At 40.9% G+C, this 71,535-nt stretch overlaps 4 protein-coding genes and 2 long non-coding RNA genes across 15 annotated transcripts in view; 2 read left to right on the top strand and 4 right to left on the bottom strand.

Annotated features, from left to right (window-relative positions):
• rbm33b (RNA binding motif protein 33b) overlaps window positions 1-6,390 on the bottom strand; it is an 11,733-nt gene extending 5,343 nt beyond the window's left edge. The window contains exons 1-4 of one of the 2 annotated variants that reach the window (XM_081723511.1): window positions 5,202-6,390; window positions 3,570-3,881; window positions 2,211-2,894; window positions 1,937-2,061 (exon numbers count right to left, since the gene is read on the bottom strand). In XM_081723511.1, coding sequence (XP_081579637.1) covers window positions 2,056-2,061; window positions 2,211-2,894; window positions 3,570-3,881; window positions 5,202-5,432 — 1,233 coding nt within the window. In that variant the 5' untranslated portion in view covers window positions 5,433-6,390 and the 3' untranslated portion in view covers window positions 1,937-2,055. Of the gene's footprint in view, window positions 1-1,936; window positions 2,062-2,210; window positions 2,895-3,569; window positions 3,882-5,201 lie in introns of those variants that run through there. The other variant, XM_081723510.1, reaches the window with a different exon arrangement.
• Window positions 6,391-15,777: 9,387 nt separating this feature from the next.
• On the bottom strand, window positions 15,778-19,686 carry LOC118241636 (uncharacterized). Its single transcript, XR_004776247.2, has 5 exons — window positions 19,559-19,686; window positions 18,270-18,775; window positions 18,062-18,110; window positions 16,469-16,533; window positions 15,778-16,075 (listed from the first exon to the last, which is right to left on the bottom strand). It is a non-coding gene; the product is annotated as an uncharacterized LOC118241636 (long non-coding RNA).
• Window positions 19,687-20,721: 1,035 nt separating this feature from the next.
• On the top strand, window positions 20,722-33,945 carry cnpy1 (canopy FGF signaling regulator 1). Of its 5 annotated transcripts, none has more exons than XM_027001252.3 (6): window positions 20,722-20,957; window positions 22,708-22,807; window positions 27,984-28,144; window positions 31,787-31,996; window positions 32,857-32,953; window positions 33,706-33,945. In XM_027001252.3, the coding sequence occupies exons 3-6, from the start codon at window positions 28,034-28,036 to the stop codon at window positions 33,744-33,746; spliced, it is 459 nt and encodes a 152-aa protein (XP_026857053.2). In that variant the 5' UTR covers window positions 20,722-20,957; window positions 22,708-22,807; window positions 27,984-28,033; the 3' UTR covers window positions 33,747-33,945. The 5 variants fall into 5 exon arrangements, with proteins under 5 accessions (XP_026857053.2, XP_026857055.2, XP_081579609.1 ...); XM_027001250.3 differs by having other exon boundaries at window positions 20,723-20,957; window positions 28,029-28,144; XM_027001254.2 differs by lacking the exon at window positions 22,708-22,807 and having other exon boundaries at window positions 28,029-28,144.
• A 4,984-nt stretch (window positions 33,946-38,929) lies between these two features.
• Window positions 38,930-43,858, bottom strand: en2b (engrailed homeobox 2b). The gene is made up of 2 exons (XM_027001215.3): window positions 43,019-43,858; window positions 38,930-41,033 (listed from the first exon to the last, which is right to left on the bottom strand). Exons 1-2 carry the CDS (start codon window positions 43,491-43,493, stop codon window positions 40,717-40,719), a joined length of 792 nt encoding a protein of 263 aa, XP_026857016.1. The 5' UTR covers window positions 43,494-43,858; the 3' UTR covers window positions 38,930-40,716.
• A 204-nt stretch (window positions 43,859-44,062) lies between these two features.
• On the top strand, window positions 44,063-48,129 carry LOC113571978 (uncharacterized). Of its 2 annotated transcripts, none has more exons than XR_004776250.1 (4): window positions 44,063-44,368; window positions 46,889-47,109; window positions 47,579-47,620; window positions 47,980-48,129. It is a non-coding gene; the product is annotated as an uncharacterized LOC113571978 (long non-coding RNA). The 2 variants fall into 2 exon arrangements; XR_003410048.2 differs by having other exon boundaries at window positions 47,576-47,620.
• A 19,154-nt stretch (window positions 48,130-67,283) lies between these two features.
• htr5aa (5-hydroxytryptamine (serotonin) receptor 5A, genome duplicate a) overlaps window positions 67,284-71,535 on the bottom strand; it is an 8,233-nt gene continuing 3,981 nt past the window's right edge. For 3 of the 4 annotated variants that reach the window (XM_081723428.1, XM_081723427.1, XM_081723430.1), the window contains 2 exons: window positions 69,681-70,419; window positions 67,284-68,871 (listed from right to left, as the gene is read on the bottom strand). In XM_081723428.1, coding sequence (XP_081579554.1) covers window positions 68,536-68,871; window positions 69,681-70,382 — 1,038 coding nt within the window. In that variant the 5' untranslated portion in view covers window positions 70,383-70,419 and the 3' untranslated portion in view covers window positions 67,284-68,535. Of the gene's footprint in view, window positions 68,872-69,680; window positions 70,657-71,535 lie in introns of those variants that run through there. The other variant, XM_081723426.1, reaches the window with a different exon arrangement.

Below are 71,535 nucleotides of genomic sequence, written 5' to 3'. Positions count from 1 at the left end.
TTCACTGGGGTACATTTGGATAATATTTTGTATCCTGGTGCATGTCTATAACTTTATCTCTAATTTCCTAAGAATGCTATTTGGTTTTAATTTTCACAAATTTCCTTCAGATTCACAGTGTGAACAAAGGGCTCCTGAAAACAGAAAATGTAAAACTCTAATGAGTCACAAGTAGAGACCAAATGTAAATCAACTGTGTCCAGCCACAGCCCGTCCTTACATAAACTTAAAGCCATCAGGTGGTTGAACTCATGCAAATAGCATTCTTCAGTTAGTAATTTTCATCACAATACTCTTACATTATATCAATATCATCTTTAATAACAAACAATATGGGGGCCAAGTAGTTTAAAATAAAGCCGCACAAAATAGCTTGTCATTTGTAATCCAGATTCATCTGAAGACTTTAAAGGGGGTTGAATACCTTTGCAAGGCATCATATGAACAGGTAGCACTGGGGTTCGATCAGGACTGCCAAACAGTGTTTGAGGGCAGGACTCCAGCAGTCACAGGTAATTACCCTGATTACAAAAACTGAAGTCATAAAGGTTACTGGAATATGGCCCTCCACACCTGGAGACATTATTCACTCCTGTGCTGACAAATGTCCTTTGACCCATGTGATGCCCACACTCACTGCCCAGTTTAGCAGAAAAATTTGAAGGTGTACCGTCTATTGCACATCTGCTGCCATGAAAAGTTGCTGTTGATTATGGTCAGTCAATTAAATTATGTCCAGTCAGCAATGATCCTGTGGTCAGAAACTGAAATGTTATACCAGCATCATTAAAACTGCTGGTTCCTATTAATTGAAAGTGCAACTTCTTCACAAAACCTTGCCGTTGCGGATTCTCAGTGGGCTTAAACAAATGCCATGTATGGGGAAGCCGTCAAAACCTTCAATCATTCTTTTCATAAACAGGCAATCCTTACAACTGCTTTAAACTCTCCTAAGATTTACTGGAATTAATTATCACATCGCATTGTGTTTAAGTCCAGTGAGATGATGTTTCTTTATCCTGATTCCATCACTGAGGTTGTCGTATTCTTTAGTATAAACAAGAGGGAAAATGACCATTTGAATTTGAATTCTTTAAGGTAGAGACTGAAAAATAGCGAACCACTCCTTTAAGCAGAAAATGTCCCAAGGACACACGGAATAAGAGGAGGTGAAACAGTGCCACCAGTGGCCTGCTGTTCTCAGCAGAAATAAATGGATCACCCCCACCCGCCCATCCCACCAGTGATTGCAGCTCTACATGACAGCAAACCCCAGCACTGGAGTCCCACAATTCAGAAAACCACCCCCTCACCGCCAAGCTTTATCCTGGAGTGACAACACTCAACTAATTCCCCATTCACCTTCACTCTGGCTTTGTGTCGTCCGTTAGTGAGAGTGCTATCATTCCTTGACGCGAAAATAATTAATTTCCCTTATCTGTGGCTAAGCTCTTCGAGCCAAATCCGCCTAACTGGCACCTCTTTATTCTCAGGTATTACTGACACACAGACGAGCGTGCACACACAGACGTCAATTTTCACACACTCCCACAGGCATGCGCACACACACGAGCGCGCGCGCTCAGAAGATTAATTGCATGTCTTCAGGGGGGTGGGGGGGTATGTCCGTTTTGGAACACCTGAAAGATCCTGGATGGTGGAGAGAGAGTGAGAGAGAGATAACATTGTCAGTGCGCGCGGCGTCTGACAGCAGAGCGGCATCCCAGGCGACGCCTCTCTGGTTCCACCCGCGGCAGGCTTTCGACGGGCTGCCCCATCGATCCAGCTGTCTGAGCGAGCGTTCTTACCCAGCGTGCCCCACCCCGCCACCTCTATTAAGACCAGCACGGTGTTATCTTCATCGTGCCGCGCCTCTCCTCCTCGGCCGCCTCTGCCCCTAGGAGGCCACGGGTTAGTCGGTGGCAGGAAGGTCTTCGGGAAAAACAGTACTGTGCTAGGAGGGAAGTGGAGTACGTGTGCTCAGAGTTCACGGGAAGAGGGGTGGAGGCAGGACTGTTAAGATGACTTTCCTTTCAAGTGGTCCATTACGTGTACTTATAGCTGCAAAGAGTAGAAGGAACCAAGGACCAGTTTGCACATAAGGACACGGAAACGGTTATTAACACGTGAATATTAGCGCACCTTACAAATAAGATCAAAGGGTGTATGAAGCAATGAGGAAAAAAGAGAGCACACACAGGGCTGATTACCTCCACACCATCGTGTTGAAGCTCTTGCTTTTTAGGTGGCAGCTGTCTCACGACCCTCATGAGCAGTGGCCTCCTCTCCCCCTGCCTGCCTTGAAAGTGCCCTGATGCCCCTGCAGGTTCCTGTGCATGTCGCTGCCCTTGCCATGGTCCTGGCAGTACCCTCCTCACTGTGACAGCAATGGCAACCCTGCCATCCTGTGAGGAATGAACAGCCAGGGGGCCCACAGCAAGGGCGCTGTGCAGGCCTGACAGCTCAGGCTGGGCTAAAGCTCCAGGAGGGGCAACTGGTTGAAACAGAGGCCTGGACGTAGGACGGAACGCAAAGCGCCGTCGGTGCCGCTGCAGCCGGCTTGGCTGGAGATGGGGGTGACCCTTGGGGTCGGGGTAGGGCCGATACTCCGGCAGACTCAGGAAGACCTGTCGGTCCAGCTGCGTGGGCTTACAGGGGCCCGGCTGAAGTTGCGGGATGCTCTGCGGGGACGGGCCTTTGCCCCACCGGGGCTGCTGCTCACGGGCGCTGCCAAGGGGGAGGTCCCTCCTAGGCTGCCTCCTCCACCTGTCCCGGGCCAGCAGGATATGCTTCTGTTCCTTTTGCCTCAAGTGTCGCTGCCTCTGATGTCGCTGCTCCTCCAGCTGCAGTCTGTACCATGACGCACCATCGTCCCCTTCCTCGCCCACCTGTCGCTAGCAGAGAGAGAGAGAGACGTGCCAACACGCGCCAACGTAAAACACAAGTTAACACAGAGTGCTGGGGGTTGCAGAGTGCACTGTAATCGCCTAATATAAAAACTGCTCAAATGAAGGAAGTTTCAGGAGAGTGCTTTGCAAGCTTGCCCTTGTGAAGATTTGTTGGCAAGCCCGAAAAAGGCTGGCCCTGGTTATCTGGACATAAGGGAAGGAGAAACTGCAGATAGGGATTGATTGATTTGCAGCGTGGGCCTCTCAAAGAGGCCCTGACAGCTGTTATTGATCTGGTAGAGGCTGCATTGTCCGAGCTAATAATTGGCTGTAATGAGCAGCTTTCAGTGATCCGGCTTGACCTTGAGCTGAGAGCGGGTGAGAAGTGAAAGGCTCTATTAACGCTATTGCTTTAGAAAGTAAGAGAGAGGGGGTAGGGAGGAAGAGAGTGAGCAAGTGGTAGAAAAAAAATCACAGCAATTGAGAGCAAGTAAAGGGGGGGGGGGGTGTTTAGGAAGGAGGGGGAGGGAGGGAGAGGGAGGGAGAGTGTGGGAGTGAAGTATTCTAGAGTCTGCCAGGCACAGTTTTCACATTTAAAACACTGGTCCCATAACCCCGTTTATGGCAAATTATAGAGCACTCCAGCAGGCGTGAAGCCCGCAGAGCTAGTGAGAAACTCACCTCGCTCCCTCTCCCTGTCTTAGCGATGATGCTGAGAGGAGAGGGAGGAGATGTGGGCTCCTCCTTGACCTCCTGACCCTGCCTCCTCCCCACCAGAACTGGCTCTGGGACAGCCCTGGCACACGCCGCTGCCCTGGCACTTGATGGCTGCTTGGCTGTGGTGGGCATCCCCGTGGCAACGGCCCTGGCCATGGGCCGAACCTGCACGGTGGGAGTGGGCGTGGGACAGGCGCTGTTAGCGACAGGTTCGGTCCCGGCCAGAACTGAAGCATCGCTTGAACCGCTGCTACAGTTAGGCAGTCTCCGCACCTGCTGAACAGAGACATTGGAGAAATACAAAGGGCTTTTGAAAGAAGGTTTTTAAATCTTAAACTGTGATGCTAAATAAAGAATATATAGGGATACAAGCTCTAACATTTTAAAAACAATTACTAAAATGGTGTTTATAAAATACATGTAGCTTTAAGAAACATTGGTTAACTTAAATAATTACATATTAATACATTTCATCCATTAATACGGTGAAAACTAATTATAACAATGAAATTCCTGACCATTCTGGGTCTGATTATAGCAGTGCAAAGAGGGACGGGCTGACTCTGAGGAGTGCACTGTGATTGGGCACTCTGCGAATGTTGGCGGACGGGAGGAGTGGCTGACACAGAGCTAGAAGGAGGCTCATTGCACTCTGATGGACACTGGAGAAGAGGTGGAGTTTGTGGAAGTGGCACGAGCAGAAGCCGCTGGTTCACACATTGCTGTGGCTTCAGGAGAGCGGATGGCCCCTTATCAGCACCACACATGCGCGCGCACACACACAGCCCAACATGTCAACTGATGCCAAAAAAGGGTAAAAGAACCCAAATAAAAATGTATTTCTATAAGGCACTTCTATAAGAAACCAACCACAATCAAACCTCACCGCTTACGTAGAAATGACTCATTCAGATAAAGCCTTAATATACTGACACTCAAACACAAGCAGTCAAACCAACAAAAGATAAAATGCAGAAACGTAATCAGGCAGCAACCAAGCACTGATAAGGGTTTTAACTTTATAGTATAGATTATTAGTATAGATAAAATAGATAATAGTAAAATAATTATTTGAAATATGATACATGATCTCATTCCTCAGAAGAAGCTGCAATGCAAATAAGCAGCTGCAAAAAGGAGCAATTTAGTACCAATTTTAACCACTAGAGGACACAGTAGTCTAGTTCACTTGCTCCTGCTTGAACCACAAAAATCAGGCTGACCTTGATCAGTCATGAAAAGAAATGAAAAAAAAGCATGAATAAATGGCTACATAAATATATCATGTGTCCTGAGAATAAAACTGGCAATATAAGAATGAATTTCACGAACAAGAATAAAGCACTAAAGTGGTTATAAACTAAACAGTAATGTATAGTATATTGCACACAAAGTTGCATATGCAAGAACAGGTGACTGAGATGATCAGGCTTAGCAAAGGTCAGGCCAATTGAATCACCTATATCTACGAAAGCCCAACATCTAAGCAACACTTCATATACTACCAGGTACCTGCAGGCACACACAGACACACACACACACACAGACACACACACACACAGATACATGCACATATGTACACGTTCGCATCATTACCTGTGCCTGTGGAGCAGAGCTAGTCATGGACCTGGATGCTTCTCTAGGGGGACAGAGGAACTTGGCTCGTGTCTGTCCCAGTCCCGGAAGGCCCAGGGGCCCCTGCGGAGCAGTGCGAGGTGCTGAGAGGCCCCCCGGCTGCGCAGGAGGCTGGGCGCCTCCCATGGGGGCAGGTCGTGCCACCGATGGACGACGGTCCGGCTGTGAGGCCGGGTGATACTGGCCGAACATATGCTGCCCTGGGAACACCAGGGCGGCAGGGGAGGTGGATAAGGGAGACAAAAAAAAGGGTTAGTGACTGGGCACGCACCATACTGCAGCATTTCCACTGATCTAATGTGACATCTCTACTTCTGTTAGCACCTCGGGAGCCTGACTGTATTCCACAGGAGATCAGGCACAGGCTAGACAAAGACCCAGAGCGAGCGAGCGAGCGAGAGAGAGAGAGAGAGAGTGTGTGTGTGTGTGTGTGGCTGTGTGTGCGCGAGACAGAGAGAGACAGAAAACTACATAGACTAATGTTTTTCTGAACACCTCTCATAAATCCGCACACTCTGAAAGGCGTCCTGCCTCACCTGCAGCGGGGCCTGTGACCCGCGGGCGACGGTGACCAGGCCCTGGTCGCCACATGCCTAAAGGACGGAGCGTCTCAGGTGAGCGCACCGGCCAACAGATGGCCGCTGTGTAGGGCAGGAAACGGGGGACAGTGTGCAGCGGTGCCCCCACAGAGCCCGTGCTGCACAGGGAGCCACCCCGGCACCGGCCCGAGCCCGGATCCCCCAGGCCTGAGCAATTAACCATCACTCCTTCCATCCCCACTATCATTAGTGCAGGTTGTTTTCACACTGCTTCTTCTTTTTCCAGATTTTTTTTTTAAATTCAAGTGAGCGCGGGTAAACGCTGCTATGAACGCATCTTCCAATTTCTGGTTTTCCAACACTTTACCAGCATAATTCTGAATAGGACATCAAACCTGAAGGACTTTGCTCTGAAACAAATTGTGGGAATGTGGTTTATTGATTACTGAAACTTTTTTGTGATTTGTTTTGCGCAATGGCTGTTGTCTTGTTTACTGTTAAACAGCTTGTGCTTTATTTGTTAAAGCTAAACTTTTTTGATGAATTGATTAATTAATTGATTGACTGATTTGGTTATTCAGGAATATAGTTATCCTGTCATGACTGGTCCATCATGCAACAAATTTTACTGATGTCATCAAAAGCATTAAAAAAGCCAACCATCATATAACATTTCTAGTTTAATATGGCAAAAAATACCTCTTAAATTTAGTCAATACTTGCAATTATTTGGGTGACCATTCTCTGTGAAAAAAGTGAATTTACCCATATGGATTCCTGCTAGGCCAGTCTGCAATCTAAGAGGCTTGGCACATAGGGGGGAGACGGCCTCTTCAAACACTGTTACAGCCTAATCACAGAACGGAGGGACAAACGGACAGACATGGACACGGACACAGAGAGAGAGAAAACCAGTTTAGAATGTGAATTTATACACACAGCATTTTATATTCATTAAAACATGAAAAAAGGCAATCTTTCACAAGCATATAGTCAAAAATGTGATTTCTGTTGCAGTTCTGTGTAAGCTAATATATAAAGCCAAAAAGAATATGAATCTTTAATTCCTATTTATCACCTAAACAGCAGAACATTCCTTACCACCTCAGCTGTGAAAGAACTTAAGGCTCTTGCATGACTCTTGAAGTCTGTAAATGGTGAATCGCTCCTGATGTCACCATGCACACCAAGTAGCAATTCCATCAGGTCTTGCGGCAAAAATATGATAACAACCCCTTAATCCTTTCCAATGAAAATGAAACCTTTCTAATTTCACCTTTATCCTCTTAAATATCCATCTCAGTTAACAAATTAACCCCCCCCACACACACACCACATGACACTAGCAAAAAATTGGGCCTCTTCCAGTTTTCTACCTGCTGTTAATTACCCTGATGCTATCGGGCCCAAATCTACATTGTCTGAAGGAATTGATCCCCCACCCCCACCCTTGACACAGACACGCATATCCACACCCTCCGCTTCAGATTGAATGCGGCCTGGTCCGTGCCGCCCCGAACAGAAAGTCAATCAGTGGCACTGCGCACCAGACTGTGGAGGGGAAATAGCAGGCCATTGTGCGCTTAATCAGTTCCTCTACTCGAAAGGTCAGTTGCATCCGCGCAGCTGGATTTAATTAAAGGGGTGGCACAATGGTGGGGCCGTTTGCATGAATTTGATAACCGTGCGTGGCCCTTCAAAGGCTAATCCCGCGTTTAGAGGGGCAGGGAGTGTGCACGAGGGCAAGGGCGAGTGCGGGAGTGCATGAGCCAGAGAGAGAGAGAAAGAGCAGGAAGAAAGGAAGAAGAAAAAAGAAATCTGAAAGAAGGGGATAGAGAAAGCAAGAGACAGGGAGAAAGAGATGGTGGAAGAGAGAGAGGAGGCTCTCCGGGGCTGGGGCCAGGTGTGGATTGCAGTGCATTCAATAAAGCAGGCAATTAAAAGAACAAAAGAGGAATGTTTGATTCAAGCTGTAGCGTGGCACTCTCGGAGCTGCGGGAGCATAGCTGGAGCAGGGTGGAGAGCAGGCTCAGGCCGCCGGAGCGGAGATTGAGGGTGGAGAGGGTGCACCGGCGAAAGGCCAGGCCTCCACATGTTAATGTTCCTCACCATGTACACAGCAGAAGAACTGCTAGAAAAGATAAGGACAGTCATTTAAGAAGGAAGAGGCATGCTCTGAAAGAAGCAGGTAATTGTGGCAAATCTGCCAGTTTATGTGATCATAACCCAACAATGCACACCAGTGCAGATGACTTTCAAAAGTCTACCCCTAGAGTGACCCTATTAGATCTGTTAAGATGCTATGGATACAGCCAAAGTAAACATTATAACACATTATAACAGCACAAATGAAACTAATCAATCCTTCAGCTTCAGCCTCGGTAACGTTTACTCACACAAACTAGCAAATTCCTACATAAGTCCATTTGTTGTCCTCTAAAATAAAAATTCTGCTTAATCCAAACCACCTTACAATTGACTGAACACAACTTGAGCAACTAAGGGTTAAAGGGCCTTGCTCAGGGGCCCAACAGTGACAACCTGGCAGTGATTACTAGTTAAGTAATCAGAAGTCCAGTAATCTGAAGGTTGCCACCTGAAGCACATTTAAAGCGATTTAAGCAGGAGAAAATGCATATCAAGCATATCCTTGTTTTTTTACTGAACCAGTTATATCAAACAAAAAAAAGAGCTAAATAAGTGTGCACCTTTGAGCATTGAGGCTTCATGGCATTAAAAACCAGCGGGCAGGGCAGCGATCCATGGAGAAGAGCCTTTATCTTGCCCAGCCACTATCAGCGCTGTCATTCAATGCGTACAAACAAACAGTAGCTTGCACCCCCTTGCACTACAATTAACACAGCTAATGAGATCTCTCTCTCTCTCTCTGCAGTCAAGCCATCCATTACAATTCACGCCAAATGCTGGATGCAGTTGTAAAATGAAGTTCAAAATGATGGGCAGTATTAATATTTAAACACCTATTCAGTAGACACGGAAGATATTCGGTAGACACACACACCCACCCACCCATGCACACGCCCTCACACACACCCTGCAGATGGGACTCTGCATGTACGATTAGTGTGTGATTGCATGATAATGGTATGATAATCGTGATTAATCAGATCGCCGCCGGCGGGTGGAAGTTTCCAGGGGGCATTTTGTCACCTGCATTCTAAGTGGTGTCATATTCAACTCGCCGCTGCTGCCTCTTCGCAGGGTGGGATTGCGCGTGGACTGCTGTGTCGGGCCGGAGGGCAAGGCAGGCCGGTGGAAGAGGAGCGGCATTGTGAGAGAGAAAGAGAGAGAGACGGTGGGGACGAGCGAGGGCTCCGCCTGCAAATGTTCTGCTCCTGATTCGGGACATGCGGCCAGGTGCGTGCTGGTGCCATAGCACGAGCGCAGAGTGGGACTACGAAACTCATTTCGGATCGCAGAGCCTGCAATTAACTCAGAGTTAATTCATTCAGCTTCCATTATCATCATGTGACCACATGCCACGATATTAAGCTGTAAAACTCTTGCGTGACGCAGCTATGCGAGAACTGATGGTTTAAAATCGTATTTAAAATGTCTGAGAACAGGTCCAAATCATTCCTTCAGGAGAACATTTCATGCCTTATAAACGTAATGCTTCTTGGCGAAAGCAGAAATATTCATGTTTACTTTGCCAGCCCCATGGCCTCACATCCCAGCCGCTACTAAGCCCCTCCTGCACAGACATGCAATAAGCAGAAGTGAATAAAGCTCGTATCAAACAGCTCCAGTTGTGAGGGGAAGCCTATCAGTGTTTACAGATTTTCAAACAGTGTTTAGCCAGAGCACTGATGGGTAATAGCTGCAGAATAAACACACATATGCACACATATGCATGTATACACACACACACACACACACACGGGTGTGCGCAAATACACACAGAGCAAGCAGCTGCTACTCACTTGGAGGCCCGAGGGACCCACAGCAGGATTGGCTGGGCTTTGTGCGGACGTCAAGGGCAATGCAAAGGGAGGATAAAAGCCCAAAAGAAACTCTCTCTCACACACACACACACACACACCCTGTGTATACTGACGATGATACATTTTCACATGAACTATTAAAAGTGAATTTTAAGTTTAGTTTTTGACATTTGTCAGAATATATCGCACCCCCCACCTTCAATATGCTTTTCCCTGCTCTGAAAAAGCATCATGCCATGTTTGCGCTTAGGGGGGGGGGTTTCGATGCCAGGGGCCAGTAAATAAAAATCCATGAATACAATCATGGGTCAGTAAATGGTTCTCTGCCTAGATGCTTCTTGCCATCACAGGTCATTATTCCATCTCCATAAGAACAACCATTATGGATATTGACCTATGACAATTTAATACCTACTAATTAATATTGTAAGAGGGTCCTGCAGTGTCCACCCTGCTGAGGTTAATAACGCTGGCTATCTAAACAGAACATCTGAATCTGTATGAAAACCTATGGTTAAATTTGTGCCATTTTAATGAAAATGGCCTAAAATGGCACCAAGGAAATCAAAGAAGATACATTACCAAGTGCCACCCATTTTATGAATACAAATGGTTTTTTAGTGAAACTCCAGCATTAAAAGCTTATAATTAGTGTGCCTGAAATCGAGGTCTTCGTCATGCTGTGGCAGACCTTGATGTAAGGAGGCTGCTCTGGACCATGGCTGTGGAGACAGAGAGGGGGAGGGTGGCTCGGCTGCTGAGCCCCCAGGCATCGGACTGGGTCTGCCACCGTGCTCCTCCAAGGGACAGGGGGCTCGGGACTGGTGGGGACCTGGGAGCCTGTGACCCGGACGCGTCTGAAGAGATCGACATCAACTTAGACCACTGTGGTGAGGTACATCCCTATGGTAATGTGCAAAGGTGTTAAGGCCCCCGAGAAGTCTGCATTTAAAAGCCACATGCCAAGTAAGTATTTATTTGCCTAAACAAAAAAATTGGCCACAAGGAAAACCGTTCCAAGCGTCTTCGGGTGATGGGATCCAAGTGATCCCAGGCAGTTAGTTATGCTGAGGATAAGGCTCTGCTCTACCCAGTCTGTAGGTGGATGGACATCAGTCTTAAATGCCTCTCAATTTGTTATTGTGCTGATAGCTCTTGGAGGTGCAGCAAGTAATGCCCAGCAAGATGTCATCTACCTGTACTTTCCACTGAAATGTACAAAAACATTTGTGCCACTTTGTTTTAATGTTTACCTGGATTAATAGCTTATTGTAGTACTGAATTTTTGTTAGTTTTTTCAATGTAAACATTTACTTCCCAGAATAATATCTTATAATTGATTGGGTTTCTAAGCCTTTTACAGAGTACTGCATGTCACAGAAGGGCACTGAACTAGAATAAGTTCAGCCTTTTAGAGATGAATGATTATGGTTGTCTGAATAGAGGGGAGCTTGTCCAAGACCAGTTGTCTTGGTGTGCGATGCTGGATAAATGTGATGACAGTGATAACACTGATAGGAGGGGCAGTCACTAGCCCTCTTCCCCGGCTGTCCAAGTGTATTAGGCCTATGACCACAGATTAGCTATGAATTCATGAGGCAGGCAGGAGTGAGCGGGAGATGGAGGGAGGGGGGAGGGATTTTATTCCTCTTTCTTTTTTCCTCCAGTTTTATCACTTTTAGAAATTCTCTTAATCGCTTTGGCAACAGTTGTTAATTACAATTCATGCCAATAAAGCAATTTGAATTGGAGAGAGAGAAGGTGAAGGGGGGGGGGGTGTCAGAGAAAGAAAGCATGGTGTAAAGTAGGATCCACTTCTGAATGGCTCAAATTAAAAGTGGGACACAGCCAATGTTGGTGTTGTCTTTTCAGCTCAAAATGGTAGACTGAAAGGAGTGTAAACTACTTGCCTTCTGGAGGTAAATAGTCTAAGATCATCTCAGAAAGTCCAGTTACACAATTATTGAGTTGGACTTTTGCAGGCTACCATTTCCCCGTTACCACACGTGTAAGAACTCGGGGAAGTGTAGCACAGGACATAGGAGTGAAGCACAGTTCAAAACTGGGACTCCAGAATAAAACCTACTGAATTGGACTCACCTAACTGTCAAATAGGGTAGATAGGGTTAAGAACATTATTTAACATTATGTGAGCAAGGCGAGGAGATAATCGACTAGTCATGCGCACACTCCTTCACTCACTCACAGGCACATGCACGTGTGCTGCTTTCACACATGACTTTTGCAGAAGCCAATGTGTAAAATGCCAGTTTGCACAAGTTTACTTTATTTAACTCCTGCAGTAAGTTTAAGAAACGTCACCCAAGCACATTACAAGCCATCTGCTTCAGAGTGGAGAGAGCAATATGCTAAATCCCAAACTAAACACGGAGCTAATTTCACATGATTGGCTCAGAGTGGACAAGTGCCAAGTTCTTCAGCGTAATCCGAATATCAACACAGATAAGGCAAGCCACTGAAACTGGATAGCGAGCGCTTTCCTTTACGAAGTCACCGCGCTTCTACAGTGACCTGAAAAGAAACGCTTCTAGAAAGAAAAAATATGCCTTTGTAGAAGTGTAGTGGAGAGAAGTGCATTCAGCATGAACGAGGTTCCGACCTCTTTTAAACATCAAATGAGGCCTTTGGAGTTTCTATAAGAAAGGTAGGAAGAGACCTAATTGAACTGTGCTCTCTAGAGCACACAAAGCTTTTGCTAAGAGGCACTGGCGGACATGGCATCTGCTTCACAAAGATTTGCAACAAACAAGTCAGAAGGAGAGATTTGCACACGACGGTTTTCATAATCACAATCACACAAATAACAGAACATGAGTCCCTACATTCATGAGCCCTGAGTAAGAATGTTTTTCATGATCTTCATTTCTCAGAGCTTCAATATGGGAACCCATGTGCTCACATCATAAATAAATCATAAACCAGTGGTTTTAAAAAATCAGACCTAATGTCTTATTTGAACAGCAAATTAAGTGTTATATGATAAGAGTATAAGTAGTTTTGCCATTATAAATGGGCTCTTGGAGGGGGGGGGGGGGTTTACCTGCATTTCAGCACGTGATCCACCTCTCCCTGTCCCAGTTTGTCTGGGCTTATTTAAATAGCCTCTTGCTGTAGGTGTGGCCTTGTCACGAAGCCCTATCAATCAAAAAGCACACAAGAACACTACCACTCAGCCCTTCAAATACCCACTTACACTTTCAGGGCAAAAAGTCAGCGCAGTTTACTTTGGGTCAGACTTTCTGATGCCAACATCTGCTTTGAACCCATGAATATTTCATTTCATCCTGAGTAGCTGCTCCATGCAATTTGCTATGTGCATTTAAAACCCGGACAAGCCCGGAAGGCAGGTGGCATAGTCTCCAAAGCCTAACGCTGATCACACAATACTTAGCTACCTCATTTCAGGCTGGAGATAGTCAAACCTCATACCTCCTCATGTTCATGGACATTTTAACCAGAAAAAGGAGGTGCTGAGTCCTTACAACTATCATTAAAAAAGGGAGACTTCTGTGACGTGTGATATATACATCAAACCTACAGTATGGAATTATTCATTTTAAACACACATTCTTTTTCTCAATAGGCTGTGAATCAGCAATTATTCTCCTTCACACTAGGTGTCAGTATTAATTTCACCACCAGGCGTAACGGAATGCTTTCAGGTGACATCTCCAATCAGTGGCCATGGAGCCTTTCCTTGCTGTAGAAATGAGCTGTCACATAAGGTCATGACTTCTGACAAAAGGGAAATTACATTTGTAACTTAAACTGAAATGTCAATTTAGCTTTGGTCTTTTTTGTTGTTGTTGTTTTTGTTTGTTTGCAGTCGTTTCAGCTGCTGCTATATTGAGAGCATTATAGGTTGCTCACAGTGCAGAGGCAGCTTTCTAAGTTTTGCCTGATGGTTCTTCCTGACCGTACCTGATGAGCATATTACAGTAGTGGCAGCTTCCCTCCCGGGTTTGAAGTGCTCTTTAACCCAATCCTCCTGGGACGAGTGTTCCTCCCACCTTCTGCTGAGCTGCTCCCATTAAGACACAGGGAGGACGGAGGCTTCACTCAACCAATCACAGCTTTGTCATTAGAAGATGGCATCCAATCAAAAGCAAGGTTCTTTTACTGGCATTGGACATATTGTTCACCAAAAGGAACAGTGGCAACAGTGGCAACTTGACAGAGGTGTGGCTTGAACCAGCAACTGTCCGATTACAAGTCAAGTACCTTAACCACTGAGCTACCACCGCCCCACAAAGTCTGAAAATTATGTTGCTTTTGGCATAATTAAATAAATTAAATATGACACCCTCAATCTTTAAATTTTGAACAAACATAACTTTCATTTATGAAAGAGAACCAACTTCCTACAGAGCCCCAAAGGCCCCAGAATATACCCAGCGCGCGCGCGCTCGCTCTCTCTCTACCTCCCTCTCTCTCTCTCTACCTCCCTCCCTCTCTCTCTACCTCCCTCCCTCTCTCTCTCTCTACCTCCCTCCCCCGCTCTGACACACACAATGGCACCCGGAGCCACAGATGGGCGCTAACAGGCTCGGCACAGAGCCCACATCACTGCCAGCGTGCAAATCGGAGCGCAGATCAGACGCCATCTGCGGCGTGTGCTCGCGCGTTAGCAGGTCTAGGCGCTGGACAGCCATGTCCTGGCTCTTAAATAGAGAGCTCCATCACGGGCAACAGATGATGATAATTAATAGAGAGATGTTACACCAAGACCGTTTTAGCTAGCTGAACGACTGGCCTGGCCGGGCATGCTGTAGGCATCCTGATGACTGTGGAACATACGTGGGTGCCAGACCTAAGCAAAGAGATTTATCTAAAATATGCCATAGCATATTTATTTGCCTAAATCACAGTGTGCATCTGTTACATACTATGCATATACTGATTTTATTTCAGGAACAGCAGTTTATGTAAATAGCAGGAATAGCAGTTTATGTAAAATGGTTGGACACCTTCTAGTAACAAACAGAAAAGTGTTATACAACAGAAAAAAAAAAAAATTATTGTATTTTGGTAACAGCAAGCACCAACCATACTGGCTGATTAACTATCTAAAACTAAAGCCCCCAAAACAAAACCACAGTGTGTGTGACCTTTGCACATGTCAGCTGACCGCCGAACCCCAGGTAATCATCTATTTCCTGAAGCCGACATTCTCCAAAGCCACCAGCGCCATTAAAGTGAAGATTGTCAGTGTTTGTATCAGACGTGTGACATTTGACATCTTGATGTAACAGAAAGAGCCACTTGACGAGCCATGTAATAATCAATCCACTCAATAAGTCATGCTAAGCTTGTTCTTGCTCTTTTCAACAGGAGCAAAACAGTAGAGCCTACAAGCTTAATCCATGCATATTTTTTTACCAGCAACTGGATAAGACAATGTTCAGTCAGAAAAGGGGGGACTAATGTCTTTATTTGGGAAATGTCTCTCTCACAGTCCTTCACGAATACCATCCCACCTCACTGCACCCTGCCTTATCACACACATCTGAGGGATAATCTCTCTCTCCAGTTTATCAGCCAGACAGAAAAACAACAGGAGAAGAGCATCAATTACGGCCACCGTATTTAAGCCCCACAGATATCTTTTAAAAAAAGGTCAATAATCTTTTCACCTGCATGGGCCATTATCAGATATTGCCGAGGCCCGGACAGCAGCTTGGGCTTTCTCCACACCGGATAAGTGGCAGGGAATCTCGCGCTTGACACAAAGAGTTCCGCTTTCCGCTGGGATGTGCGCTTCAAGGTCAGAGCTCGATTGTGCTGCACGGTCGACCGGGGGGGGCTTGACGCCCACCAAACAAGCTGTCAGCGCTAACTTTGTCAGGGTGCAGACAAATAAACTGCCAGGGAGTGATAATAGATCTAATTTCACCTCTCCTTCCCTTCCAGAGCCTGCTGCCCCCATGGGAACCAATTCCAACGCACGCACACACAAACAAAACAAAATACCCCCTGCCCCCAAAAAACAACCACAACAATGTTATCTGAGATAGAAAGAGGACTCACTTGAAATTCATCCCCATTGATTTGGATGTCTAATACTTCACCAGGGTCTGGTTCCTCTGCTGTTTGGTCTTCTCCTGCGCAAGTTCTTGGCTTCAAAGACAGACGTGCAGCGCCATCCTCATCCTCATATTCCACATGTGACCACATGCCCCTGTCTGCAAGCACACGCTCAGCTAGTGCGAGGGTCCTCTCATTTGGCAGAAGACCAAGATTTTCTGAAGGTTCACCCGGGCCACATGGTGACGGGAGGTCAGTGGCGGGAAGGGCACTGTCCTCGAGACAACTGTGGAGGACAACATGAAGAGAAGACTTCAATGTACTTCATCTTGTTAGTGGCATCAAGCAAAAAGCTACTGCAAATGCCTTGTTTGCCCATTTAAACAAACAATGTCCGACATCCAAGAGTCAAGATGAGTCACAGTGCTCTTTACAAAGTCATGCACATGGCTTCATCCAAGCAAGACACGCATGATCCTCATCACAGTGTCCTTGTAATTTTGCCAGATTGGCAGGAGGGAGGCAAATGAGTTTAGAACAGAGCTCCCGCATGCAGGCCGTGTTGTTGCCGTGGTGCTTGAACTGCATGTGGAGATCACGCCCGAGGTCTGAGGGACCTTTCAGTTAACAGCTTCCCTGTATGCCAGACTGGGCGCCGGCGAAGAAAAGTTCACCTCACCCAGCAGTTAGGTCCTCCTCATCGCTACACAAAAGGTCATCGTTCAGCTCTTCATCCCTGTTGTCCTGAGAAATACAACAAACACTTTTACACCTGTTCCAAAATATGCACTCTTAAGATTATTCTGCTCTAGTGCAATTGAGCCAAAATGTTGTCGGTGAACTTTGTCATGCATTCAAGCATCTCTCAAAATGAAGGCAATGGCCACCGAAAGGAAGCTTGAATGTCACAAATTTAGTAAACTGAGCACACCCCTAAATGTATATGCTTATGGGAAGGACCGAGAACTATTTCCAGCCATTCAGTCACCTGAGACATGAAAATGAAAATAATCTGCAAGATGTCTTTTAAAGGATCATACAATACCGGTGGGAAGGGGGATGTCGTCAGTGGTGCTTTGTTTAATCTTGTAAATCTTGTAATCTAGATCTGGTATTGTGAACGTGATATCCCCAATAGGCCAGTGATTCATTTTGGGTTCTTGTTAAACCTAATACTACCTTCAACCAAGTGCTGCCACAGTATGAATGTGCTATTTCAATCACAGAACATGTCACTTCCGCAAGCCATGAGAACACCCTGCAGTCTCCTGACATAAAACCGTGCTAGTTTTGAAGACCTGTCAACAGATGGAGCTGGTTTTAGTATTGTCAGCTCCTCTTGTCTATGGCACACACTGCATCTCTGCTGGAAGACATGATATGCCATTACTGGGGAGAGGAGCCAGGCGGCTGGCCCACCAAGAAACCACCTGTCACCTGTCCTGAGGCAGAATGCAACACCTTTACCTAAGATCTGCCATTGCAACACAGATAGTAGTTGCTATTACTTGCGCTATCAGACCTGCCCTCATAATGCAGGTATGTGCTACCTGCCTGGTGCATACCAAAAGTATGCAATCAAACTACTTGATTTTTCCAAATATCCAACTATGGGCAAGCTGGCAGAAAAAAAAAAAATTTCAAAAACATACACACATTATTTATTTATTTTTTGACAGTACACAGTTTCCAGAGAAAGAGGTCACTTTTTTGCACAGCTGATGAAGGACCTGCGTCTAAAATGTCCTGTTTCTCTGGAAAATCTGTGTACTCTACTGTGTACAGACTGACAAAATGGTAGTGGCTAACCAACCATGCATAGTAGTGATGGACAAACAGCAGAAGAGGGCTGTAGTGATAGATGTAGCAATAGTAATCCCAAGTGATAGCAACATCAGGAATGAACAGGAAAAGCTTGAGAAACACCAAGGGCTGAAAGAAGAGCTTGAAAAGATGTATAAGGTGAAAGCACCAGTGTTTCTTTTGGTAAATGACAGCACTATGGGCTGTGACCCCCAAAGTGGGAGAGTTGTTCCAGTAGATGAGATCTCTGTCTGGAAGCAAACAATCCTGGGAACAGCTAAGATACTACACAGGACCCCCAAGCTCCCAGGCATCTGGTAGATGACCAGAGCTTGAAGGAAAAGAGTGCTTCTTGGGGGAGTGTGAGTGGGGAATTTTATTTTATATATATATATATATATATATATATATATATATATATATATATATATATATATATATAAATAATCAATAAAATATAGGTACTTACATTCTGGGCTATTAGTGAGTCATCTTCAAGGATGTCATCTTCAATGTAGCTTTTATAAAATATATATTAAATAATTGGTTTAAAATGGAGGAAAAATAAGGCAAGGAAACCATTGAGACAGTCCGGTTCATGGATTCAACTATTTAACAAATTATTCTGTTACCATTTACTTTACCAGAGAATGCACTACAAAAGCAGACCTCATCACCTGTAGATGCATGATTGGCATATACTTCCCATCTGTTGCCATGCACAACGTGTGTTAGCCATCCTTTCACCCTTCATCAGTGGTCGGTTTCTGCCGCTGGCTTAATATTTTAGGGTGACAGGCCATACAAAACCCAGCATTCATAATGACATGTGCTACATAAATACATTTTAAAATAAATGACAAACTGTACACTTGTATGCAACGTTTCTACTAAATCAACTTTTGCCAGAGTTGGCACAATGCAGGAGTTTCTAATATTTTTTATAAAATTCCTATAAAAGACCATAAATATACAGCTTTGGATATATATGCTTAAAATTGCATTAGCAGGTTTAACTTCTACGAACAGCTGATCCCACCGCTGTAAACAAACAGAACCCTACTAGGGAAAAGGCACTATGGTTTTAATTTCAAGGTGCGTATTTACCTATCCATTTTCCCCTGATGTCCTCCGTGTAACGGCCGTTCATGAATCAATCAATTCCTCACACATCTCTCATAATCTGTCATGAAAGAAAACAAAATATTACAGAGGAGCTGCTGTTATACATTTTTATGGGTTAACATTTCTAAGGCCACTAACGACCATACGAGAACCCCTAACGTCACAGCATATATGTGTGTATTGCATAGTAAGGTAGCGAGCTAAAGAACTTGTCTAATAACGTGGCTGAGTCGTTCAGTACACTAAGCTGATTAATGTGAAGTGAAGCAGTAAGTTAGCTAATGATAAATATCACTTAACACAATTTCAAAAGCTAGCTAGTTAACCTAGTTAGCTAGCTATCGTCTAAGATGAGCTGGCCGTTTGCTAAATTGCTGGGGGGGGCTAACAAGTCACATAAAAACAAGATAACACATTTGTATATTTTATCCAAACAAAATAATGTTGTAATTATTAACGTTATCCAGACGCACGTATTAAAATGTAAGACATGTTTATCTTAACTGGCACTGCTGTCTACTCGCGTTCAAGAATATCGTTTGTAGCCAGTTAACGTTAGCCACCCGTAGTTTGACTCTACGGTCACCTTTTAGACGGTCAGTTAATTTAGCTGGCTAGCTAATTGGTTTGTCCACAATAATTCCATATGCTCTTAACGTACAAAATATAAAAATAACCTTGCAACAATAAGGCTCAATGTTTCTTAGAACTGTTTTTATGGTAATGTATTCAGAAAGACGGAATAATAGCATCTGAAATGTCAGCTGGGTACTGAACCAGAATTCAGAGTAGCTAACCTAACTAGGTCATTTTTGTGTCTTGCGTTTATAGTCCTTTTTACCTTGATCGATGGAAGCAGGTTATATCCTATAATTTAATGCAAGGATTTTACTTTGAACGGATAGTGTGGGTGGAATTTACTTTAAAAAGCGTTTAGAATCACTGACGGATGATAAAGCTACATTTCTTCCGCTCACTAACTTTGAAGGCGGTTAAGCAAACGGTTTCGCTCGTGCTGTACCCACGTGGTCTAAAAGCAGGGGCAAGCGCGTGTGGAGCCATTTCTGTCGAGTCATTTTCACACAAAACATTTTGCAAACATGGTGGCCAGAAAAGGACCACATGTGCCAATGCACTGGGAGGATGTGTCTCATTTACAGCCTACCAAACAGTTGTGTGTGGGGGGAATTGTTCTACCATTTTGACAAACAACAAAAAATGTAATGTCTCTCCACACTAGTGACCTTTTCCATCAGTATTACCCCTTATTAATATTTAGCAACTTTGTTTATAAACTGCTGACAGTTACTGCTGTATCTTTGGATTTTCAGACATGGTATTAGCATTAGCTGACATGCCATGTTTGAAAACTACGGCTTATCCTTTTGTGTGATAAGCTATCCCAAGAAACGCAGTGCTGGTATCAGATGTATGAAAGACTACTACTTGGATGTGTGCTTTAGACGAACCATCAGATGGAAAATTGGCTGGGGCAATTCCATTTTTAAAGGTATCTGTAGATTGTAGATAAAGTATACATACTTTGTTTGCTGTACTCTTAATTGTTCAATTAGACATGTTTAAAACTTTAATTGCCTTCTAGCTATGAAATATTAATATGGCCAGAGCAAAAATGTATGGGCAGCATTAAGGTGAGTAGTGAGTAGCCTCAAAGAAAGTTATTTTATAAAAGATTATAATATAAAATGTAACATTTTTGAAACATTATTATTATTGTTAAACGTCTCTGTATTTTGAAAATAACTTTGATAAGTAATCAGACTAAAGCGTCCTCAATAATAATAATAATAATAATAATAATAATAAATTGACAGAACGCGGTCTCCCCTTAAATTCATCTACTCAACTGCAGCTAAGTACATTACGAAACACGAGTGTCTGGAACCTTCCGGGTACCGTGCGGTCGCGCCGTCGTTGCGTGAGTCTAAGATTTGAGACGCGCCACGCCATTGGCTGTTGCACCTGTCAGTTAGTGTCGTCACGAGCAAGCTTGCTGGTCGTGGCAACGCCAGCGACCAGCACGTAAGGGTTTAGAACTGTTTGTACAGAGAAGTTGGATATCTGGTTTCATTAACACAGCAGGGATAAGGACTGGAACTCTAGCTACATCTCTTTATTAGACTTGGTCACATATTTAGGGCTGTGATTATCGCTAACGTTTAGTACAGAAAAGTTTTACCTGCGCTCACCTGTTGTTTTACCCGCACGTAGCGTGTCAGGTAAGGCAAATCAACAAATTGAATTTTTAATTGACTGTTGTTTACTAGTTAGCACAGGTACATGGACTTGGAATATATATATATATATATATATATATACACACACACATACCTATGTGTGTGTGTGTGTGTGTGTGTGTGTGTGTGTCTGTGCGCGCGCGCGTGCGTGCGTGCATACATTCAGAGTACAATATGTTGGGTAACACATATTGCAATTGAACGAGAACTTTTGTTCATGCGCTCCAGTTTAGCTAGTATTTCCGGAAAAAGAGTCGATAAAGGTGGCACACTACTTAGCCTGTGTTAGCAGGATTCGCCTGTGTACTTAAATTGAGACAGTGGTACAAAATGTAGGGTCAAGACCATTCTTACAGATGTTTTATTTTCTGCTATTTTAAGTAAGATATGGGAAAATATTCTACACCAAAATAAATACAGGCGGTCATGTCTTCCCGTACGACGAACAGTGTACAATGTACAGACTACATGTGCTGTTCTACAATAGGAAGGCTACACTGACATATTCAAAGCAATACAGGATTTATGTTTAAAAACAAAGAGCTTCTGTAAGTGGTGATCAACTGGGGATGCCAGTTCATCTAAAACTTTTGAAACTTCAGCTACTGGAGATCCCACAGTGTACCCACAAATTAGTGTGGTTAATCATTGTGTAAATGTAAGACTCCAGTTGTCTAATGTCTAACTTTCTGGGTCTTAAAAAGGGAGCAAATGTTGTCCTAAGCACTTATCACCGAGCATGTCAGACAGCCTAGTCCCTGACACCCCGTGAACAGCTTGAGCAGTATGGGTAATTCCCATCACTGATGCTGTTGAATACCTGCAGCTTCAACGCAGTTACTCCCAATACTTCTGCCTCCTTCCTTTTTATGCTGTCTCACCATTATAAAGAATTAAGCAAGGGTTGGTGGGCGTCCTCTTCACACACGCTGCTGTTCGCTTGAATGTGCTAAGCACTGCTTTTAAAGCCAAGAAGAACACCACCTTAATTCCTGTACCATCCCATCCAATGCCGTCATGACTCAAGCATAAGATTGTTGGGTTTTGTGCAAATAGGTACATTTTCCATCTTCCTCTTTTTTTTTTGCCAATTCTGTGTTAACCAACATTCCTTTCCTGTTATTTGAAGCAGGTAAGATACGGTCTCCATTTACATTTTGAATACCTGATTTAAATACATATCTTGTGATCAAAAATGAATAGCCACCATTTAGCATTATGCAAATTAAAGCATTCTAATGGGGATACAAGCTTTTGCTCATGGTTTGCCACATTAGTATATTTGAGCCAGTGCCTTTAGCCTACTGCATGTTTAAATAGTTAATTGAAATTGTGTTGAGGTATCAGTCAAAAGACAGTAACGATTTTCAACTAAGTTTGATCATAGTCTTGTTTGACACTGTTGAAAGGAATAGCTTTTTAATAATAATTTAATAAGATCTAAAAGACCAAATATTCATTCATTCATTCTAACTTTGTATAATTTGACAATAAAATTCAAATTCAAATGAAAAGGAAGTTTGGTTAGCAGAAAATGCTTGTGCAAACATCCCAGCAGTTCTGTCCTATGGATGTTCTGCATCTTAAGATGACTTCTTGTGCCTCTGTCTAAAACCAGACTCTGAGAGTTACTTGGTATCCAAAATAAGCTTGAAATGGAACCCATGTCCTAGAGTAGAAGAGTTTGGCACATTTTCTGCTTTACTTAACACCTACATATAACCCACACCAGGAGACCAGTATGGGACCATGGATTGTGCTTGTTATTGTGGCATCCGCAGTCTTTTCTAGAGGAGCCGAGGGGAAGAGAGACGAAGTGCTTTATTGTTCAGGTGAGTTAAAGCTTGTTTGTGGTCTCTGAAGGCTTGTACAGCAGAACTTCAGATTGAGAGAAGAAATGGAAGGCAAAATTATGTCTGACATAAGAACTAGTCTAACCGGTGTATTAAGAATCTGTGGCTAAGTATATCTTGGATGTAATCTGCTCTTTGAAAGCTGGGTTTTGTTCCTTTTCAGCTTAAAGCAGTGCATGCAAAAATGATGCAATTGTTGTTTGAAGCTGTTTTCTTTTAAAATCACATTGTAGAATTGTTGCAACCTGCTTGCCCGTTTTTGGTTGTGCCTCCACAGAGAAGCTGAAAGAACAATACAAAGCTGCAGTGTGCTACATATAACTGCATTATTGATATTTCAACTCAAATGTAGGCCTCAGGCTGCTGCATGAGTTTCTGGTTGGTGCTTTAAAGTTGCCCCAGAAATGCAATTTTTGCAATAATCAATATTTAGCAAATGCTCTTATAGATAAGTAATGTATAAATGGAATATAAAGCAATAGTATGTAAATGCTAAGAGAATAGTCTTCACCCCCCCCCCCCTTTCAAAAGTGGAGTGTTTTATCTATTTAACAACCCTTAAAAGTATTAATGCAAGCAAATAACATTCTAATATACAGCCTAAAATACTGTTGAACCAGCCAGTTCTGCATGTCCCGTAGGACTGTTAATCCTAAACTTAGACTAAAAGTACTTTGTGATGAGTCACCACTGACATTACAATCTTGTCCAGAACATAACCCAAATCCAGAAAACTGGCCAACTGAAAAGAGGGCGTTATAGAGAATCATTCATTCCCATTACTAAAGTGACATACTTTTCACTTATTTTACTGAGATTCTTACTGTAAATGTGGTCTTAGTATTGCTCAAAAGAGCTCTAGGTGGGACACTGAAAACATGACACTGTAGTTCCTGTGATTTTTAGATACTATGTGTTTGATTCGAAGTTACATCACTGGGAATTGAAGTTGAAGACTTTACTTGGCTTCTGAAGTGGTGTTGTCCTGATGAAAATGCAAACAGTGATGTCCCCTGTATAACTGAACTGGGCACCATTTTCCAAAAGCATCATTAAACAAAGATCATCTTTAAATGATAGCGCAACCATTTCATCCAACATTCACTCTTAACACTACGATGATTTTGCCAAATGGGCTCCAGAAGTAGAAATATTTGAGGGTATGAAGTTTTTGAAGCATTTCACCAATGGGAAAATTGAATGTTACATTTCATAATTGTTGTTAAAATTTTATAAACTTTGTTTGAAATTCCTTTTAGATTGAATGTTGGAGGAATGTCATCACATGAATTTCTCCTTTTTTAATAGTATTAACAGTACAAAAGAAACATTTATTTATATATATATATATATATATATATATATATATATATATAATGGGAGTGTGTGTGTGTGTGTGTGTGTGTGTGTATACAGTGGCGTAGGTTTAATTTCAACTTTCACTGGGACACAGCTCATACCATCCAGCCTAACAGATTATATGAGTAGTGTAAGCAGGAATTATTGGCAGGGGAACACATCTCCTCCCCCCACCCCCCAAAAATAAAAAAACTAGAGAAAACAGCAACATTCTAGCAGGATGCATCACATTTAAATGTGCTATGTGGTGACTCCTAGAACAGTGCCTGGTTTCAAGCAGAGATCTGACACAGAAAGACCTATTTACAGGGGCACCAGTGCAGAGGTACTTAATGTAATGCTGACAAGGCCTAAGCACAAGTGCTCAGGTTTTGTGGCCATTTGAATTTCAGGGGAAGTGACTAAGGGACATGTGCTTTGCTGTCAGTGCTTAAAAGGGTTACGCTCAGACTGCTGTGATGCTTCATGCACATACACATTCTTCTGAAGTACAGTAACCTCCTTATTATGAAGATGGGAATCTGGTCTTGCTACTGGTGTCATTTTATCCAACTTTAGGCTTAACCATTAAGTTTGTGTGCATTTGCTTGTGGATTGACAGGTCCAGCCTCACGTTGCTCACAAAAAAAAAGATAGGCCTTGAAATATAAGTGCTATATGAGCATGCTGAATACATTGTAGCAACCAGCTCAGCTCCTGTATTTTGAGTTCCGATAAGCTGATGTTGGCAGCTTTTAAAAAAGAGGTCCAGCACGGTTTTGTCCTTTTATGCACAGCGATAGATAACTTCGTTGATGTGGTTTCATCATGGCTTCGGATTTTTCCATTTTCGTTTCTCGGGCCTGGCCTCTGTCTGGCACTGATGTGGCACACTGTGCCTTGACGGTTCGTGACATTTTAAACACAAACTGGCAAACAGCCAAGGCCTCTAAACTGACTTATTCCCTACTGCTGGAAGTACTGACTTCCATACACCACTGTGTAACATTGCAGGGTTTGGTATCAACAAAGATGGGCTTCCTTAAGGACAACTGGCCTCCAGTTCAAGAAGACCAAGGTTTTAACCTCTGTGTTGGTGGGAGGTAATAAAATCAAGTCCATAGCTGCTTATTTGGGTTAGAAGTTGAACTCTGTGCTTCTAACAGTGCATAACAATGTGGTTGTAACAGCATAGTGCATAAATTGAACTTACTGCACTTTTGGGCCATTGCTTTTGGCCTGTTTTCTCTAGTTTTATAAGTTGAGCTGTTAGTTTGCATCATGTTGTAGGGTGTTTTTTTGTGTTTTTCTCTTCCCTGAGAAAGGAGCTATGATTTTTATTTTTTTTTGATGTCATATTGTATACATTTCTTAATTATTGTTGGTATGTAATAGAAATATAAATTCAAAGCAGCACCAAGTAATGAACGATTAACCTTTTAAAGATATATTTCTTTAGTTAATTGATTTTCAGTAAATAAGTGGTTGAAGCATGTTTTCTTTCAAAGTCTGCTTTGCTCTTCAGTTACATTAAATGAAGAAAATTTTCATGTTCAGTAGTGACCTATAGATGCTAAGATGTTTAGAGGGGCAGGTAGTGGGCCAGTAATTACGATAACTTCAAAGGTTACAAAAGTCATACTTTAGGTGATGCACTATGATTGCATATAAATCTTTTGTGTAGTGAGGTCAGTGCACTACTGTTCATATGTACTCTCAATGTACTACATTATATAGCAGTAGCTTTAAAAAGGTTCTGAGAAATTTGTGATTGCAAATGTATTTTATGAATGAATCTGAAAGGTATCAGATTCTGTATCATGCTATAAGGACAAAAGTGTCAAAAAGAGAACCATGCTATGATTTGTAACAAATCATGTTTAGTGTTGAAATTTGTCACTTATAATGCTATTAATCATTTTAATCACATGTAATAGTCCTAGTGATTTTAGCATGTTTCAACTGAGTTTTGCAATGCACTCTCAAAATGTTTTGTCACGATATACCAAATTCAGATATTGTAATTAGTGGCTATACAATTTACATCCATCATGTGCTAGCAATTTTTCAACGTTTGATGAAATTTAAGTGATCTGTGTTTGTGAAGAATTAAAACTGGTGATTTCTTGCCAAATTTCCGACGTTATAATACTCAAATGAACTCTCATTCTTTTAGAATGACCTGTGTGTCCTGGTGAGTTATCACATTTACCTGTGAGAACTGGCAAGAATCCTAAGCCGGCATATTTTCCTAAAAGTAACAGTAAAATTGGGTGCAGGCGCATATGCTTTGCCAACACAACACACAGGCCTCGTATAGATTTCACTAAGGAACATTTCTGTCTTCAGAACATAATAATTCTCGTGTGGAGTTAGTACATTGCTACCACTCTTTGGGGGACCACTTCTAAGCAGCAATCTACGGCTACCGGCCACTGCTTACTAAGACTGTAGTAATCACGATCAGTACATTGATTGAGTGCGTCAATTCGTGTAATTCGGTTGTTCCATTGTGTATACTTGGATCCAGATCCATGTCCGAGAAGCTGCGTAGGGCAGTTCTGTGACCTGTGCAGTGTTTGCCGTTTACTGTGTTCATGGTGCTTGATCTGTTGTGCAGGTCTTTGTCTGTTATCAGTCATGTAATCTGGGGGATTATGTAATATCATAGTAACATTTTAAAGTAATACAAAATTTGCCTTATAAACTAAAAAATTTCATCCCAAAGTTTTATACCCTTTTTGCTTTTATTGACAAGTTTTGCCTCTGTGTAACATTTACTGTGTTGTCAATAATTATAGTCGCTAAAACAGTTTTGAAAATAAAGTAATGGGTTGAATTAACAAAAATGAGTTAATTGTACCACATGTTGTAAAATACTTATTATATAGGGGGAATACTTATTATATAGGGGGAAGCAGAGGTTTAAGATCAAGACTACACATGGCTACTCATGTAAAACTAGACTATCAGCCTTCCTGTATTACCAATGGAATTTACTACTCATCCACTTGAAGAACGAAACTGTATGTAGATCTGTTTCTAGAGGTGAGCCAGTAAGGCAGTGTGTGGGGGGTTTTTGTTGTTGTTACTATGTGTGTAAAGTGTACATTCAAATTATTTGCACTGTCCTGTCAAATATGATATTGGCGAAAATATTTTTGACTCTCATTTTGAGAGAAACAAAAAAACATAGCTAGCAAAGCTGGATCGAAATCATTTGTGATCTTGTAATCTACATAGAATAAATTCTGTAGCAGGATGCAGTTACACTGCTAGTACCAAATACTGGCGCAGTCAAGGTGGCCGGAAGCTTGACTCGAATAAAGCCCTTTTTTAAGCACCACCCAAGCCTGGCAGTTACCATGGAAATGCATCAAGCATGACTAGACACTAGCAAATTTAACCCCTGATAACTGAAAATAACACATTTGGGGTAATTTGTTTTAGCGGGTTTTGTTTCATGTGTTTTTGGATATTTTAAACTTTAACATGTGCCTTTGGAGTAAACATAAATTGTAATCTGTCTGTTTTTTTTTGTTTGTTTGTTTTTTCTTCAATAAAACACTTTGTTGCTGTTGTCGTTGATGACCTCTTGACCTTATAATTGATTCTCAATATCTAGTTTACTGTGATTTATTCCAATACCCATGCTGGAATATCTAGCTGATTCTACCACCCAACAAAAAGAAAATCTAGGTGGGCAAATGGCTCTTTTGGTGTTAACGTTTAGCTAACATCCTACCAATGGCAGATATTTCCACATATGTGTATGTCTAAATTTGAGATTTTATTCGTTTCTCCAATGCTATTGCAGTGTGAAGCAGTTAAGTGGACTAGAATGATCCTCCGTTTCCTCTAGCTTGCATGGCGATTGCAGATGAGCTCAACTACTCCATTAGCAAGATTGATCCAAAGAAGACCGTCCATGTTGGAGGGTTCAGGCTTAACCCTGACGGTACTCTGACTGATAAAAAGGTATGCTGCACCATCCATTGCGCTGGCAGACCTCTGCAGTCATAACTATAATGCAAACCAACTAATCTTAACCTGCAAATGACCTTTTGCATCTTTTCTTGTCCCTGTCTGTAGAGAGATTTTATACTCTGTATTTGTGCCACTAATCCTTTCTGTAGTAATGGTGTGATTTCCAACTGTAAATTGTTCTTGGTGGACAGTCCTTCCTTTTAAAAATTTCCAATAACGTCTATTTGTAGTAGATTTATTTGTAGTTTTTCATGTTTTTTTCATATGGTGTCTTCCTCATGCTGACCTTTTTGTTATTTTTGTTTATTTGTTTTATTTACATGAGTAACTGATGATGGCTACTAAACTAATATAAAAACACCACCGTGCCTTAAAACAATTGTAAATGACCTTAAAGCAGCCTTCTCTATGCAGTTTCAGGCATACAAATGTTGCATTTGCTCATTTTCAAAAGCTCTGTACAATAGATCATTAATCATCACAATATTGGCCTCTGCAGTATTGATATCACAGAAGAGATCAATATGCAAATATGCATCTTCTATTTAGCAATGCAGTTTTTGATCTCACAAGGAATATGGGAATCCTAATCTGCAAGATGGTCTTGATCACATTTGCTTTTGATGCATAATGGTTATGTTGAATATAGTGCTCTGCTGAAATGAGAAGGTTTTTTTAAACTTTCAGGTCAAATTTGTAAATGGCTTAATGCTATGACACAAGGAGTTGAACAAGATGCATTTTTTGTCTTGGAAGCACGCAGTGGAAACAACCTGTCCTTATTATTTTTCAACAGCAACTGCTATCTCTGCGCAAGCTGACAGGGATTTTGGTTCATTATATGGAAGAAAAATGGTGGCAAATTCAAAAACAGTTCATGAGGCTATGACATATGAAAGAGAGGTATCTCATTTGACCCAACAATTACTTCATTATTTACATGTACCTCTATAGTCTTATGGTAAAGTTAGATTGAATAGCAACAGTTTCTGAAAATCCTCTGATTTCATTCAAAGAGAGACAGCAGTTCTTAGCTATTTTCTAAAGATTGCTTGGTTGTTGAATGAACTTGCCTGTTTAAATCTTATGAAAAGTGATTTTTATTTGTTTATTTATTTATTTATTTGCTTGCTTGCTTGCTTGCTTGCTTCAATGTAAGCAGTAACACTTTCCTCTGCTGTAAGCTCCTTCCAGATTCAGAAGTATTCAGAGGCCCATAATGCTCGTAGGGCTAAAAGGGGCAGTTTTTAACTGTTTCCTCCTTAACGGTGGTGTCAGTATTTAAAGGTCAGACCCAATGAACTCTGAGCCGTGACCCCTGCTATCCAGGGACTGTCATTAGGTGACTGACTCTACTATTGATTTGTGGCTAATCTCCTTTTGATTGTACCCAGTGACTACTAACAAGTGTTTACTCAGCCCCGGCTTTCTCCCTTCTAGCTGTTATGTCTGAAATCATATCGTAGGGGAGAAGTTATTTATTATCTTCTCAAACTAACAGTAAAATAGCTGACTTCTGCCAATGGCTAGCTTTAATGTTGAAAACATGAAAATGGTTGGTTGGTTGTTTAGCCTTTGAGGGATTGGTAAATATCAGAATCAGGTTAATGTTTTTCTGCCATTTGTGTCTAAAATGCTTTGGTTTAGGGTTTTGTAAGTGTTGAGTCCTCATACATAAAGGGGTTTAAGTTTGCCAATCACAGTGGCTGTTGCATTCTGATAGAAATCACTCTTGCAGTTACTTTTAGCAATGCTGAATGTGATTATTGGCTGGTGTTGACGGTGATCAGTGTATTTCAGTGCAGAGTGTGAGTGAGTGCCTGTGATTTGTCCTTGCAGGTTATGCATTGGGTAAATCTGATACTATTAGAAGACAGCAGAAGACAGCTTGCTTTATGTTGGCACTATATGCGCATCTGTGACATTAATGGCCACTGCAGTGTGAGCCCCAGTCACTGGCGGCTTCTTTCATTTGAAGAAAGTAGCCAAAGGATGACACCCCCCTTCCTTTTTTATCCGCTTCACCAAAGATGATCTCATATTTAGTGTGCTATCTGTTGAACCTCTTTGCTTAATATTATCTAATTAGAACCAATATCTGATCGTTGTGTTCAAAATCCCAGCAATTTTCTGTTTTTATTTATATATTTATTTATATCAGACATATGCATTGGCTGTCAGCCCTTCTGAAGCTATGATTCTGCAGCGCTGTTCTTCTAAAGGGGAGATCAGTGGAGGATGGCATCCCTGAGAAGCCCTTTCTCAGGCTGAGCTTCCTAGCACACACACGCACCCCCCTCCTTTTATTCCTGCAGAAATTCTTTATTGACAGGTCCCATTCAAACCCCTCAGACTGTTACGAGCAGGAATTTAATTCCCCACCATTTTCAGGATTGCATGATAAGCACTGGGTAGAGAATGCAGCACATCCAGACTTTTTATTTATTTTTTAAGCTGATTTATCTAGAATCATAGAGAGTTTAATAAGTTGCATTTAGTGTGTAATTGGCCAAGATGTTGGCTGATATTTCCTTTCTTTTGCTGAGGGCAATTCAAAATCTCAGTCCATATATTTCTAATACATTGTGCTATTAATATCCATTACAATAATCTGCAGGTTGATGGGTTTTTTTTTTTAATCATCCTGTGTTGGTAAAGGATGCAGTGGTTCCATAATTCTCATCTAGATATCCTGAAGTTGATTGCATCCTGTCTTATCTCTCACTGCATCCGTCCAACTGTGGTTTGGGTTTTTTAATTAAAAATGGGGAGGGATATGTGGATGGGTCGCTCTTCTTCCATGGCACCTTTTGTCTTATTTGTGACCAGATGGCAGTGAGCCACGGAAGCCTCTTTGTGTCCCAGGTCCCAGAGTTTTTTTTTTTTTTTTTTTTTTTTTTAGGGGGGGGGGGGGGGGTCCTGGTGGGGTAGCAAAAAAACCTGCTCCATAATGTAATGTGCGAGACCGGAAGGGTTCTCACTAAGTGTGAAAGGGGGCAGTGGGGTCAGGCATATATCTACATGGCACAAAATCCAGCTCATCTGCAACCTGCCCCTCTCTTCTTCCCCAATAACCCCCCCATCTTTGCCCCCCGCCTCCTCACCCCTGCTCCCCTTTCAGTGGGCTGACAGGGGGAACTTCCTGCTTTGATCAGTGGTGGATGGAGGAGAAGAGCTGCCCAGGAGGACCAAAGGATGACTCCACGCTGTTTACCCTGCACTTGGCTGCTGTTGACAACTAACCCTCCCCACAGCTTACCCCCCGCCTTGGGCCCCATTCTGTTAGTCCGTCCCCCCCGGTCACCCCTTCCGGGAGAGGCCAAGGGGTGGGAGCAGGGGTGCACCTTGACCTGTCTAGACGCCACTGCGTGGTTTTGTTCTGTTGCCAAGGCAAGGAGATTCACGTTCTCCAACTTTAGGGACACAGGTTAAAAGTCATCGTAGTAGCACTAGGGATGGTTTTTTCCCCCTTTCCTTTTAAATTGGAGCGGAAGGGAAGAGGTCATCAACATGACCCGAATGCCCTCTTATTATTCAACTTTTTTTCTTTTTTTTTCTTTTTTTTTTTGATTGGAGAGAAAATAAGAATTTACATATTTGATTAATGCATAGTTAACTGTTTTACCTTGATAGGTTCCACTGGCTAGGTCAGAGACACACCTATCTGAACTGTTGGAAAGAGTTTGTGAGAGTATGAGTGACTATGCGCTCTATGAGGACCCAGACACCACAGAAAAGCGCTACAGGAGGTTTGCCCCAAGAAACAATGATGGCGGCAATTTTCCAGATTTTAAACATTTTAAATTTGAAGGACCAGAGGGTTCCAACTCCTTGAAATTTGCAGTGAGTATTTGTTTGAGGTCTGCTATTTACTATTTACTCTGTTTTCTGTTTCCTTAAGTATATTACAACTGAGATGCGAGTGTCAGAAGCCAAAAAACCATACAACCCATTTTTAAGGTCATGCAAAATAAACATTTTTGACTTATTTTGTTTTTGGGTTAACATGGTAAGACCAGTTTCAGCAAATGCATGCTTTAATAATTGCATTTTTTAAAGGAGGAACCTGACTACCGACAGATTTATCAAATGGAATTAATTCTATAAAATACCGTGTGTCCTGTATTTGTGTACTGCATTCAGTCTTGCATGATGCATTGTGATATCACATACAGTTATATACAGCTAGATTAAGTGTACTTGTTATTTGTGTGCATGTGAACTGTTTGTAATGAATTACAGTTGCTAGTTATACAATGAAAAGTACTGTATCTTCTGTATTCACTTCAGGCATGTATATGACTTTTATAATGCTACATAATGGAAAGAAGGTTCTTTTTAAATGAGTGAATAATATTTCATTACGTTTCTGTAAATGTTCACTCTTTGATGCCGTGTGCAGTTCATAAGACATGCAGTCCCAAAACTGTGAGCATTTTTTTTATTTCCTGAAATTTATAATATAAAAATATAATATAATGTATAAATATAATTATGCTGCTCTTGGTAGAAAAGGCCAAAAAAAACTACATAGCAGTAACTCTTTATGCCTCACACACACTCCAAGATGGCTGTCCCACCAATGGTAGAGGTCTAAAGATGGCTGCCAGCTGGCGTTGAGATGTCAGTTTGCGGTGGTGCTGCGCTTTGCTCAGCATTATGACCTCCCGTGCTGACTCCAATGCTGCCCTTGTCTCTCGTAGTGTGAGACCATCGTGGAGGAGCTGGAGGATGATATTGTCTCTCTGTTCACCCACGCAGACACCCATGTGGCACAGAAGTTGTGCAGTGAATTGTCAGGTATATACACACACGCCTAATACTATTATTTTCCCTTGCACCCTTGCCATGTGCTACAAGCATTTAAAACAGGTACACTAGCTGACTGGGACTTTTAATTATAGTAAGTGTGTACTTGCACCAAGATGTGCACTTGTCTTGTGTAGTTTATTATTACGGCCTTGTATTGGGGTAATCTAAGGTTGGCTTTTTCCATCACCTGCTTGCAAATAAGATGTTTCTGAGTTTGCTTTGTGCGTGCGTGTTCCAATACTGCGTGTCAGAACTGTGGTTGGTCACATGGTTCTTATGTTGTGGTTGCTCAGCTGCTCTTGGAGATGCATTAAATGCATTTACTTTATGATATTTTGTGCTATGTGAAGCAGATTTGCACTTCGGCTATGTGAGGGAGTCCCAGCACCCAAGCTGTCAATCCTATGCAGAATGTTTGATTTTCTTCTACTGGTTTGTCTTCTACTGTTTTAGGCCCCCTCAAAGATCCCATTTTGTTTTAACCCCCTGACAGCTTTCACACTGACTGTGCTGTATAGACAGTTTGCTCAGATGAATGCCAGGAGTTTTTCCAACCACAGTGCAGCCAAATGCAGCACTAAAGGCTTCCATTAATTTTACATTCTGAGGAAGGCATGAAGTTGTATTAATAGTCTGTCCACTGTACATCACTCATCTCTCTAATCCAGTCTTATGGTGTCCTTTTGTTTTGTGGGTTATGATGTCTTAGTAAAACCAATAAACTTTTGTTTTCTGCTTAGGTCACTGTAAAAGCTCAGCATTTCAGCACAGTGAGCTATAAGTTCACATTCCCATCTCCGGCAGAACACCCAGACACAGACTCAGAACACGAATGGTAACTGTGGATCAGACAAGTGCCAGAATTCAGGGGGGAAAGCAAATAAAACTTTTCAATAAATATAAATTTATATTTATATAAGCATCGATCATTCTGATTGTAATAGTATTCTGAATTTCGATAATAAACTGTTTAAATGGTCTATGGCTTTGACTTTGTTCATTTTAATACGTTATTATTGTTGCACAAATTGGAAAAAATTACAAGATTCAACACTGAACTTTTGTTTTGGACATTTTCTGTTTTGATTTTTTTCTTTAACTAAATTATCTTTTACCCTTTTTTCCTTAATCTGTTTTTGCATATAATTTTCTATAAATATGATATATTGTTATATGTACATGCTCAGAAGTGTGTAAAAGATTTCATTTATAAATCACATGGGCATTTTTGTGTTTCTATAGTCGGAAAGCATGTAGACTTTCCAAACAAAGCAGCATGGTGGTCCTGCAGAAATGTCCAGTGGTTTCTCTGTGGCTGTAGAACCTGCTTCATTTAGGAGAACCAGTCAATAGTTTAGGGTCACTGTGTTCTATTTAATTTGAAACAGGTGAAATTTCAGTGTTCATTATTGAAAGCTGCAATTCAGCATTCTAACAAATTCACTACTGTATTGAGTAAGAAACTTGGAATTCTTATAAACTGCTGAATGAGAAAAAAAGTATTTTTTAGGTACTGCAAATTTACTACAAATATTAATAATAAAAATAATAATTTGTAAAAAAAAATAAAAAATAATAATAATTAAAAAATTTTAAAAAGCAGAATGTGTATTCCTAGAAGTTAAAATTAGCAAAATGCAATTAAGATTCTCACATTTTGTGATTTTGTTTGTTTGTTTTGTTTTTTTAACCACCAGTTTAAGTCATCCGATAGTGCCCTTGTCTCTGTTGTCCTGTCCTGTGCCTGTGAACATGGATGGCGGGTGTGCGCGAGGTGGTCGTCTTCCACGCCCTTCGCTCCCGGCTCTCCCCATGTGCGATTGCGACTGCGCGTTACCGGCAGGGGGGCGAGAGGGGAGCAGGTCCTGTCCGGACTGAGAGCAGCAGAGGCAGAGCAATGGGGGGGTAGACGCCGCCATGTTGCCTTGGCTTTGTGAGCGGCACTGGCCATGGGTGCTCGCCGGAACGGTGGCGTTGAAGTAGTGACATCGCTCTCCACGTTCTGTTGCAGCACGTCCCTTTACTCCTGGTGCACGAGACGCCAAATAATGCAGATGTGTTTAGGGAACCTTCCGTCTGCTGAGTTGTATGGGCCATGAATTGCTGAGGTCTTTGCGCTCTTTCCTTTAACAGAAGCTGGTGTGATTGTTATGCTTCCTGAGTGGCACGGCTAATCAAGATGACGTGGAACCCCAAGCTGAAGTGATGAAAGACACCTGAAAGCCTGAATGGTAGTACTGGGACTAGGGGTATCTGAGCAGGATGGTGTATGTTGTTTTGCTTATTTAAATAATGCAACATTTACTTTTACACGGTTATTAGACATGACCGTGATTAATAATCTTCATGCAAATTGCATATTTTTTTATTTGTTATAATCTGCATACACAGAGAGAGCACCTTGGAAATGTAAGGTGCCATAATTGCAGAAAAAATATTTACATCATAATTGAAATATTTTGACCATGGAAGGCAACTGGGTGCTGCTCTGATACATGGATATTTATGCCATGGTGGGAAAGTTGCTCCTGTTTTTCTGCACATATTGTTCTTGGTCTTTGTTTTATGCCATGTTCAGTTCATGTCGGTTGGGATATGTTTGCGGGGTGTGTCTTTGTATGGTTGGAGGCAAAGGCAGCACACTTGGATGAGTGCGGAGGTCCTTTCTCTGGTCTTCCACCATTACTCCTCCTGGTCACATTTGTTATGTAACAGTAAAGGAATATGGGACATTATTATTCAGTCACTGCCTAAATAATGTGCCACATTCTGTCAGGCTACATGGTATTTACAAGGTAGTTTTCACTAACGTTCTGCTGAGTGTGGCTTAGGTGTGAAGAGGCTTGGATGTGAAAGTAGGCTGCTGTTTTGTCAGGAGGTGCAAGCTCTTTTTCAGTGAAAGGTGTAAACGCACGGGTTGTCCCTCTTCTTAAATTTCAGCAATTTAGCAGAAGAGTGGGGAACATTTAATGTGTTTTTCCTTAACACCCTGGAAATAAGTATCGCATTTGGTCCTTCTGTCACAACTATTCGTTGTTAGGTGGGGGGGGCGGGTTTTATTTAAACTTAACCAATTTGTTAGGAAAATCTTAGGATGGGTACCTCAGGTTCCAGATACTTAACTCGGGGAAGGTCCCAGCATCCCCCCACTGCAGACGGCGTTGCATTAGCATTACATTTTCACGTGAGGAAGCATATGGCAGTGCATTCTGGCCTCCACAGCTCCTGATGTATCTTACTTTCCCAACAAAAGTAATTCCTCTGAAAACCATACTGGCCAAATAAGAAATGCTTACATTAAGTAATTAACCCTACAAACCCACATAAACACCCCCACCCCAGTTTCTTTTCACGCTGCAGGAAACTACTTGGTTTGTGGTTTTATTTTTTTGAATGTGAGGGGTGGCTGTGTCCTAAGAAGGCAGCATTTCCTTTTGTGTTCGGCGGATTCTGCGCCCCCGACTTTGAGCTGAAATACATGACAGATCAAGGGTTACCAAGGTGCTGCTGGCAAGGGCTCAAAGCGACAAGAAGTGGACAACTGAAGTCTCATTTCCTATGCATGCTAGGTACCTCGGTGAAGGCTGCCAACAAGGAACCAGGCTGCTGGCCTAGCTGCGCTTCCCAGGGGTTCTGCCCCCACCACCACCAGTGGAAAGGCTTCTTTATTTGGACTGCCCAGGCTGAAAGAAGGGGAAGCCCATTTTGTAACACTGCCCCAGCTCTGTCGTACCAGAGCAGGAGGGCCCGGTTTTTCTCACCCAAACACGCATCCGAGCGTGGAGCACCTCTGCTGTGGCGCAGTGCTAAGTTCAGCAGTGAGCTGCAGCGTTAACTTGTATTCTAACAAGATTAAAATCTATTTGTCCTGGAGATCAGCGCAGTTAAGTCCCCCTTTGGCTTTTCGGCCGGGGCGGCACGCTTTGATCTGCGTTGTGCGGAGAGGGCCCGGCTACAGGCTGGCCGTCCGCGAGCCGACTGTGAAATTAGCCTGATGTCGTCCCTATTCTTCACCTCCACCATCTTTCGCTGCCTTAATTATATTTCTGCCACAAAGCCACTGCTCTTCATTGCATATTCAAATCTGACTAGGAAGCGTTTAGAAACTATAGATAAATAACTGCGTGGGGGGAGGGGTCAAGACGGGGGCCTCTTTGTGTAAGGGGCAAACGGGAGACACCAACAATACTTTTCTGATATGTATTTTCTTTTCGTGGGTGACTGGCCTTTGCCTTTGCCATTTGTTGAAGTTCAGCTCAGGGCAGGGGTCATTTACAAGATTGCTGGACTTTTTGAGAGAAGAAGGATATGATGATTTTTGGCTACATGTGAGGAGAGTTTAAAAACACAATAGACAGCTGTTTTTGTCTGCAGCAGAAGACAGCCTTGTTAGGACAAATTCACATGAAACTTTGAAATGCATCGACCTTCGGTAAGAGCTTCACGGTTTGTTTTCCAATCTTCTATGAACTACAAGGGTTTTTTTTTCTTTTGGTTCACTGCTGGCTTCAGTTTCATGGGTGTAAAGTTAACGGTGCTTGTTTGAAATGGAATCTCTGCACAAAGTCTTCAACAATTAATGTGACACCTTATAGATCCATGTTGAATTCAGAGGTGATGAAATATTAGGGAAGAAAGAAAGCGAGCCACCTGCAGCTGGGACGGAAGGCTTTGACCTTCAACGGGGTCTCCTGGCCACAGACTCCATTCAGCAGCGTTGCCGCGCTGCGTGTCCCAGTGCCACCGGCCTTTCTCTGTGACGAGAGGCTCAAGCCACTGACCGTTGGGCGTTACTTCCACATACAAGGCGAGCGAGAATAGAAATGCAGATGAGTTTCTCCGGCATTGAAGAACGCAGGTCAATGCTGGGAATGGTTCTGAGAGATAGCTTGCCTTTTGTATCGGGCCTATTCTTTTATGCCACTTCTCTAGAGATCTTTGCATGGCATAATGTAACTGTTTGGTAAAATCGTGTAATTACTGATTCATTAATAGACTACGCCTATAGTTGCGATCTTCGTGCGCCACAAAGCCCATCGACTATCAACAGCAAGAGATGAAGGTTGATATGTTTGTAATTATGAAAACGTCTGATACAGATTGGCAGATTTTAAAGTATTGAACCCCAGGTGCATGTTAAAGCTTTGAACATCGCAAGCTATATTTGTACACTTTCGAAATGTCCATCGTTCCTTCACCTTATTTCTGTTTCACGTCAAGAAAAGTTTCAGTCTAAATGTAACGCAGAGCTTTATGTAGTCTACGCATGTATGACTGAGTTTAAACTATGCTGCTTTTATCACGTGTGTTGTATTAACCTTTAGAAAGCAAGTTATCTGTGAAAACCATCGATGAACTATACGTTGCTCGTTATTGGTATTTCAGTGATGATATTCATTGCGCTATAGGCGTATGGTTATCAACAGAAGGCAATAAAAAGATGCATTGTGCAAATAAAGATTGTTTCTACAGTCTTAAATCGATATTTTTGGCAATCTCACCGATATGAATGTGTACGCTTGTATACATCACATACAAGGCAGTGTGTATGCGTAACCTATCACGAGTTGATAAGTCAGAACTAATAACTCTGCCATAGAAGGATCCCGTCTTAGACTGATATGTAAAAACAAACTTTACGCAGTTTTCTCTTAATCGATGCTTTATGTCCAGTGTCTTGTCACTGTTTAAGAGCAGGGTTTGTGAAGTAACCAATCTGATCTTAGAAAAGCGAAGTGTAAAAAATAAATATTAAAAATATACTAATAATTAAATAATAAAAAATGTCGCCAAAGAAATTTGATATAGCCTATTTGATATTCCTTTCACGACAAAGTAGTTTGGCGTAGGCCCTTAGGTATCAGTGGGAGTTTTGTGAACTTTGAACAGACTCGTCTGTCCATTCAAAAGTCTGGCTAAAGGTAGCGTATCCTTGCGGGTTTTAAACATGAGTGACAACAGAACCAAAGCTAGATTTAACAACCACCCCAACCCCCTCCATCCCAAACACTGTACACATTCCTATACCCCGCCCACTTCCAGCTGTCCTTGAATTCAGCAGAGCTAGGCTGAATTTTGCGTGGTCAGATGCAATATAGTTCATGATGTTTCAGAAGCTTTTCAATATAAATACGTTCCGCATAGGTCGCTTATAGTTGCCTCCCGAAACACGATCTCTATCTACATACCCTATAGGCCTACAGTAGCCTATCTGTGCATATGGATATATGAGGGACAGTCCTGTTTACAAATAAGCATTGTTTATTGACATATTCTCCACCTCTCCAGCCGGATTTAGTTACACAAATAAACATGATACAAATTATTTACATCTGTTTAAAGAATACTTCAGAAGAGGACCACTAGAAATAAAAAGGAAAAAAAAAACTTAAATTATCTCTTTCTCTTTTAAACATATCCTTTGTAGATTCTGCTGTAAATTCTGTTTCTTATAGGCCTATAGAATATGAAGCGACGAGAGAGCGGAGCTCAGTGCTAGTCGTCTGAGCTTCACGCCCAGGTCTTGTAGCACAGTTCTCATACAAAAAAAAAGTTCATCTCAGAACTTTAAGGCAAAGTGTGTTTGTTTGGTGAATCAATTCATACACACTTTCAAATGTACAATAAAACACAGTTCACACCGAACAAAAGTTAATTTGGTACGGATGCAGTCGTAAACCCAAAAGTACTTTCGCTTTCTTATAGCTCTCATGCAAAGGCCTCGAAACTTTTGCTCACAAAGTTATTGCATGACAACATAAAATACGAAAAAAAATCCTCTGACCCAAATATTTCTTCGACCACGATTGCCGTCTCATCCTTTCGTTCGATAATCTGCTGTCTGAAAATAGCCTTGGTTTTAATTTATAGCCAAGTACAAAACAATGATTCCACACTCAACAAGCTAAAAACAGAGATAGAATGTTGCTCCATAAGAAACCCAAACATTCTCACAAACACTTTGCCTGTATGAAAAACAAAAAAGAAAAGAAAAAAAGTTTATTGTACATTCCCGTCTAAGTTCAATAGAGCTTAATTTTGGGTCAAGTATTTCGGTTTAATATGCAACTTTGTTATTCAGAGGTTTATTTGTACGGTACGCATTCAGTTGTCAGAACTGCTTTCTGAAAATGATATTTCAAGAATATGATCTGTAACCCTTATGAGACAGAGTTAAATAGACCTTATCGATAAATATGACAGGCTATAATGCTTTCTTTTAGCGTACAAATAGTGATATGAAATGTTACTTTAAAAATACCAGCTTCTGATCTGTTTGTCTCTGTAACACAATCCAGATATGTAAAACAAAATGTTTTTCCGGAATAATAACATTAACGGAATAATGACATTAAACATGTAAACAAACAAACATAATTAGATAAAGTTGTTACTTTTTTTCATTTATTTAAAATCACAGTTGCCTGAATGCAGCAGAAAAACTCTTTGGATTTCAGCATGGATTAAAGACGATCACGTGTCTCGACGTCAAGTGTCAATCAAAAGCGCTTGTCTTTTTTAATAAAGAAACGCAGGCTACTTTCGTCACGAAGCAATTTTCAGACTGTGGACAGCAGTGTTAATGTTTTGCAAAAGAATCGTTTCACACCACCATTAACGTAAATTACATACACATTAAAATATTGCAGAGTTATATCTCATACATAGGCTATAGTCTAATCCATTTATGCTGGTATTTTGTACACTGGCCCTTTTTAAATTATTGCATTGAAGATATCCTCTCCTTGGCGTTAATCGCTGTCTGATTTGTCGTCCTTTGTTGTTGTGGCGTGATTATAAAGTCCTTGCGCCATCAGGTGCAATGCCAATGAGTTTTTAGTTCCTGATGCTTTTTTAATCTTTGCCCGTTTATTCTGAAACCAGATTTTGATTTGAGATTCGTTAAGACCAAGTTCTTGAGCCAGAGCTTGTCTCCGCTGCTCTGTCAGGTAACGGTTCGTCTGAAACTCAGACTTCAGTCTTTGTAGTTGCTCGGCTGTGAACGCCGTTCTTGGACGCTTGTCTTCTTTGCTTAGGGCTTTCTTCTTTGGTTTGCGAGATCTTGGCCCTGCGTTTTGTGAATATAGAGATTTTTGTTAGGTTTTGCTTATATCATGACTTTATCAGCATAGGTTATTTAAAGAGTCACAATAATAATAATAATAATAATAATAATAATAATAATAATAATAATAATAATAATAATAATAATACGAGCGTTGTCAGTGGTCTGTAAGCTACTTCCATTTCTTAGACTACTGACTTTATAACTTTAGGTAGTCATAAAACCTCTTAATGCTACAAAACTACAAACAAAGCTTCTCTCAGATTTGCATACGAGCTATATTTCAATGGGTCTGCTAGAGTTTTGGACTAAGCAGGCCCGATGGATTGGCGTTGGGGGTGGGGTGAGTGCCAGGGCGGGAGGGGGTGAGTTTAGGCGCTCCTTTCTCCTTCGGTTACCATAGTAACTACATTTTATAAGCGTGTGTTGTTCATAAACTTGTTATAAGTGTAGCACATCTCATTTCACACCGTAACCTGTGCTGGTGCTTTATATTGATCTCGCGCCAAGGTCATTTCTTCGAATGAGCATGAGTCGAATACATTCTTATTCTACAGACGGCTCTTACATTCATTAGATATTAAAACCATATTTTGTAGTCTCGGCCTGTTCTTTAAATAGGCTCCGTGTACAACCTCACGTCAGTTATATAGGCTGAAGTGCGTAGGTCTAGAGCGCTTAATGCTTTTTATAACGTTTATTCATTCTTTTGTGCATGATTTCTTCTTGAAATTTCATTAACTCTTAAATTGTCCTGTAGCCCAGTGTATAAACTTTTCGCTACCCATCTAACCAAACATACCATACATAGGCTAATGATTAGACTGTTAAACATACAGCCTTAGGTTGGTACGCCCTGGCACATTTGCAGACTGCCCAAGTAAAATATAAGATTAACTAATCATATGATTTTGACGATTTATGTTTTCGTCAAATAGCCTACAATATGTTAAAATATGTCGTCGGTTAGTTAATTCAAAATAAGTCCAGATTTAGCTCTAATTCCTTCTAAAATGGCAAGATTGAAGTGTTTCAACCCGAAAAACTTGCGGCGCCACTATGTAGGTTAGCAGAGCAATATGTGCGCCTTGCGTCCTACTTTTCGAAAGGATTCACACAATTCCACATTTAAAGAGAAACTTGTGTTGCGCAATCGAATACAATTTAATTTGGAATAAGCAAACGTAGGAAATGCCTAATAATTCGTGCCCTTCAAAAGCATGAATGTGATCTAGCACGTAGCCTTGTGCGGGTGCCACTATTCGTTCAACTCTATTGTCAAAAATATGCTAATTAAATATTAACAAAGACAGCGATGGAACAATGGCGCAAATTTTGACTTCGTTTCGCTTAAAATACTGACAAAATAATTCTGCTACTTCACTGTTTTTCTTTCGATAGCTGAGAAATCTTTAAATTAAATAGTTTGGTTTTTTTTATGTCATGGCGAACAACTGCCAAACACCGAACAATTTATTGTTTGCTGCCCTTAAATGTATGGAATAATAATTATTATTATTATTGTTATTATTATTATTGTTATTATTATTATTATTATTATTATTATTATTATTATTATTATTATTAGTAGTATAACATTGGCCAAGCAGCCTAAATAATAACTAAACCTAAGTGTGAAAAAGCTATTTCAGTTTCTTGTACTTTACCCAACCTACTGAGCCTAAAAGGATTTGTGAACAAAGATAAACGATTAAAATTGGTTTGTATATAAAATATTGTAAATGGCCAAATTTGAACGATTTAGACAATTATGCCGATAAAAAGACAACTCACTGATGTAACTCTGGGCTGGCGGTGTCATGGTCAAAGAGAACTATTTCTAAATCACCGTTTTTGGAGCTGTTCGAATAAGAGTTCGACTTTTCGATTAATCTTGATATTTTGTTCATCCAATTTACATAAAATATCATACATACAGTATTGTGTTATATATTTCTGTAAACTAGCGATGCAAAATCAAATCCTACCCGATGATGGCCTGTCCGAATATCTCGTGCAGTACACCCAGGCTGGCCACAGCATTGGCTGGTTTGTCTGAGGAGCGCTACTCTGAGAGCAGTCCGAGTCCGAGCTGAGGCACTGGTCTCCGCTCTCTGCACGGGTCCTCAAGGTAGCGTCTGCGGTAATATCGGTTTTCTTTGACACGCTGACTGGTCGGGGGCTCGAGGTCCCTTCCCCTGACACCGGAGCGCCCACCTGGTCTGTTCCCGCAACCGAGGGACAGCGATTCTCTCTTCCAACCGGATTAATTTCATCTCGTCCAATTGTACCTTCTTTTCTGCGACCAAAGTCCGGTCGTAAAATGTTGTCGATGTAAAAGTTGGTGATCCGGTGCGGGAGCAGGTTTCCAGGAGCCTGGAGCAGGGGTAGTATAGCCCTGTTAGATTCATCGCCCGAGTCTTGTCGCTCCGCGTCTCTGTTGCTGTGATCTTTTTCTTCCATAGTGAAACTCTCCCAGGCTTATGTCTTTAACCCCTTTCTCTCCCGCACACAAGCGTCCGAGTTCCAGTTTTTAAATATTTCCCTCTTCTATAAATATATATATTCTTTTTTTCGAAGAGGAGAAAATTAACAACAATGAAAATTACAGAAATGAAAAAAAATCTTCCTGATTCTTTTGTTAATTAAAAACGATGAGACAGCTTCTTGAATGCACAAAGAAAAAACATAGTTTAGAATTTAATTCCACAATGATCTCCACGAAATATTTTTATTATAAGGCTACTTTTGGAATATCACCCGCTGCAGAATGCAGTAGACGTGCCTCAGTGACCAAATAACGGGTAAATAAAGAGGCGCTAACTGGCTCTGAAATACTTTCACTATGGATTTTTGTTCTTATTTTTAATACGAGTCCCCCGGGTGACGTTGCAGTCCGGGATCCTAGACACGTGCCTTTGACCAATAGAGAGAGGCACATTTTACCACATGACCTAGTGACTCTAGTAAGTGACAGCACCCAACCTCGCCTTACTCTCGCCACTTAAAGCTATAGTACCCCGTAATTTAGAAGGCGATCCACTCCCACAAGTTAAACGCGGCTATTAATTTTTCAATCAACTGTATTTCATTGAGGCTGTTTGCGAGTTATAACATTTAATTAGCTATTTACCAGTACTTTGTCACTGACTAGCCAAGTGTATTTTTCACTCGCCGATGATTCGTGGTTCACGCTCGGAGGTGCGATTATTAGTAAGAGGTTTGGTGGCTGGCTACTTAGCTGTGTAAGCGCACGCTACAACTAATCTTCTCATTACCGCACAGGCTCGGACACCACCGCAAAGGCTCGGACACCATCCATCATATGGTCTATGCAGGTGATGTTATCGAATAATAGGGCATTGAAAGGCTGATTGAATAGTGAATAAACCCGTTCGGAGGCAACACGAATTACGCACGTTTTTACTTTAGGAAGCTCGTCCTTTTCGCACAGGCTTCTCGTCGGGAATTGAATTATGGCACTCGTCTTAGGAATACAGAAGAGCAAACATTAATGTATTTGAGCGAGTTAAGTGCATAAATTTAAGGTCGTGTAAAGAGGATTTTGTTAAGAAACTGCATACAGGGCACTTTCACTTGTTACATTTCAACGGTTTTATAGGGCTGGCTCATGAAGAGTCCTCACAATTGACCGCATATTCATTATTTGGAGCGCTCTCTTATCAAGTTTGGTATCGAGGCTAGCCTGAGTGAAAAAAAAGGGTTAGTGGCACTTTAAAAACGACTCGGTGATGCAAACCAACGGAAGCGCTAGTAGCACACATGATACGCTGCAGCGCCGAAAATGAATTAAAAACACAGCGGTGTGGAAAAACAAAATGCCAGGTTCAGGAGAAAACAAATCGGCGGTTTACAGAAATAAAAAATTATTTTAATCGACTTTAAATATATTGTGGTCACCATGCCGGATAGGTGATATTGTCAATAAGAGATTTAAAATCTCTATAACCGAGCTGAGCAGCAGAATATCAGATTTTCAATTTCAATCGAAAAGGCTATAGCTTGTTTTTTTTTCCTACTAGACTATATGACGTGTCAACTCACTATCTGTACTCAGCTACTTCGGTTTGCGTTGGTCATGATGACAAGACTGCGATCATGCGAAAAGTCCAAAGAGATGCTTAATCGACCTAAAAAGGTGATCACTGTGTTATGACTCTTTTTGAGGTATAAACGTAGAAAGTTGCTATGAAATTTAAATTGGAATTTTAATAGGTAGACGTAGTTATAACACAAGGCAACGCTAGTTCACAAAATCCATGTAAACTGCGCCCAAAAGCAATGATGGACGTGTCTTTATTTAAAATCAATTGTGCATCAATAGAACTTGCAGACTACTGACAGGGCGTGACGTCTTGAGAGCTGCGTGCAGTTGCAGTTAGCGTCTGCCGTGGGGTCACTCATTGCCCCAAAAGAACCCACGATAAAGGCAGCGAGGCTCAGATGCACATTGAAATACACATTTATGATACAAAACCGTGTTCACAAATCCAGCCTAGGCTTTAATGAATCACTGATAAAAATGGTCACTAAAAACAACAGAAAGGGTCCAGTCACAATAATATCGCAAGTTCTGTGATTGCATAGCTTCTCATTTATCTGCGTCAGTGTTAGATAGGCTAATAATACCTTAGTCAAACACGTTTTTTTTCTGGAATTTTTCCTTTTCGTCCCTTTCGTGTTGCGCCTCAGAAAGATGACAATCTTTTATTTTTCAAACAAGGTGGCAACCCCCATCTGCTCAATTCTCATAAGAGATTGCATTAAAGTAGCACAAAAACTGAGATGAAGACGTAAAAACTAAAGTTTCCCGGGTATCAATACTTTTAAGCTCCAAAGCTGACAGGTATAAACTGTTCTGGCCCATGATTTGACCAAGCATTGTATTAGACTTATTGAAACGATCGGTGGTTAGCTCATACTTATAAATGCAGACATAATGGTATTAACACTTAAATTCTTCTTGGGCATTGTTGTATATTAAAATTTTGTGGTAGTTGTACTTATTAATATTTTAATTATAATAATGCACTTTGAGAACAACAGTAAGATATTATTATTATTATTATTATTATTATTATTATTATTATTATTATTATTATTATTATCGTTTCATTTTTAATAATATTGGCAACTATATGTGTAGCAATTTTAAAATTAGTAGTCCGTACTTAGGGGCTACATAGTTTATAAATCTACAACGCCTGACATTACGCCAACTGGGATAAGTGTAACTTGCTCCTAAGGCTAACTGTCAGTGACCACACAGCTTCCTATCGTAAAAACGTTAAAAGCACCGATATACAAAGGCTAATATGTGAGTACTTTAACTTTCCGTCTTAAATTCTAATTCTCATAGCCATAACAAGGGTTGTTTTAGAAACTTTAAACTTGGTCATTGTGCAGGTCACGGTAATTAGATACACTCCTTTCAATCCAGAAGAAATTCTTCGGGATTAGCACTTTTTAAAAGTTATTGTTTCTTACCATCAATTTCAGTTTCAATAAGCATTGAAATTATTCTCTCTGATACTGGTCCTATTTAGGAATTGTTTTAGAATAGTTCTTGGTTTAAACACACACACAAACACACGTACACACACATTTTAAAAAAATGTGGGGTGTGTGTGTGTGTGTGTGTGTGTGTGTGTGTGTGTGTGTGTGTGTGTGTGTGTGTGTTAACAAATGCAGAGGAAACTATTTTCACATTCTCAATTACCGAAAAACAAAGGGAATTATAGGACGCAATACGTGTTTGGCGTATCTTTCTGTCTGTCTGCGCGCATCCGAAACCTTTTTAAAACAGATTTAATTTCTCTTTTCCTTTCCGACAAAAGGTCGCGCCTGGAAGCAAAGAGGGATTTGTGCGCGAGGGCTTTTGCCAGCTCACAGATCATAGAGCTCAGATGCGCACGCAGATGTGCCCCATTCAATAGCCATGATATCGGCCACGGAACAATGGCGGGGTCACGCGGGATCTCCTAGCTTCCTGTTGGCCTTTGAAAAACAAACTGAAGAAATGGAAAAACCTTGAGAGACTCCGAGGATGAGGATAAAGGTTACTGACCATTTCCTATTTTGGTCTGGTCTAGGGATATTCATATATTCATACAAAATTCATATGGGCTTATCATCACCAAACTCTTATATGCATTACTCTTTATATATATATATATATATATATATATATATATATATATATATATATATATACACATATATATATATATATATATATATATATATATACATATATATATATATATATATATATATATATATATATATATATATATATATATATATATATATATATATATATATATATATATATATGCTTAAAAAATGCGACAGCGACAATCACAACCAGCTGTGACGCTTCGACTTCTGCTCCGTGCAACAGGTGTGTGAGTGGCGAGCTATCAGGCTCCATGGGCAGACTACGTTCTTTGTATTTCTTCACAGTAAAATATAAATCATATGAAAAGTAAACTGTTCGTTTCTTCCCTGTTATTGCTTCCTAGTAGTTTCGGAATGACCATGCGCCCCAAGTAGGCTGTATGTAGGCTGTAAGTACCACATCGCATGATTCGGAGAGTAACTTTTGTTTACAACTTATTCTTTCTTTGTGATTACACTTTTAAATACCTACCAAATTTCTTATTAAAAATAACATGAATGTTGTAGAGTTTTTGATAGTGATTGCTAACACTGTAGTCTACAAACAAACAACTTACAAACAAACCGTTGAGGCTTTTTGACTTTTGGAGTTAGTGCTTATGGAATAGTTCTGGAATAATTCAATTCAGTTAAATCCACAGGGGTTACGTTTTAACATATCAGCACAGTTAAAGGTCGTTTATATTGTGTGCGTCCCCAATGCAGTTTCCCTGTTGATTTCCCTCTTCCCTTCTTATTTTACTCACAGGGAAGACTTCACCTGTTGTCTTGAAGACTGGCCATGTCGACTCGAGGGAAACCTGTGCCCTCAGAATCAACACTGAATTTTTACATCTGCCTTTATTAAATATCGGTGTGGAATCTCTTGCATTCGAATAAACAGTGTACGCTTATTGCAGCCTCTTGTTCACTTCCGTCTGTGATTTGTTATTTACTCTTCGTGTATTTAAGTTGTGACTTTATATAGGTATATTTGTGAATTCTCTATTTAAATGACCTGTGCGTCAGATAATGAGGGATATTGCCCGAAGAATCTCCAACTTGCTTGTACTCCATTCAATGCATTTTTGACTCGCATAGGCCGACCCGTCAATCACTAGTCAAATAAAAGACGTGGTAGGCGTCTTACTAATTGTTCATCATAGAAAACTAGTTTAAGAGGTCAGTTTTAAACACGATGGGGCTTATTACACATTCGCTCTCTGCTTTAAAAGGGATATATGCGGGCTAATGAAATACTGAGAAACTTAAATCGTGTTACAGGTGAGAGAATGAAAATTCTAGTCTTTTGATCGCCAAACTATGACCACGACTGTATACTGTAGTCGATTGCTAGGCTATAATGTATTGACCTCTGCAGTTAACTTGAAAACGTGAACTTGCAATGATTTTGAAAATTGGTTATCTAATTTCCTTGATTTTGGAAAGTAAACATAGGTCATACTTTAACTGGTATGTTTCGCATCGATGAAGCCTTTTAGGAACCGTATTTTGAAATCAATTTCATATATGGTCACAACGCAGTTCAATTTCATTTAGGGTTAAGAGTTTTCTCCTTATGTGAAATTTGCGTGTGCAGCATGGCGAAGGAGTAGAGCATAAAAGAAGGAAGGTTGGTAAAGAGAGTGAACGAAACTGAGGGTCTTACAGAATGAAGGCCTTTCTCTGCATTGTTTTGTAAAAGTTTGCTATTGTGAATCTGAGGTCAGCCATAACCGACTCGTGCACAATGGCGGTAACGCTTTGTGACCATATAAAATGGTAAGTCCCAGTCAGTCAGTCCGTTTTTTTTCTTTTTCTTTTTATGTTACATTCTCAATCATTCAAGTTTAAAGTCACACAAAACTGTGACATTTACACCATCACCTTCTGGGTAGCCTGTAGTTGATTTCCACTATACAACCTTGACAGTAATTTCGTCATGATGCGAACTTAGGCTACAGTTTAATGAGCGGCCTATACACGTTTTCGTGGGCCAAGCCACTACCGCATTTTGGACATCTATATTAATGTATCTGAGATCAATATTCAGAAAAGCTCGCAGAGAGGAAGTGCTCTGTCACCTTAACCCCCCTCATTCGTTTTGTTCTGGTCTAGACTACAATAATGACTGACCCAGATGCTAATCATATCAGTGAAAGGGCTAGGCGATTCTGAGTGCACAGGGAGTAACATGGACATGTCATTCATACAACATCACGGTAGTATCGTTTTAGGAAATAAAATTACATTTTGTCTTGGGACCACCAGAAAGAAACAGAGTAAGTCTCCAAGCTTGCTATGTTTTCCATCTTTATTGTTTCATAATTTTACTACAACCATAATGTAAAAGCAGTCAGAAGTGACGAGCAGGTGACGACATGACAAAATATTATAAACAATGGAAATGTATCAGATTTCTCTTATATTTTAATGTTTCTTTGTTTTCAAACTTATTTCACACACTTCACACATTTCGTTTTACCGAAGAAATTCAGATCTTGTACAGATAAGCGGGAAACTGTAGGCCTATCCTTGAAAGAGAACAGCACAAGGGTGTAAGACCAACGGTTATGTAGGCTGCGTTGTTTTGTTTGTGATGGAACGAACGCAGTTTTATATGGAGTATATTTGTCACTTGTAGCTAGATAACAAGCATCCTTTTAAAGGAATGAATGAGGGTCTCGAGTCTTATTGTGCTTTAGTCTTATCAAGTCAGTATTAGTTGCCAATTTAACGATGGTTTTAATACGAAAATAGACTTTTCCTGTGTGTCAGTTGGTTGATTTCAAAGCACATTAGACCTTCTTTTAAATTCCAAATCCCTTTCTCCTATTTTATTTCTGGAATCTATTATTGCCTTGTTTGATATTTTAAATACTATAGGGATGTAACCGATGCTATAATAGTATGGGCATGTACAGCAATGCTTCCGATCACTAATTAGGCTATTCAAGTAACACTCTAAGGAAAAAATAAGATCTAATTTGAATCCCCCTTTTAATATATTTAGTCTAACCGATTTTTCGTTTTTTATGTATTTTTACTTTTTAGCTTTTCATGTTTTTTGGCATCAGTTAGTGTTTTTATTAAACTTTTGAGTAAAAGCCCATTTCCTTGTTTTTTTATTTTCGTTTTAAGAAGTTTTGTGTTATTTTACCTTTTTTTCTTTTTTATAACTGTCCCCTGCGTGGCCTCCCACTTAGGAATTGTATCAACATATTATTATTATTATTATTATTATTATTATTATTATTATTATTATTATTATTATTATTATTATTATTATTATTATCTACTGTTGTTGTCTTGTCATCGCCTGTGAATCTAGCTAAACTAAACTATTACAAAAATAATTGTTTGTCCTAGGTGAGCATGTATAGTTCCAAAAGTTTTCATAAAGACAGATTACCTGCATTTACACATGCTACTCTCAGACAGTCTGCTGTCAAAATGTCAGAACTGCAGGCCTTTAATTGGCTATAGCGAAATGACATCACAAGCCATCATTACGGTAATCCCATTGGTTTGTCTCTCGCCTTTGTGAAACGTCGAGATGCTTCTTGTGAGATTCCATTCAACAGAGAGACAACCTTTTTGGTCGAGATTTTTTCTTTAACCTTGAGGGATAAACCCTGTCTGATGACATCCAAGAAAAAAAGGACATCAAAAAAGTCCTTGATCTGGGAGTGTGGTAATTCAAAAAGCCACACCAGTCCCACCCTACACCTTTACGTTCACGTTCGACAAATAATAGATTTGTTTTCCTCCTGATAGGCTAAAGGGATAATTTTAGTCTTCAGAACAGCAACAATTCTTTCCTCGTTGCGGCCCTCGGTGCCTCTGTGATTTTCACGATTTAATTAAAATAAAGCTCGATGCCCCTCTCTTGGGAAGGCGTCTGATGTTCATTGCCAACAACAAGCAACATGCTTATAACGCAAGCAAACTATAGCCAAGTTACTAATAATTAACCTCGTTATAAGGCGTTGGAGGCGTCCGCCCGGTACTTAGTGATTAGCCTGTCCTCTCTTCTGGCATCAAAAGATTTCCCCTTGAACTGAGGGGTTGGCGTGGGGGCCTGCTGATGTGGGGGGGATTTAACAGTTTCGCTGTCTGCCTCCAACGTTTCAGAAGTTAAAAGGTGAAGCAACCTTTTGCATTTGCTATATTTTTTCGACATTGCAGAAGCTTCTTATCTCGAATGTTTAATGTGTACGTTCGGTGTCACTTAAGCCATATGCATTTAAATTGGATATTAAATGTGAGGATAAAATTAAACTTATCGCTCAGATGTAAAATAATCCTATAAAACAACGGCGATGACGGGTACCGTCACAGGAGTTCCACACCAATGATTTGTTCATCCGCAATTAGGTCTCCAGAATATCTTATGTTTGTATTTGTCATGTGGAGTACACGTGCGAACTTTCAAAACTCGGGAAGGTTTACTTAATAAAGTATTATTTTTGACCAAATGTAACTGCATGCGGGACACTGTTATCACTCTTATTATTATTTACACCTAATTAGCATTTATCCAGTCTAGAGAGTGGTGTATTCGATTTGCTAAAATGTCCTCAATGGGCTTTTTGATAGTGGCCAAACAATAAGGAAAATATGATAAAGTTCTTAGATTGCTTATTCACCGAAAGCGCTCAGAGCATGCATTCCAACCTAATTAGCGTGATTAAACACCGTGACTTCGGTGACTTGAGCATGATATTTGCCAGCTGTAGGAAACGCACCGGCGGCGCGCGACCTCATTTTCTTTTGTTTAACAATGACACCCTGCATTTAGGGATAGCTACAACCGCGCGCACCGGCGGCTCACGGCCATATGGGTTCGTGTTCTCATGTGTCTCGAATTGTTGTGATTCATGAACATGGGGCTTGCTGTTCTGGCTAAAGAGATTAATAGCGTTGACGTAAATATGTTCTAAACATGGGCGCATGGGGGTCTAGCACACCGCTGACACCCTGCAGTGTAGTCGACACGTTAAAAGGTTAAATGACTCTGAGCCAGAAGATTTATAATAACCCATCAAAAATAGTACTACAAATTTATGATGGTCACCGCACAGAGGTATGTCTAAGTGTGTGTGCCATGGTGATTCCTAACTTGTCATTTCTTTGTCCTCAACTTTGCGTGTTAAGTGGAGTGTGTATGTGGGTTTGATCTGCCCGAGAATTAACTAGCCTAACTTCAATTTCCGATAAGAAATTCCCTGTATGAAACATAAGTTTGACATATGTGCCCCACACGTCTTTTAAAAAATGCAATCTAATGATCGCAGGAAGTTTAACTAGAAATCTTTTAATATTTGTCTGTACGGAGGGTCTGTCAACGTCCTTACGGGGAGACGAGAAAAGCTCTCCTGGAAGGGACTAGACGCTACATGGCCTGCAGGTATAACGCACGTCCGACCACTTGAGACGACACACATAAGTTCGTTCTTATTTAGTTTTCTAGGGTAAATGCGGATATGCATATAATTATTTTCCCAGAAACTATGTCGATGGAACACGGAGGAGCTCGCTGAAAAGTAACCAATGCAGCTAAGACATCCTTTCCAAACGATGAAACAACAACGATGCGCTTAACTAACGGAATTCTAGCTAAATCAGATAAACGTATTCCATATTCTAAAGGGTGTTATTTCCTTGGGATTAGAAAACGATCACTTGTTTGGCCACAAAGTAAGAGTACGCCGATGAGAGTATGAGCTATGTATGGCCCCGACACATTCAAATTCAGTAGGCCTATGTTTAATCTGCATATTACATTATTTAAATGTAATTGAAAACAGGAAGGTTAGGTCTCTGATAGGACTTCTCAGCTCTTCAGAACGTCTTAGTTATATGGCATATCAGTTTTGTTACCTATTTGAATGACAAGAACAAGCGGAGAATTCACCAGTGCACGACGGGGCTTTTTTTCTCACTTACAACTCTGACACCCGCTCAAGGCGCAGCTGAAATGCGAGCGAGGAGCAGGGCAGGGGTGTACCTAACTTAATAAAGGCTCAGCGAAGCCGAACGCGCCGCTTTAGACCGCTCTCTCCCGAGCAGGGAGATTTCTAAGCCTCTTAAGCAGCCTTTCAAACGGGGATTTAGGCAATGTTCCAAACACAACCCAATATTTCACTCGCATAATAACAGAAATATAGGCTCGTTTTCTTGCATGTATTTTGTAACGGCCAGCTTGCCAGTTATCATATACATTTCTACTCAGGGTGGCTATCAGTGAGATAACCAACCTTGATAAGTTAGGTGAGTCTGACCTAAAACGATCGACAAAATATTAGACAAATAATTGCGCAATGAAGACAAAAAGGTCAGACTACCTATTTGTTCTAACCCCGAGGATCACAAAAGGCAAACGAAGACTTTTGAGTTGCAGTTGTCTTCCCCTAAAGTTGTTCAGTTTCTTCAGCAGTTTGTTTTGGTTTTTTTGCTGCGCTCCGGTTTCCGAATTCACGTGGTAACCATTAAAGCTAATTAAACGTTGCCCACAAGCCTCCGACGCTGATGGCTAGACTTTGGCCTTACGTGGGGTTCTTTTATGTAGGTTAACGTCACTAATACCTCCCCGTGCATATTAGCACTTGTCAGCTTGGAAGTATGTTGTTCTCAGGAATGACTGCCCTAATTAAAAAAGTTGCCCCGTTTTTTTAATATTAATCTACTGATTAGGTCCCAATGTAAGTACTACTGTAAATCAACCCAAAGGCCATTTTTATGAGAGATGGTGTTAGAGAACGTGCGCTCCACCAGGTCATGGTTTGGTTTTCAATTAACGTGGTATTATTAAAGTATAATTGTCCTAATGATATGCTCTCGATTTCTTTGGGGACTAAGCCTTTAATTTAATTTGCAAAACCCATTGAACTTAAAGGATTCATGGTATTTCATAGTGATGTTTGTGGAAGTCTTTCCTTTTAGGATTTCTTTCGTGGAGGAAAGTTGTAAATCAATCAAAATCCAAAAGGCAAACGAGTGTATTATTAAGTGTATGTGTGTGGTATTTAGGAGGCGAATATTTAGCACCAAAGCAAAGCTGTATTTACAGTCACAAAGACTACGCGCTGATGTGACGAATATAAGCGCCATGAGTGACACCACTGGCCATTGGCCATTGTGTTGTGTAGGACCTTGGAGCTAGCGGAATTCTGGATGTTAAGAGCCTTGATTATCGTCTTCCATATTTCAGAAATGCACAGATTTCAGTATTTGGGGGAAGTTATTACAATTATATATGTAAAAGGCTATTTGTACTCTGTACAATCATTCGAAGCAGTCCTGCTGGAAGCATCTGGGAACTCAAAAAGATCTGAAACAGGAATTGCCCTAACATGTTCTACAGAAGCTTATGTACTACTCGAGACATCAAAGTTCACAGCAGTAAAAGTATTCCAACAAGTATTTGAAGACTAAGTCGTTGGTTTTTGGTTAAATGGTTAAATTTAAAAAAAAACACTTTAAAAATACATTTTTCAGTACATTTCTTCAAGGGAACATTGTGTCACCGAGAAACTGAAAAGGAAATAAAAATATTCTGGTTGCATAAACGTGTCATAAGAAAGCAATAGGGACTAAGGCTGAGTATAAAAATCAATATAACATTTTAATGGCTGAGTATTTATACACATACGAGGAATTTGTCTTTGGTTAAACACAGCACACATCAGAATTTGCAATCACAGCCATTCTTAAATCTTCCACGCATACATACAGCCGCACAGGCAGCAAACATTCATTTGTAGTCCTTCACACATACGCACATTAAAATAAGAATCTAAAGATATATAAAAATGTGGATTCGAAAGAATGTGGTATAAATCACAGTCATTGGCTAAATCAGTACCAGGTACAGAAACAAGTGTGCAAGCTAGCATCAGCGCAGAAAACTTATCTGTATTATTTGTTCATGAGACTATCGGCATGGGTGAAGAAATCATTCTGTAGTTTGGCCGTTTTGAACCACATAAGACTGAAGTATGAAAAGGAGGACTTGGAATACGTGATGCTGAAGCTGTGACGAGCCAGCAATAATGTTCTCTGCCCACTTCAAAATTCTGCTGGCAAACAGATCCTGAAGGTTTACAGATCTGGGCAGGTTTGCACCTGTAAACTTTTCTGCAGACCTCGTATTGATCTTTTGTAGTACAGTGGTGGAAAGTTATTGGATTGCAAAACAATTTATGTAAATTTAGTAAACATTCAAAGAGATGCAACACAGTGGAGATAAAGGCGTTATACCCAGATTTTGGAAAATCTGATGAAACCTGAGGCAGGCTACCTTGGGTCCACTAGGGGGCACTGGGATACCCTCAGGGCATTTCATACGGTCTCTTTAAATTCTATGGCTTTAGTACAAGGAATGGAGGAACAGCAATGTGAAAACTGCACTGTTTAGCTTGTGATATATTGCCTAGGACTTTGGCACTTTGACAGCCAATGCACCTATATAGACTTAGATATTTCAGCTCCTTTAGGCTGAGCACTAATGCCATGGGTTGGATTCTCATAAAACAAAAGAAGTAGTCTCAAACATAGCATTCTCAGGAACAAACATCATAAATAGAAAAGTCACTCTGGATAAGATTGTCTGCCAATCCCTGTAAATGCGCTCAGCAAAAACACCTGCTCACTAATTTAATTTGAATTCTCTCACACTTGAGAGAATGCATAGGCTGTACTCACTGATTTCATTTGATTTTTCAATACTCCTAAAGTATAAGCAGCACTCAATGATTTCACTGACTCACACCAGATTGAGGTGACTAGCTAATGCTGTTATCAAAACTCAGCTCTTTTGGTTTCCCTTGTTTTTTTTGTTTCTGCCACACCTTTAGTTATGCCCCAACCAAGATGAGGATGTTAAATCAAGTATTGAGTGATGCTGTTCTGACACTCCTGGAATTCAATGAGACTTATATGTTCAGTGCAAAATGTGCATGAACAAAGCATTCACGAACCATTGAAAAGTCTAACCTTTAAAGGAGCAATAAGTTATTTTTCCAATTGTTCTTCTTCATGCTATTAAACCATTATACTGACACCTAGTGGCCTGGATGTTTCAGAGATTTTGTACTAAATCTATATTAAACACTGCTGGCTGCATATGGGGGACCCATTTGAAGACTACAAATGTATTTGATTGTTCATCTCATGTGAGCTGCAGGTTTTAGGAAAAAATCAATTTCATAAATATTGATTGCAACTTTTTGGTGGTAAAAAATAACTTATTGCTCCATTAACTTACCTTCATAGGCAGTAGAAGGACCAGTTACAAGAAACATGTAAAAAAAAAAAAACAGCCAGCTTTGAGGCAGATACTAAATACAAAGTTCAGTTTAGGGTACTTGAGCTCATTGTGCATTCATCTTAAATAGTAGCCATTAACTGATAAGTAATTTCAGAGTGAACTCAAAGCTAAAAGTGGAACTGCACCACTCAGCTAACCCATGCAAGCAGTTTTCTGCTAGCCATACTCTCCATTTCGATTATCCATTTTGGGTATTCAGTTCTGGTGGTAATCCATCGCCACTATATATATATATATATATATATATGATTGTAACCATCATCTAGCCTTTGCTTTATGGATTTCTCTTGTTCCCTTGTCTCAATTAGGGCCACAGGATATTGCTATATGTGGGTTGTCCCAATTATTTTCTTTATGTCTAATTTAAATGATTCTTATATAATAAGATAATAATATAATAGATCAAGATAATTGAATTTTGTACACTCTTTGACTAAGTCTAGTTTGGGCTTTAGCTGAGGAGGACAGGAAGGCTCCTGTCGCTAGCTGTCTCTCATTCACACTCAGCAGTGACCCAGGCTCCCCTGCCACTCAGCCCCTCGCCCTGCTGAGCCTTGCTTGCCTCTTGACCCACTTCATTTCAGAGAGAGAGGGAGAGAAAGAGAGAGACACACAGAGACAGACCTCCACTAGATGCCCCCACCTCTACCCCACTCTCCTCGCCTCCCCCTCAACTCCCACTGTTTCGGCCTGTGACTCGGCTCAACAATGGGAGCTTGGAGGCAGGAGTTAGAGATCAAACGTTTCAAGAGTACTTTAGGATGTGCCATGACAGGATATTCGTTTAGCCGGCTATTGACAGGACAGTGCTACCCACTGGTGACACTCAAATGTTGGCTACAGTAGTGATTACTGGGAGAGAACAATCGTTGCTTTAAAACTCTCCTGAAATAACCACAGGCTGGCATTCCTGTAACAGATTAAGTCTGGTATGGGACTTAAAAGGACAATCCTTTGTCTAATACTAGGTTTAATCATTGCTCAAGACACTGGACTATCAAATTATTTTTGCAATTTTTGACTCACCTATTTCTGAACAAAGACCAGTAATTATTGTATTTATTCCTTATTATACTTCTTATACTGTTCTGAAAATAAGCCTTCTTCAGAGTATTTACAATTTTGGAACCCCATTTACCTGCTACCTGTAGTTGCAAAACACAGTTTGGTTTTGGGGATCTGACTGCAAGTTCTGACTCCTGCTGACTAGTGTAAATCCAAACAACAAACACGGAAGAAGAAGACCTCATCAACACCTTGGGCCAGGCAATAATTAACTGACTCCTGAGGTGGACGATAACAGGTTCGCGATCTCCACGGGGAAGCCAAATGGAGCAGCGCTAGCATGCAGCTCAAGGATCGCACAGTTTGTAATGAGCGCCTCGCCCTCTCAGGAGCCCGTCTCGGGCGGCCAAAAGTTGGCATGGCTCCCGGAAATCTCTGCGCGAAAGGTTAACTGTCATTCCCCCCAGCAGGAGGGACGGGAACGCGGCCTCTCCGGGGCGGTCGCGCCGCTAGAGCGCAGCGCAACGCGAGGCAGCCGTCTGATCTCAGACGGGCGCCGTACAGACAAGACGGATTTTAGACGCATCCTCTAGGCAGTGAGACGGCTGTCTTTATACGGCCTGTTTTCGTATATGAAGTCCGTGCGTAATGCCAAAGGTTGCAGCAAGAGAATGACTCTACCTTATACGCTTGTGTCTGTCACTTCTGCGTTGTTGAATATTTCTTCATTTATCAAGCCTAATAAAACCAATTGTAAGGTTTAATGCTTAATAAAACTGTCCTTTAATATCCCACTATTGGGCCAACATTTGAAAGGAAATAAAACAACACTGGACTATGGAATAGTTCCTAATTCCTCTAGTTAATATCAATGGATTTAGGGCAGAGTAGACACGTGTCCTTTTATTACGCTAATCCTCGTAGGGCGTCATTATCACTGTTTTTATTACTGCTTGTTAAAGGTCAGGAATAATACCAGGCCCGCTTTAAAATAAACAAAGAGAGCATGATATTTAATCTGTTTGTGAAATCTGCTCTGAAGAGATGACAGAAAAAGGGAATAGGCCTGTTATATCGGCATATTGTTTGAGGATTTTGGCAATGCATGCACCAAAATACATTTTCTTTTAAAGTTTCTGTTTTCCTTCAACCTTTCAAATGTTGTTTTAAACTACCATCCACTAATGACATTACAAACTATGTAATTACAAGTGTACTTTGTATTATAAAAGACAAATAAGTTTTCCATTATCCATTATTCATGCCAGGATAGTTAGTCAAATGTAGTAATTTGATGATGAAAAATTTAGTGATCTAAAATGAATGACTAATATATATTACTCTTGAGGCCAAAGTAAATAGTTTACACATACATAGTTTTCATTATTGAAATCTAAAACAGATATTATTCGATCAATAAATAAGTTACACAACTCAGTTAAGGAAGGAAAATTGAAATAAATGAATAGAATCAGTTACATATTATTCCAACTTATTCCATAATTTTTTAAGTAAATCCAGAGATTAACTTTTAATGGTTAGATACGTTTTACCCAGAATATGAAAGATGCACTGTGGTGTCTTCCAAGTTTACAGAACTTAAACAACATGCACCAGTGTTAGGTTTGCCATGCCTTTAGTATTGAAAGAAAAAAACAACCTGATTTTAAATGCTACAAAGCCTGTTTCTTTAGATCAAATCATTAGTTATTCAGTTCAGTATGAGCTGTCAGTATTATTTATGCTTCTTGGCAAGGGGTAAAAAAGGACAGACCTTTTCCAATGTGTCATTTCACCATTTATTCCTAATTAAAATAAAGTGAAATTGTTGTTGGTGGAAACCACTGAAATCATACATATTGTCATTGTGTAGTAATTAAGTGTAATTTTAGTCATTCATTAAAGAATGTAGTTTTTTGATTAATTGTAGTAATTAAGGGAGGTAAATGTCACATCCCATATCTATTTTTTTCCAAGCTATTAAAAATGGCAGTAAATCTGTGTCTCGTTCTATCTCTCTGTCTCTCTCTCTCTCTCTCTCTCTCTCTCTCTCTCTCTCTTTCTCTTCCATTCTGTCACTGTTTAGGGATCTGAGGAAGCTGAGCAGTTATGTAATTAATGGTATATCAAGTTTGTAGGTTTTGAGATATGAAAAAGCAAAGGGTATTTTTTTTAATTAAACAAATACCAGTTGAGATGTATTCTCCTCTAGTGCAGAGCACAAAAAAGACCATGAACAGATAATTTTATTATAACAAAAATGTACTGTACATTTTTATGTGGGGTTGCTTCACACACAATCCATATGAACAGCAACCAGACTGTTTTGTTAATGTTATAACCTAGTCTATTTTGGGCTACAACATATTAACGTGTTCTAAGTTAATTCATCTCAGAGTTTTGAATTTGAATACTCAAATCTATCTTTCACCTGCTGATTCTGGATGGTAAATAAAAAAGTGTATCTATCTCAGTGTAGTACTGAAACTAGTTCTATACAGTATTTGTGTTGGTTTTATGTTTTCTTGTGTGGTATGAAAAACCAAAGGAACACATGGACCCTCACACGGTTTGTCTCTTAAGCATGCACATGCACGCTTGCATTTGCAGTCACTGACATGATAGTGTGTGGGTGTGGCCCTGAAGCTTCATGGCATGGTGTCAACAGTGTGAATTGACACCGGCTGAGCTGCTTGAGGGTGATAGGGATTCTTGCATGGACAGATTTCACACCAGAGCTGAAAGGCTGTGCATCAAGGGTCGGCCTCCTCGGCAGGAGAGTGCCAGCTCCGGCTTTGCCCTCTTAAAGCAGACCAGAGAAGGCTGTCCCGCCAAGAGACCTGAGCACAGCCCCCCCACAAACACCTGCCCCACACACACAGACACACACACGCACACGCACACCACCACCTTTGTGTTTTCTCCTGATTGGTTGGGAGAGGGCCACAAAGTCCCTGGTGCCCAGCGAGAAACAGGCACCTTTCTGGATTCCTTCTCACAGGCACCCGTGATGAGTCTGGCAAGAGACAAAGGAAGAGATTACCTGAAGGTTACTGAGTGTGCACAGAACAGTAGTGGGACAAACGTGCAGAGAGACTGCTGGATGCACACCAACCTTTTAGGCAAGAGAAGGACAGAAAGACAGAGAGTCAAACAGACAAGCAGACAGAGAGATGCACTCACACACACACATTAGATGTTTTATATATATATATATATATATATATATATATATATATATATATATATATATATATATATATATTTATTTATTTATTGGCTGTGAACAGATAGACACACTTTAAAAGATATCAGCTTTAATGTATTTAAACCTTAGCTACTCCTACGTAGGGCTAAGTGAGGGAGTGTTAATCTGTCACAGGCGATCCACAAGCCAGCCCACAGAGGGGTGGATAATTCTGATATTGATCTGCGTTCGTCTGTGACAGCGGGGCAGTTTAACCTTACCAGTCAGTCACCTCAAGATGGGTGGATAGCATCAGTATTATCCAGACTGCTGAGGGTAAAGGAAACTTAGTTGGGTTTTTTTTGCATTTTTTGCAATTTCTGTTTTAGTGCCAGTAAAACAATCGAACTATGCCATTAATTGGTTTCATGAATGTACATCAAAATCCTGTTCCATTAATCCATTGAATTAACACAAACAGTGTTGAATTACATCTTATGGCATTCATAACTAGCTGTTCATAACTCAGCTGTTCATAACCTCCCAATGTCCCCTGCTGTAGCCCACCACACCTCCACCCCAGCCAACTACTTCTCCTTTGCCCTTGATGGACGTTCTCTTGCCAGATGGGTTTCAGACACGTGCACACCATCGGGACAAGACTAGGACCTCTAGAAAATCAGACTACAAATGTTTTTTTGTTTTTTTTTATTTTACTGTTATTTATTTATTTTTCTCTTAAAATTGTTGGCCATAGGAGCCCCCCCCCCCCACCGAGTCTCGGTTCCTCTCAAGGTTCTTCATCATGTTCTAGGTTGTTTTTCCTTACCACTCTTACCCTTGGCTTGCTCACTGGGGTCTTAAAGCTGCTTTGTGACAACATCTGTTGTAAAAAGCACTGTATAAATCAATTTTGATTTGATCTGATTTGATTGGACAATTGTTTGATTTTCCTGTGTACATTTTAGATCAGAATTTGCTGTCTCTGATTTACAAATATTTTGTATGTTACAATAATATTATGTCTGTTCTTATCACATTGTAGTTATTACAGCAGTTATTACTGAAGTTAAAATTTAGATATAATAGTTGTTTGTCCTGTAAAATGGGAGTAGTAGACTATAGGAAGGTTCACAAATGTTATAAGCATTGCTTTTAAATCATTACAAGCATTACAGGCACAGTGCTACAGTCAATATGTAGTTCAAAAACCAGCATATACCAGCATATACCAACATCAGTTTCTTTCATATAATAATTGTGACTTTATGACATTTGGTTCTCTCTGAACCATTAAGGAGAAGGAGAATGATCTGGCATGATCTAGCATGTTTGCAGGTTTGCTATGGTGGGGACTATTTGTATAATAACTCACATGGTGAGAGCCATGCAACTGCCTTACATTCTTAACTATATTATAGCACTGTCATCCCATGCAGTACCTTCCAGGGTCTAAGATTAATTCCATTTCCATATTTTTGAGCATTAAGAACGTTATTGTATGATAAGCATAATATGTCTGGAAATTGAATCCAAAAATCCCTGATGACAAGGAATTAGCATCTTTAGGATCGGTGAAGGCTGGGAGTTACCATGGCTGACACCATCAGTAGCACTGGCCCTTGGCCCTCGGCGGAAATGCATTAATCATATGCTGCCCAAATCATGATGACAGAATTCCTGCTGGACTTCTGAGGTGTAGCACTCATAATTGGATGATAATTAATTCATCATGTGATAGCATTTTAATCTGCCTGTTACAGCCTGATTTGATCTGTCCTTCATTACCTACTGACCTCTCATCATCATCCATTTACGCTGATCAGGGACCTTTAATGTCTAAATCAATTTTTTTTTTTCATAGAATGTGAACTGTTTCGATGAAGGCAGCTGCTAAAGGACACCCAAAGATCATTTTGGTCAGGGAATAATAAACTCCTTCACAGCAATTCGCCCCGTGTTGACTGTTCACCAGAAATCCAGGCTTTTGCACAGAGGCTGCACCTGAGAAGTGGCAGGCAAATGTGACCATGCGGGAGAAATTGGTAGTAATCGCTCTGTCACGCTGTGTCAGACAGCCAAGGAACGGGATGTCAAAGCATAATTCTCCCAGGTCACAGGGTCCCATCCTCGCGCTAAATCTAGCTGTCAATTAAATGATCTAATTATGCTCCCGATTGAACGCATTTCAGAGTTTGTCAAGGTCTTTTAATGTTGATGTTTGGGACTGCGCTGCGTTGCGGAGTTGGCTTGCACCACCTGCCCTGCCTGCAGTCCAGTCTTTCTCAACCCTCCTTAACTCCCTGACTGCAGAGTGAGCGATTCACTTCAAATGAAAATGAATGTGGGCTGTTTTTGTCATTTTGTAGTGTGCCCTCACCGGATAAAGCAGAAACAACCTGTAGGCTTATTTTTGATTTGGCTCGTCATGTAATGGCTACCTGCACAGAACTGTAAACATAATCTTCTTAACATCTCCAGAAAGGTGTAACCTTCATTAGATGTAACTATCATTAGATGTAGATGACTGTTGTACTTATTTCATGGCTTGTTCTTTGTAGTACATGTTCTCATTTGATTCAATAGCCTATATTATGCTAGATATCTTTTTAAATGTAGAAACCAGAGGAACTGAAAAAAAGGATAAATGAAATTCAATAAGTTTTGTGCAAAATATATGAAAAAGGCAATGGTTTTATTTTTCATTTGCTGGGGTATTTAAACATATGAGACAAATGAATGACATAAGCACACATACTACTGTATGTGACTACACTATGTCAGCACACCACACTGCATCACATTAAAGAGGGACCTAAGCACCAAGCTGTCATGTAGCTTTTACCATCACGCCTGTTAGTAAAACAATAAAAACATGCATCATTGGCTACATAATGCTAATGACATACATTATAAGGCAGTGCCATTGGCATGACCCATGCTCTAACTCACCCGTTGGAGTAGTAAACCCAAGCGTCCAGCAGAGGGCAGGTTTGCACAACAATAAAATGTCAGACGTCTGGCGCACGGCTCGCTTAGTTAACACGCTGTAAACCGTAATACAACAAATCAAGACAGATGCGGTTATCGAAACGGTGGAAGTCACCTGTAGCCAGTCCCGCTTCTAAGTTCTCGAGAGTACATGATCAAGACTCGGCAAGTACTGCGACTGCTGAAATAAGACTCCTCAGAGTTTATGGTGTAGTTAAGAATTCAATCAGATGACTGTTGAGTAAAAAGGAACAGCAGGCCCTTCGAATGTCGATCAAATCAATTACAGTGTTTTAGTTGAAAAATCTAAAAAGCAGAAAATTGTTAATCAAGCTATGTGTTAATATCAGACTTATTGCTGCAGATGCTTAAGAGGTAATTGAAAAATTAATAGCCTGACATCTATGGGGAAATAGCGCTCGATAATGCATTAATGACATTACAATTAGCATGAGGGCAAACTTCTTTGTCTTTTTGTGTTGATTCATATCGCCAATAAGACAATAACCAAGGAACCTTTGAAGATCTTTCGTTATGAAGAGCGAAGGTCAGTGACTGGTTTGCCAGATGCTATTGGATAATTTTCCTCCCCATTGCAGCCACTTTGCATTACAGCATATGCCACGCTGCATGGTAACTGACCGCTCTGGCCACAACAGATGGGCTGCAAACTTGAGCGTTCGTTGTGTAATAGCAAACGTTATGCATATGCACATCGCCACTGATCACGGTGGCAAATCAGTCTCTTACCAAACCTAGAATAGCAAAGACAATAGCAAAAGCATATCGACCAACAAACACACAAATACGTTTTTATTTATGGTGTACTCATACTTTTTTAATGTGCTCTAATAAACAAAACAGCAGCACTGATACCATTTTCGGTAGTTTTTGCCCTTATGTTAACGAGCAGTCTTTGGCTGCCCAAATAAAAATGAGAAATGGTGTGTATTGGCAAAATTCCAGGCTGAATTCACAGACAGTAAACTCTTGCAGGACACAGGTTGGCTTTTTTTTTTTTTTTTTTTTTTTTACCAGGCTGGGCTAGGAAAGGACTGAGTGTTAGCCGAGTCCATGTCACTCTCCTTCCCACTTCTGCTTCAGTTGAAAAGGATGGCGGTCCTTGGAAACCCTGCCCCAAGTTATGAAACCTACAGCAAGACCGAGACACATCTGTGGACACGGGTCCAGATAGTCCCCATAACCCCTGGAGTGGTCATGCAGTAGAGTCCAAAGGCCTGAGTCACCGACAAGAAGGGTTTTTCCAAAAAATACTACGGTGTCACAGTGCTCCAGAGAGCTCCTCTGAAAACGTCTGGGAAATATTTTTCAGTACGTCTTCTAATTTCATAGAAGACCGTGGTGAGTGAGCCAAAATTGAGTTGGCCATTAAGACAAACATGAACACTGTTTTTGGAAGCATAAATGAGTCATTATCTTTTGAATGACATATTAATCACAAAAAAAACCAACCAATTTTATGTGAACAAAATTCAGATTGGCTCTTTCAATTTCATTGCATGATTTCTCAAAAACTGATTTGTCTCCTCTTAAAATAATAAAGTTCTAATAAGAATCAATTGTATCAATTTTATTTTACTTTTTGGCAAATGTAACAAAAACAATAAAAGTGAACCCTTTGGACGCTAATGTACACCCAGACTAGGCATTAAGCGAAATACATAATTGTATATGTGTGTAACATGCAGTATTACATAATGGTAATGCTTGTGGTGCTGTGGTAAAACCGGTATCTTCATCAAATGGTGTTTCTACGCCTTCCTCCTCCATGGCTTCATAATTTCCTCATTTGCTAGGCAGTTATCTATACTAATGTTGCAGAGAGTCAATTCTCCTCATCCCTAAATGATTCGCAGAAAGTTTTAAAGGTTACTTTCATTAAAAACCACAAACTCTTATGGAACGTGCTTCCGACAATGAGAATGAATTCAAATGAAGTGAATGGATAGGATGGTTTTTTTTTTCACCTTTTTAATGACACAATGGTGTTATCAGTTTCCACACCTGAACCTCTGCCCAACAAAGGCCAACGAATAAATGTCAGATGTTTCGGCTGAGCTGCTTCTAGCCCTCACTACATTTTCATCATTTAATAAAATCCCCTGGACAAACAAGCCTTTATGCAGGCGGGGAGAGATAACGTTTCTTTGGTTACAGCCACGCTGGACACTTTCTGTCTCTCACTCTCTCTAGGTTTTCTTTAGTTACGGTTGATGGACACTGTAATCAGAAGTCTAAGGTCACACTCACAACACTGGAGCCCACGAATCCAGAACAATATTAAAGATCTAAAATTGATAACAAAGACGCAGCATCCCACCGTCCATGACAATACAAGCAGTTCCTCCCTTTGACAGCAGGGCTCAATGGGATGAATGCGTTAAGATTTCCAGATTAAAGCTCAACCTTATTGTTACTTTAGCATCGATCACGAGTCACAGATCTGACTGTATGAGAAAACAGATCCAGTTCCTTTGTGTTGTTGTAGTACAGAGCACCCATGTATGATAACATTGCTCACACTGTAAAAATAGCGGTGTAGAATTAATAGGCAGTGTTGCGCTAATTTAGGTTGTGCCGGATTAAATTGGGCTTGCAGGGTAAATTCAGTCCTTGTGATTTCACCACACAGAGATCTGTAGTTTTCTGCTCTCTATGGTTGTCATTGTGGAGAGAAATGCTCAGGTTAAACACCCTGAGCTCAGCTGCTGTGCCTTCTGACTTAGTCTAGGCCACATCCTATCAGTCCCTCTGAACGCGGTGTGTGTGGTGTATAAGCAGCTGTCACATACATTATTCATGTCTCCATTCCACCAGCAAATTTCTTACCTGACACTTCATGATCCAATTAGCTCCGAAATGATTCTCTTTGTATCCATTGCCTGTAGAGAACAGTAACCCTCCCACCAACCTCACATTGCTGCCAGTCAAGCTTTCCGGCAAGTGTAATTTCATTGCCTCTGAAAAGCGATCTTCAGTGCCTCAGATACTGAAGTGTTGTGTGAAGAGATGAATGTATATTGAAAATGAGTTTGTCACACACACACACACACACACACACACACACACACACACACACACCTTTATATATTCCTGTTCCTTGTACAAGCATTTCTTTTAAGCTCTCTGTGATAATTTAATGGCGATGTTTTCTTCATTTCCTACTGGAGCCTTTCGACTGCTTGCTGCGCAGAAGTCTCAGAGGAGTGGGGTGAGTCGCGGTGGGGGTTTGGGGCAGGAGGCGCGTCTGCCGTCTGCCATCTTTTGGTCAAGGATGTCTCGACTGAAGCACGCCAGTTATGCAACAGATTCATCAACTCCATGTAATAAGTTGAAAGTGGAAGATAAATGTAAATGGAAACCTTTTTCCTTATTAAGGATATCAGGTTTGTCATATTTCCCATTATCTGATAATGATGAGAATATGTAATGGCCTTAATTACATTATACCTTTATTTCTATGTACATTTACTTTTAGATAATCAGATTTATTAAAACTGGTCAAGTATGAACACAGTCTTAGACACACTCTAGGCTCATGCACACAGTCCATCTTTTGCTTGCTCTCTCTCACACACACACACACACACACACACACACACACATACATTTCTGTAATGCAGTATGAGTGACACTATGAGGTATGAGTGACAGTATGAGGACTATACACTACATTTAGATCAACAACATATAAAATACATTCATTTCAGAAACTGCCACTTTAAATGTACACTGACCCAAATTAATTAACGATTAGTGAATGGTAATGACGGGGACAGCCAATTATCTCGGCATGGTGTATTAAACCTCAAACAAAAGAAGATGAAAAGAAGAACAGCACAATCAGACAGCATCTGCAAATAGTGCCACAACACAAAAAACATTACATAGCACTACATATAACACTTCCAGCGGTCGCCCATGAAAAAAATCATTGTAGATAATAGGCCAACTTGGAGTACTGCAACATCAAAGATTTTTGAATAATACTGGCAGTCCACTAATAATATGTACAATATGTACATTTAAAGTCCTTTAGTAACCTCACAGCTGATCCAGAGTGGCTGTGATGCCATATCGGCAGTTCCTGATTGGGGTTTAATAACAAAATTGTTAATGTAGCTAACAACTAATCAGATCTAGTGGGGATCATACAACACAATCTCAGTTAGGTAACAGTAAGTGGTTTCCACTGCGAGGCTTGAGTGAACTTTCTTTAAAATGATCTTACCCCTGACGTTTTCTGTCTTCATAACCTTGAGACTAATAGTAACATATTATTACTAATGTACAATTTGAAATGTATTGAACAGCGTAAATAGCATGTTGCAGATGCAGATTAACCACCCCGTTGTTAGAGTAACACCTTGAGTGCTTATAGAAGCCCAGCTGTAGGTAAGTCAACATTGGGATTTTTCTGTTCTGTGCTCATTTCGATCACAGTGAAAGCCATGGAGGGCACCCACAATAGTTCAAAAAATAATAACAAAACCCTGTTGGTCAATATGCTGAATGTCGCTTACAGCTTTTATACATCAGATATCAATAATCAGTTCTTCTAGTTTATGGGTTATTTAGTCATGTTGGTTTTGATGTTCCTCAAAACAAAAAAAGGCAAATCAATTCATATAGATTCTATGATTCACCACACATTAGATGCAAAGCTCTCTGTAATGGCAAATAAATAACTCTGCCCTCTGCATTCAGTCTTCTGAGCCTGCTAAGTTGCCTGCCAGTCTTCAGAGAAGTTCTGAACTTCCCGGTGGGAAGGGCAGGAGGCATCTCGCTCCTCAGCGCTGTCGAGAGAAGAGGTTCCGGAAGGCGTCGTTGTAGTTCTTGTTGAAGGCGGTGTAGATTAGCGGGTTAAAGAAAGAGTTGGAGTAGCCGAGCCATAGAAAGACGCTCTTCCAGAAAGGCGGGACCTGGCAGGAGAAGAGGGGCGTGGCCAGCTCGGCGAGGAAGAAGGGGATCCAGCAGAGGACAAACACTCCGATGAGGATTCCCACCATGAGCGCCGCTCGCCGCTCCTTCTGCTCCCGCCATGTCTCGCTGTCTGCCTGGAACGTCACCGTGGGGGGATGCAAGGCAAACACTACCTGAGGCTGCCGCCGGGATACTTCTTTTACCTGTGCGTGGACACACACACGCAAGCCCACACTATAAAACTACTAATAATAGCTACTGATAATAGCGATTATTCAAGGAAATCAGGAAGGGTTGCATGTTCCAAGGAACCCATCATTTAGCTTTCGCTGTGATGTAATTGTACTTTTCCCCGTTGTGAACAGAAACAGCCGTCTTGCAATACCGCCTGAGAATTCTTTTGTGCTCAGAGGAAACAAAAAAAAAAAAAAGAAGCAGCTTTTTTTTTAGAGCCATTCATCTCGTCTGAGACACATCGTCCGGCATGTCAAGGTTACATTTGAAGTGCCAGTACGTGCTCAGGACGTGACCACGCGGCATTCAAGTTAATGGAGCCCTTAGGGACACCGTGACCTAAAAGCATGTTCATCTTAATGTGACGATTAACTTAAATGGTTATTGAGAACATGTCTGAGAATGTTAACTTATAATGTCCTACTGACAGTGCAAAAAGGAGTGAAGGAAAACCATTTGAAAACATTTGAGATTTCACATCTGTTTAATTGAGTCCTTGAAGGTGCTTGATCAAAGGCTTAATGGTTTAGTGGAATTCAAATGGTTATTAGTGACAAAGCAATAGTCTTATCTGAAAATTGTGTGATTTCATCCTTCTCTTTTGTATTTCCTTTCATTTTTGCTGGTTGATCTGTGCATTCAAAACACATTACTATAAAGTATTTGTTATTAAAAATAACTTGAACATATATAATGTAACTAAAGCATTCATGCAAAACATAATGCATTGGTATGGATAGCACTGCACTGAAATGTGAAGAGATGCCATTTAACATACCTCAACATTCTCTGTTACCGGAATAATAGAGTTGCTCTTTCTGGACCCGATCCGAAACTTGGCCGCTTTGTAAATCTTCCAGTAGACGAAGAGTACCACGCCCAGGGGCAGGTAGAAGGCGCCGAAGGTGGAGAAGATGGTGTAGGAGGGCTCCTGGCTCACCTGGCATGCCATATTCTCCTCTGAGTACGTTTCCCCCCAGCCGAAGAGGGGTGCCAGCGAGATTATGGCTGAGAGCATCCAGGTGAGCGCGATCATCACGTTGGAGATCCTCTTGCGTGTCTTGAGCGTGTACTCCAGGTGGCGCGTGATGGACCAATAGCGGTCAAGCGCGATGGCCATCACGTTCCAGATGCTGGCTGTGCAGCACAGCACGTCGCACGAGACCCAAAGCAGGCAGAGGGCGCGGCCCAGCCGCCAGCGCTGTCCACTCAGCTCGTGCACCAGGCTGAGGGGCATGACCAGGGCCGCCACCATCACGTCCGACATGGCCATGGAGGCCACCAGGTTGTGCGGCACGCGGTGGAAGGTGCGCACCCTCAGGATGGTGGCCAGCACCAGCACGTTCCACACGAATGTGGCCACCACCAGCATGGCGAGCAGGGTGAAGGTGAGAACGCTGAAAACCGTGACGGGGGCGCTGCGGCTGCCGCTGTGCACTGCACTGTGATTGGAGGAAGGCAGGAAGCTGCCGTTGGACATGCCGCCCAAGGTCCTGGAAGAACAGAATCCTTTACAGCTGCAACAGGCATAGCAGATAGGGAAAACAAAAAAAAATAAATTGGTGAGGACATGTTTGCATGGCAGATATAGCCAGCAGCAGATTACTGTGGACAGTGGTATAAATTTGATCACAAACAACATGTTGCATTCCCAAATCACATGAGCCATTGAAAAATGATGAATGTTTAAGCTTATGACTAGGACTCATTTAGCACTAATAGCTTTGCTTAGGGCTGCATTTGTATGAAATCCAACTAAATTGCTCTGTCATTATAATTCCCAGAAATTTTTTGTGAGATCCATATTCTTTTTATAAGTGGCAGGAAGTAATTCATTATATACTCTGGGTAATTAAATATGCTTTTCTTCACCTGGTCTCTTACCTTTTTAAAGACAGGAATATTACTTCTGTTTAAACTGAATTAAATAGTATAGTTTGATATACTCCAACAGCATTAAGCGCAACAATATTACACATCATATATTGTTTGCTCAAAGTGACCTAGAAAGATGTTCAAACCAGTTTTTTAAAAAGGAACATAGAGCAGTCTTAATGCAAAAAAAGCATCATGATTTGATGTTAACATTATTTTAGCTGAAATGTCTGCATCAGGTGTGATGATTTAGACAGGAGGTGTGTCAGCCTGCCTGACATAGAAGCATTCCAGTCACCCTGAACTCTCAGCTCACAATATTAGATTAGGATAAGAGCAGCAAGTGGGGAAGAAAAATAAATGTCTTTCTTATGTGTATACTGAAAAAAGAAAAACAATGGCTCAGCTACAAAAGGTTTCTCTAGTTTATTACATCATAAACTAAGATTAGTCCAATAAGACAATCACACATGGTGTACTTTTAAGAAATTCATTTTTGCAGAGCTCACTGAAAGAGATAAACCGAGGACATGATGCAGGAATTAATAATTGGTTTCCAGTGGCTTCCACTGTCTGTACTTGCAGGCGGCATGTGCATCTCTGAGCTGAACCAGTTGTCTTTACTAAATGCTAAGTCTGACCCTAGTAATCAGATGAGTACACATAAATATGTATGCAAGGTTTTATTATTTCATTAAATACGATGACCAGGAATTAAAAAAAAAAAAAAACTTCGGGAAAAAAATTAGCAAAAACAC

Source organism: Electrophorus electricus, chromosome 11 (assembly GCF_041902795.1).
Source record: "Electrophorus electricus isolate QZ-2024a chromosome 11, ASM4190279v1, whole genome shotgun sequence".
Classification (NCBI taxonomy): domain Eukaryota; kingdom Metazoa; phylum Chordata; class Actinopteri; order Gymnotiformes; family Gymnotidae; genus Electrophorus; species Electrophorus electricus.
The sequence above is the reverse complement of the archived record's forward strand: the minus strand, read 5'-3'. Positions and strand labels throughout refer to the sequence as shown.

Excerpts from the sequence above, each read along its gene's own strand:
- cnpy1 (XM_027001250.3), top strand. The coding sequence starts at position 22,717 with ATGGGACCATGGATTGTGCTTGTTATTGTGGCATCCGCAGTCTTTTCT. Across the intron at positions 22,808-28,028 it reads CGAAGTGCTTTATTGTTCAG|CTTGCATGGCGATTGCAGAT; the intron begins GTGAGTTAAAGC and ends CGTTTCCTCTAG. Across the intron at positions 28,145-31,786 it reads GTACTCTGACTGATAAAAAG|GTTCCACTGGCTAGGTCAGA; the intron begins GTATGCTGCACC and ends TTACCTTGATAG.
- en2b (XM_027001215.3), bottom strand. The coding sequence starts at position 43,493 with ATGGAAGAAAAAGATCACAGCAACAGAGACGCGGAGCGACAAGACTCG. Across the intron at positions 41,034-43,018 it reads TTCGGACAGGCCATCATCGG|GGCCAAGATCTCGCAAACCA; the intron begins GTAGGATTTGAT and ends CACAAAACGCAG.